Genomic DNA, 72,089 nt, shown 5'->3' on the forward strand with positions numbered 1-72,089 from the left:
ACAACATGCACATAGATATTTTAGTATTTGTGGTGAATTTTGGCTCTGCCAAGTTGAAATAAGACAAACACGAATGAGGGAGGTTGAGTAATGTTTAGTAAGCAAACAAAAAATAATTAACAAGGATAATTACAAATTGAAAACCACAGAGGAGGGAGTGTGGAGAGCAGGGAGGCAGACCAATCTTTTGTCCAAAGTTACACAGATACAAAAACCAGGGAACAGTTTATCTTTTATTGCTTTTTTATAACATGAGGCCCAAGTACTTATGAAGGATAGCTGACATATTCTTTTTCATACTTTTAAAAAGTTTTGTCTTCTTCTCTGTAGTCCAGTGATGGGTTTGTGGCCTTCCAGATGTTGAACTCCAACTTATGTCCCTCATTATCAGTCACTATACTATCTATTGCTGATGGGAATTGCATATCCTTCAATTGTGACCAATTTGTCAGTGACAACCTGAATTAGTTCTCTGTCTCCGCTTTTTCTGCTGCTTTTAAAATATCCCAGTTTCTCCCTCCTCCTTCCCCTTTCCCACTTTCCTACACATGTTCTGGTTTCCATCTGTAAAATGTTGGGGGATTATGTGCATCCAAACTGTGTTTGAACAGAACAGGGTTGTTATTTCTTCTTATTGATGATCTAATTGTATTTGCTTTTACTTGAATTTTATTATTGTTAGTCAAACTGAGTCCCTGTGTGTGTGTGTGTGTGTGTGTGTGTGTGTGTGTGTGTAAACATGACATATTAATTTAATAAATAAAATAATAAATAAAATATTCATGTTAGTGGCTTGGCATCTCTAAATAATTTAACGCCCATGGTTATGTTCTATGTTGCAAAAATCAGTGATATATGTACATAACATTCTACACATTCACATACCTAGCCACTCCTCCTTGATATATATATTTCCCATGCTGCTGCGTATGAGAACCAATACGATGAAATGATTGGAGAATCAAATTAAAGCGCGTTACAGACCACCGAATTGCAGCGGTCTTCTGGCGCCGCTTGCAGTGTCCGGGAGCCGCAGCTTCTAAACCGCGGGACTCCCGGACGCTGCGAGGAAGGAGTGTGGAAATCGCGCTCCTTCTTGGGCCCTGGAAGTGGCGCCACAAAGCGCAAGGCGCTCTTTCGCGGCGTCACTTCCACCACGACACGTCTGGATGCTAGGCATCCAAGACATCAAAATAACGGCAGCCGTGTGGAACGGCCACCGCCATTTGTTACGGACAGAGTCCGTAACAGGAGTAGGGGCGTCTAGAAGAGACGCCCCTTTTTTAAACTGGGACGTCCTAAGGATGTTCCAAATGGCGGTCTGTAACCCGCCTAAGATTCAGGAGAGCTAGGTTCAAATCCCTACTGGGTCTACTTGATTCAAACCTCTACTTGACCATCAAGTTCATTAGTGGACCTAGGAGGCATTTCATCTATCAAGCTGATTTACCTTGTGTCATTGTTGTGAGAAAAAATATGTGTTGAAGAAAGATTCATTTACAGTGTGTTAGGAAAACAGAGAATTAAAGCAAAGAAATAAGAGAATTAAACAAACAAATATCACTCACAGTCTTTTCAGCACCATACCTTACAGTGTGATGTTAACTGGATGGGAAAGGCATATTCAGGTTAGCAACCCATTAGTAGCATATGCACACATTAAGTTTGCATTACTCTTCCATGTGTCCTTTTTTGGCCACTGTGGAGCTCAATGTTCCCTTTCTCTCACCCGTGCCCAGAGCACCATCCACCATCCTACCATACAGCCTCCTGCTAAGCCATTCAATGCTTTGTAAGTAAAGGGCAGTTTCAGAGAAGTGTCTAGCTATGTCTATAGCCAGACACACTGAGGTTATAGCAACATTGATATCTCCAGAAGGCTCTGGCACTTTCAGAGAAGTATCTGGCTATGGAGATTATTGCATTGAGTTTAAGGTGCCTTATCCCTAATGGGATATGGGTGCTTTTAATTTTTTAAATGGAAAAATCCCATTTTTGAAAAGTGACAGAATAAGCCTGGCTGTCAGCCAGGCTGTATACAGGTTGCATTCACCTGGCTGCGGCTGAGTGCAATAACTCCATTTTTAAAATTAAAGGTGCCTGTATCCTGTCAGGGATAAGGCACCCTAAACTCAATATGATAATCTCCTATGTCTCTATAGCCACACACACAAAAAAAGATTATAGCAGCATTGATCCCCCAGAGAAGCCTGGGAGATCTCAGCACTGTGGTAATCATTTTGCATCTGGCTATGGGAATGAGAACCAGTGTGATGTAGTGGTTTGAACAAAGGACTAGGACACTGGCAGACCATGGAAACTCACCGGGTGACCTTGGGCAAGTCACACTTTCTCAACTTCAGAGGATGACAATGAAAACCCCCCTCTGAATGTATCTTGCCAAGAAAACCCCATGATAGGTTCACTTTTGGTTCGTCATAGGTTGGAAACAATTTGAAGGCACACAGCATGCATAGGGATGTAGCCAGATGCTTCTCTAGTCCTGCCTGTGCTCCACAAGGCATAGAATGGCCATGGGGGCACTTCAGCACTAGTATAATAACTCTGGCGATGTGGTATATGACATAGGCTGGCACAAATCCATGTGTATTACTACTGTTCTATGCTGCACTATACAGGGTTACAGCGACAATTAACCTCACACATGTTGCTGCAACATTCACATAACAGAGTGGGATCTTACCAAGCAACATCCCCCCCCCCCCCACATACACACACAGACACATTATGCCGAAGGGTGTGTATGAGGGAAAACACATTTCTTGTACCAGTTACACTGTGCATTACTGGTAAAGAGTTTCCCATGGAAGCATGCCACTGACATGATATGTTTCCACATAATCTGCACAAGCGTCTGTTACCAAAAAGGTACATAATAATGGAGACAAGTGGCAAATGCTGCTTCCTCACTATAGATTCCTCACATCTTACTGTAGGCAAGGGAATTCTGCACATGCCTAAAGGAACCCTTTACTATTTATTGACCTCATATGTCCAAGCAAAATTATTTTAGGGGTGGCACCACAATATGCCACTGTTTACATGAGATCTTAGCAAGACACAGTTGCACCAGGAAAAAGAAAAGAAGCACCCTAAAGTCAGGGATGATTTCCACCAAGCTGTCAGACTAGCAGTTGATAAACTTTTAAATAGTTGCAAAATAGCATCTCTATATGGGCCTTTCATGGTAAATGGATTTTTCCTGCCTGTTCTTTTTGGTAACCTGGCAACAAAGTAAAGGCCTTTGTTATTTCTGCACAGGTGACTACTTCTGTAAGGTCTGGAGAATAATAGCTTTTCCTGGATAGTATAGCAAAAGAAGTGTTTTGAAACTTCCTCTGTGCATTTTCTCCATGTTTCCATCCTATGTTTTGAAGGCAGCCACCTTCTCTGAATCACAAATGCCCCTAGGCCAAGGTACCTGTTGTTGACAGTACATTTTTTGCTTGAAGGAAGATGGGTGGGGAGAGAAAGACAGCCGGGTTTCCTGAGGTATATAATTCCTTTCTAAACAGGCAACCAACATTTGTTTTGCCATCATGATTCTTGTTTGCTTGTTTCTTTTCTCACTTATTTTTGCTGCCTTGGAGATTCAGATTGCTGGAGGGGAGGGAATAGTGCTATGAAGGAATCTCTTTGAAGCTGATGCAGCCAAGTCTGGTCTACACATGGAACAGAATAAGAAAAGTAACAAGAAAACAGAAAGTGCAGTACCACTCTTGAGTTAAAGGCAGGAAGGTCAAACATTTTAATGCCTTCCTTCATAACCCTTTTTAAAAATGTAGATGTATGTTTTATCTGTTTTTTACTTTTGTATTTTTTTTTAACCACTTATAATATTTTATACTGTTTTAATGTGGTGTTTTAAAGTTTGTTTTGAACTTTTTGTGAACATGTTAATGTTTTATGGAAGCCGCCTTGGGTCCCAGCCTGGGAGAAAAGTGGAATATGAATAAAGTAAATAAATAAAGCATCTGCTTGCATATACAAACTTGCAAAAACAAGGGGCAGATGGGGCTAGAAACTTTCTCTTAGATTTATTTTTTGTTGCTGTTGCTGTTTTACTTAAAGCAAGTTTTTTTTTTAATGGGAGGATTAAAAAAGGGAAATCAATGTCTGTATCCTGAAATGGTATACTCCCGTCTCTCATCTCAAAATGCTATTATCAGCATTCTTGAGATTTTATTGAGGAAGCTGATACTAAGGATGTAGTACACTTGTGCCAAAAGCCTACATCCCTGCACCTATGAGTAAGCCCTCTTGAACTCAGGAGACCACACTACTGAGAAGGATAGTGCTGAAAGAGATGTGGTTGTAGAGAGTCACACTTTGAGGAGTTCTTCCAACCAGCTTTCCTCAGAATAGTGCCAAATGGTCATGTTACTGGGGATAACAGGAGCTAAATTACATTGCTGCAGGTGGTTACTAGGTGGACTGGGGAAACTGTTAAATTCTAATGACTTTAAAGGGTGCTGGATGTCTCTGAATATCTGAGGTAGGGCAGAGTATCTGTGTGGCTTTTAGAAGTTAAGCTGTTTCTCCACCTATGGTCAAGCTGTATATTTTTAAGTAAACAGAAAGATTACAAAATGCCACAAGCCTCTATGGACTGTCCTCCAAAGGCAATTGCTTAGAGAACTGGACTTACGACTTTATTCTGGAGCACTTAAGTGAGTTACTAAAGTGGAACTAAAAGGATGCTTTCAAATTATGTAGAATTCAGAAGAACCTATTTGGTCCAAGCTCAGAATTTACCAAGAATATTACTTCTGCAAACATAGCAGCAAACGCTTTCCATAACTTTGTATGACCTCCTACTCTTACCTACAAACCTTCTCAGGACAGAACTTTTAACTTATGCTAAACTGCTGTATTCTATTAGGATACACATAATGTACTATTAAACAGCTATTTGCTATTATGGTGGATTTTGCTCTAAAATACCAAGTCATTGATTTTAAGTTGATGTTGCTGATACAGATGATACTCTGATGACCAGTGGATCTTCAAAAGAGGTAGAACACTGGATACAGAGAGGGGGATTTGCCCCAGATTGGATGTGCAAAACTCTGATCCGGGCGTGCAAAACTCGGTGCCAGTGGGAACTTCCCACTTTTAACCCAGTTTGGTTATTGGGGTAAAAGGTAGTCTGAATGGCCTCTTAGTCATTTGTCTTTAGTCAGAGATAGTCAAGATATTTTGGCCTACAAGTCTCATCAGCCCTAGCTAGTAGCTAGGGCAATTGTAGGAAACAGTGGGAAGTGTACTTTAAATATCTGGAGGGACAACATTTCCCTTACCCCTGCTTTAGGTTCTACTCAGGGTTTTATGTATAATACCCTTTGACATTAAATTAAGATTTCTAGAATCACTTGAGACACATTGTCTCTTAGGTGATACCAAGAGAGTCCCTAGCTTTTGACCATCCCGACCCAAAGACAGATATTTCAAGAAGACCAGTTTTGTGTAGCAAGGCCAACAGATGTTCCCTTGTGTGGCAGAAGAATCTGAAACCAGATCTATTAGCTTTCTGAAAACTTCAGGAAATTGAAATATTCTGAAACACTTGTTTAAACAAAGTTTAGAGCAGCTGCCGCACAAATGGTTTTACTATTTCATTTTATACATACAGCCACCCAGAACTCCAGAAGGCCCTTATAGCCTACTATGAAAATTGAAGAATGACAAAATGCAACCAAATGAGCAGAAGCCCCTGACAGAGAAGTGACCACTATGTAGACAGACAATTACTATGTTGTCACAAAGTAAAACAGACAATGTATAATTCCGGGGTATATTTGCCTGGTTAATCTTTAAAAAAAAAAACACGACAAAATAACTGTGTTTCACTGAGTTATTATAGAATCATAGAATCATAGAATCGTAGAGTTGGAAGAGACCACTAGGGCCATCCAGTCCAACCCCCTGCCATGCAGGAAATCCAAATCAAAGCATCCCTGACAGATGGCCATCCAGCCTCTGTTTAAAGACCTCCAAGGAAGGAGACTCTATCACCTTCCGAGGAAGTGCATTCTACTGTCGAACAGCCCTTACTGTCAGGAAGTTCCTCCTAATGTTCAGGTGGAATCTCTTTTCCTGTAGCTTGCATCCATTGTTCCGGGTCCTGTTCTCTGGAGCAGCAGAAAACAAGCTTGCTCCCTCCTCAATATGACATCCTTTCAAATATTTAAACAGAGCTATCATATCACCTCTTAACCTTCTTTTCTCCCGGCTAAACATCCCCAGCTCCCTAAGTCGTTCCTCATAGGGCATGGTTTCCAGACCCTTCACCATTTTTGTCACCCTCCTTTGGACACGCTCCAGTTTCTCAATGTCCTTTCTGAATTGTGGCGCCCAGAACTGGACACAATATTCTAGGTGGGGCCTGACCAAAGCAGAATACAGTGGCACTATTACTTCTCTTGATCTAGACACTATACTTCTATTGATGCAGCCTAAAATAGCATTGGCCTTTTTAGCTGCCGCATCACACTGTTCACTCATGTTCAACTTGTGGTCTACTTGGACTCCTAGATCCCTTTCACACATAGTTTCATTGAGCCAGGTGTCACCCATCCTATATCTGTGCATTTTATTTTTCCGCCCTAAGTGCAATACCTTACATTTCTCTGTGTTGAATGCCTATCATTGTTGTTGCTACTGTTGCTGTTGTATGCCTTCTGTTTCTGACTTTAAAAGACCCTAAGGTGAACTTATTGTGGGGTGTTCATGGCAAGTTTCTTGAGTGGCGGTTTGCCATTGTCATCCTTTGAGGGGGAGAAAGTGTGACTTGCCCAAGGTCAGCCAATGGGTTTCCTTGGCTGAGCCGGGATTTGAACCCTTGTCTCCAGAGTCCAGTGTGCAAACCACCACATCATGCTGGCTCTTATGAACTTGGCCAAGTCACTATTATTCATTTCCTTTCTCAAATGGTATCTGTTTGACTCTAGCCTGCAGGTTTTAACACAATAGAGAATGTCAAAACTTGAAGTATTAGGCACATGACTACTAGTAAGAATTATTTAAATACATGGTTTTTGTCATGGTTTTGGTATAAACTGCATGGCTATTGTTATCAGAATTAAGAATTCTATTGTGTTCTTTGTGGCATATTCAGTTGATAGATGATACTATAGTAATGGTGAACACATTGAAACCATCAATGTCAGGACAAAAGGTGATATTGCATCCCCTTAGCTCAAGTGTGATGGATTAAATCTGGAAAAACCTATAATGGGTCTGTAATAGGATTCCTAGGAAGACTCTGCCCTGTATTGTTTTCTGATTACAGTGCTGATTTTTTCATGCACCCTTGTACTGGAGATGTAACTCATATTTTATTGCATAGGAGGATCTAATTCCACACCCCCTACACCACTCACATGAAATTCCTGTGTAAGGACCTTAATATAGTGGAAAAAACTGGCACTTAGTAAAGTTTTTCTATTCATCCTGTTTAGAGAAGCATTCCCAGGCATTGCGTGACTATTATTTGCTATTTGACATTTTTAATTCGTTGCCTGCTTTATTGAACCCTTTCCTGTTTTGTTATGTATTATTTATATGTATTATGCTATTATTTCTTAGATTGTGTGCCATGGGCAGGTTTACTCTTATCTATTTTATTGTTTGTATGTACAGCGCTGTGCAAATCTACAGTGATGTATAAATAAAGCATAATAATAATAATAATAATAATAATAATAATAATTCAGAGGTGTGCTCCACACATCCACATCTTTGTATCCAGTGTTCTACCTCTTTTGAAGATTCACTGGTCATCAGAGTATCATCTGTATCAGCAACATCTACTTAAAATCAATGACATGGTATTTTCTGAAAGTGGGGTATTCCCCGTTTCTTTTAGAAAAACCTGGTGCAAGTGATTGTGAATTTGTCCCTGATCATGACTGGATCAAGTTCAGGGGGAGGGATAAAGGTGAGAGGGGGTGGGGGGAATACTTTGCGAGTGGCTTTTTGAAAAAAAAATTCTGACAGTTTATGCGAATGAAACCTGCTCTTCGTTTAAACTAGTGGGGGAATTTCCCCAGTAGGAGAGATTCTGTTCTGGGCTGGACTTCTGCCTGACTGCCTCCTTCACCCCCTGACAGAGAAGTTCCTTCCTTCCTTCTTTTTCCTCCCCTTAAAGAGCCCCAGTAATCCCAGGGAGGACGCTTTGGGGTTAACCCTGTGCATAGATCCCAGGGAGGACATTTTGGGGTTAACCCTGAGCATAGATCCCAGGGAGGACGTTTTGGGGTTAACCCTGGGCATAGAGCTGAAAGGAGGACCTCAATGGAGGATGTTTTGGAATTCCTCTTGGGCATAAAGCTGGAATGGAGGACCTCTGCCACTAGATTATTATTTTTTTAAAAAAAAGGGGGGGGACCACTCATGCCGTTGCTGCTGGATTTTTTTTTTTAAGAAACTAATGGCACTATTTTTGAAAGGCACTACAGGCAAAGGTGCCCCAGTGGCCAAGGCTCCCTGTGTCTCTTTTTTCTTATGTGCCAAATTGACAGAATATGCAAACATTGCTGCCAGATTTTTTTTTTTTTAAAAAAAGGAGGGGGGAAAGCACCCATGCCATTGGCGAATGGCTGCATGACATGTCACCAATGATTTAGAAAACATTTGACTCACAACAAGGAGTCTCCATTTTAAAGCACTACTTTTTGTAATGTGAATGTCAGTGGGGCAAATTGCACCGAGGGACTTCGATCAGGGTAAAGGTAGTGGAAACTTCTTTCTGGGGAGATTCAGTATCGGCTTAGCGAATCCAGACTGGATCTACCCAGGGCAAAAGAGCTAATGGGACTGGGGCCTAAGACATACCTGTTCCATACATCCAGTTGGTGTTGCTTCTACCTGACAGTATGCCATAAAGAATTAGTTTATGTCTAAATATTAGACATGGGAATAGTATCTTATTCTGAATATAAAATATAATCCATGTACATTTTGGGGTGGTGGCACATGCACACAGTGGAAGATGTGATATTCTGACTTAGAGCTTTTGCATACCGGCCTGAAAGGCTGGCTGGGGGGCGGAGTTGGGGTGTAGTATCTCCACGAAGCACGGCCTTGCTCCGCCCACAGGGTGCCATGACACTGCACAATGCAGTGCCGAAGGAGTGCCGTATAGCTGTGGTGCTTCAGCTATTGCACCCTTTCCAGGGTGCAAAAAGGAGCCGCTTTTTGTGGCTCTTTTTTGCGTCCTGGAAAGGCCAGATTGAGGCTTTGGTGTGGTTCTGAACTGGCAAAAATAGAGGCACCTGCAGGCCGCTCCTTAGAGGTGGTTTGCACAGCCCCTTAATGTCATTAATCAGAGGAGAGACATGGAACACCTGAGACAGAGGGGGTTAGCTAATTTGATCACATCCTAGAATACATGAATATAGGAAAAGTCTTGATGAATGAGACCAAGGATTGCCGAACCCAGATTCTAGTTTTTTACAGTGTGCACAGATGTCTAAGCAGCCCATAAAGCAGGGTACAAGGGCCATTATCCTCTCTCATGGCTTGTCCTTGTTATCTGATAACAATCAATTCCATAAGTAAACTGTATGCCATGAGAAGAAGCAAATTCCCAGCTATATTTATGCAGTCATCCTAAAAGCTGTAAACAGAAAGATGTTTTCCAGCTCCTCTGACAAATATAGTGTGTTAGATCGGCCAAAATGGTTTCCCAGCCCTCACTCTGACAGAAGGGTATGCCTCACATTCCAGAAATTTGGAACAGCTGACAGTCCATTGTCACTCCATCATCTCTAGGTTGAGATTTTTTTGTAACAGGTCTGAGTTATTCACAATATTGCCCAGTATGAATTACTTCATACACTATATACTAATATCATACTCATTTTCCAAGTGTGAGTCAGTCTAGCTGAACTAGCAATATCCATACATAATAGAAACATTCAGTTGGTTGATTAGCTCTGATTTTTATTCTTTGGGGAGGGCAAAATCTCTGATAGGGAAATAGCTCAATTATATTTGAGCAAACTCAGATGGCATAAAATGTGCATAGAATGGAAAATCAGGTATTGTGGAAAAAGACACAGCTACCTGAAATCATACCTGGGAGCACTCCCAAGTGTAACATGCTTATGTCTTATTTCAAGGACATATAAACCCTACACTGATATATTGAGAGGTGTGACAGGAGACTGGGACTGCATGTGCTATATATGTTCCCAGAAAAAGAGAAAAATGGGAATCTAGGAAGCAGGCAACAGTGATCAGTAGAATGAGAAGATCTGGAACTAGAACCAAAAGTATAGGAAGAGGCATAAGAGTAGCCAAAGCCAGAATAAGATAATTTGACCCCAGAGTTCCACTAGAATACTAATGTATTTCTTTGTTATTGTATTTAGAAGCCTCTTGTAACTTGAGGCCCTAAATTGTAGTTTATGTATGCATAAATCTAGCATTGGGAATAGCAACGGGGGGGGGGGGGGGATGAGACAAGGCAAGATCTACCATCATTATGCACAAAATTTTGCCCCTTAAAGTACAGTTCAGATCAATGCTATACAATCCCATGCAAGCAAGTGAAGGAAAAAGAAAATAGAGCTTGTGTTTCATTTGCCCCAACCCCCTTTCCATTTTCTACTCAGCTTTCATTCACTTTCTGTTGTTCTTGTAGATATTTTCATGCACTTGCTGTAATTCTGGGAAACAGTAATAAGAGAGTATTATATTCATTCCTGTTAAATGTTATAAAATTCCATGTTTGGACAGAAAAGCAAAAGACAACATGGCTTAGCTATTTTAGGAAGTTTACATGATCCACCTGTTTATTTGGCTTTTATCTGTCTCTGGATTTCCAAGCAACATTTCGCATCTCAAACTATCCAGACACGACAAGCAATTCCCCCCCCCCCTTTCACAAGTAATATACAGATTATCATCCTCTGTGGGGAACAGCATGAAAACAATTTCCCAGGAGTGAAATTTTTTCCCACCATGAACATATGAAAGATAACATTTTTATGAGTCTGTGTGAAATAATATTTTGGTTTTCTCTTTACAGAGATCCTCTGGGACACATTCTCAACAGGTGAAGGAGACAATCTCAGTCCAGAATATTACATTAATCTGTTTCATCTTCTGAGATTTAGTGATTGCTGTGCTCCCTTCCATATATAATAATTTGAACGTAATGTAGAGGAATATTAAAAGCAAAACATTGCAGCCATAATTTGAAATTCATCTCTCTCAATGATCATAAAAGTTAATTGGCGGTGCAAAAATGTTATTGAGACTTCTGAATGGGTTTCAGTTGTAGAAAATCTACCCACTGTCCCATTCTCCTCCTTCTCCTCCTTCTCCTCCTCTTCTTCTGCACACCCCATCATACTTTACATAAAAGAGGATGCTATAGGATACAGCATTGTGAAGTGTATAAGGGCTGAAAACAGGGTCCCCTGCCATGGTGATGAGCTTATTTAAATACTCCCATTGAATTTTATACTCATGATCTCACTCTTCACTGTTTTATCTTGTAATCCATTTTTATCAAATTTACTATTTATTAAATTTCATGTGTTTTAATGTATCTAGTTAATTTTACATGAGTTTTAGGATAGTGATTCTGTTTATCTGTGTATGCATCTTGGTATTTTGTAACTTATTGTTGATATAGTCAATCAACTAATCAATAAACACTGTTATTATTTTTATTATATAAGGACTGAAGTAATTTGATATGATGTACATCTTGATGCATTTAAATACATATGTATATGTGCAGTGCACCCTTGATAACTGTTGGGGTTTGGTTACCCTGTGGTTACCACCGTCTGTGGATGCTCAAGTCCCATTATACACAGTGGTGTAGTAAGATGGTTCACCTTATATAAACTGGCAAAAGGTTTGCTTTTTTGAATTTTTTTTTTAAATCAAGCTGTGGGTGGCTGAAGCTGTGGATACAGAGAGCCAACTGTATATTAAATGAACTATATTTCTGTAGATTTATATAGAAGGAAAGAGAGAGAAAGAGGTAGGGTCCAACATTAATCTACAACCAGAATGAATGGGGCTTGCAATTTACTGCTAATTGAAATCACACTGAGATCAATGGGCCTACTCTGGATAGGACCAGTGTTGGATTTAACCCAATGTGTGTTTTTCATATTTTTTTTAAAAAGAAGAAAATGTCACAGGAAGAAAGGAAGGGTTCCATCATAAAAGTGAACAGAGGAGGTTGTAGCTTTACCTTTTAAAGAAGATAACCAAAAAAGTAACTTTTCCATTCCCTGGATAGGGCTCAGTTTTTAATTATCTAGGATTGACAATTCCTTTCTTTCATTTTTCATGAAAAAGGTTAATTTTTGCAATTAAGGGGCAAAACAGACCACTCCAAAGTAGCAGCTTCTGGCTGCCCCTTTGAGCCCCAGATTGGTGCTGCAGCAACCACATGCTGTGCCCCCAATCCAGCATTGTGTCTTTGCTGCTGATGCAGAGGTTTTTTCCGTGTTTCAGCTGCATGCAGTATTTAAATGCTGTACCGCCAAAATGCTGCAATGCTGCCCACCATGTGGTTAGGTGCATGGCGTGATGCCAGCTTGGGAGAGGAGTTGAGGAGTGTGGTGTGCGGACACCATGCCCCCAAGCTGCCGGGAAGCTGCTGTATTTTGCCGGTGTGTTTAGTCCCAAACTGAGGTTTAGTGTAACAACTGCAGCAACATTTTTGCAAGTAGAAATTGTGATTGTGTTTAGGAAAGAGGTTCAAAGTGGTTTTGCGCTAAAGAAAGAAGGTGGGAAACCCATTTCTCATCATTGTTTAGCAATGTCTTATTGAAAGATAGGGAAGGGAGAGAAGTAATCTTAAATCACATTCAATGGTACTGAAAGGGGTAGGGCTGAGACAGACCCATGGTCACATTTGGAAGAATGAACAGGGTGTCCCACAAAATCAGCAGTGTTGGCTTTCCTTATTTTAAAAGAATACACACTGCCTTCGAAAGAAACACCTTGTCCTATGCCAACAAGCAGCAAGCACCCAGAAAGGTAGATTATTCTAGGACTAGAGCACAAAGGGAGCATTGCACACAAAGGGAGCCTGAGGTGACCTTCCTTGCATGACCTCCTCACCAAGAAAACTCTATGATGACACAACCCAAGTGAGACACAGGCAGGATCAGAACACAAGCAGAGAGATAGAAAAGGACAAAAGGGAATCACATCTGCTAGATGAAACAAGGGCAGCCATAGAGGAACTCAAAAGATGGAGTTACAAGTAATAAGACACACTCAAAACTGTAAATGCTCTCTGTAGCAGCACTACACATATAATAGGAACATAGAATGTGAAAAAACATGAGCCAAGGGAAGCTACTCATAGTAAAAGTGGAAATAGAATGCCTGAACATAGCAGTACTGGGGATGAGAAAGCAAAAATGGACACACACGAATAGGACATTCTGAGTCACAAGACTTCATAGTGTTCTATTCAGGGAATGAAAAGACACGAAGAAACGGGGTGGCCTTAATACTCAGGAGAGACATGGCAAAAGCAGTCCCAATGCAAAATCAGACTTTGGCCCGTTACACACGGGCTTAAAAGTACGCGCAGAGCGCGTACTAGGGTTAAGGCGGGGCGGTGCTTCCGCACTGCCCTAACCCTAGTGTGCGCTGTGCGCGCACAAAATGGCAGCGGCCGTTCCACACGGCCGCCGTCATCGATACGTCACGGCCGCGCCACCTCCAAACGAGGCGGCGCGGTTGTGACGTATTGGGGTCGCGGCAGGGTGCCTAGGGCGCCCTTTCCGCAACCCTGGAAGGAGCTCCATTTCGGAGCTCCTTCCTCATTTGGTCCGCTGGGCGCAGCCTTCAGACGGCTGCGCCCAGCGGACCAAAGGAGAAAGGGGCCAAATGGGCCCTTTCTCCTTCTCCCCGCCGCCACGGGGTGTCCTTGGGGCTTGAAGCCCCAAGGACACCCCTTTCCAGGCTGCGGGGAAGGGGCCTTTTGCCGCTTCCCACAGCCCGGAAAGCGGCAGATCGGGGCCTCAGCGGCTGCCGCTCTGGCCGCTGAGGTCCCGATCCGGCGGGGAAAGGTGCGCCTACAGGCCGCCCCTAAGGGGCGGTCTGTAACGCGCCTGAATCATCTCAATAAAGTTCTGCGCAAAACCCATGGACATCACCATAATTCAATTATACGCACTAACCACAGAGGCTGAAGAGGAAGAATTTGAGAGATTCTATGAAGGAGTCCAGGAAGAAATTAACAATACACCAACACAGGACATCAAGTTGATCATAGATGACTGATGCTTTGTCCACCACCTCAGATTTGGGGAGGGATCTGTCATCTACATCCAGAAAATCCAGCTCTTCTGTATCAGACTCCTCAGATTCCAGAGAATATTGTGACACCCTTCCCTCAGTAAAGTAATTGAGTGCAGAGTTTAATGCTCCACATTACTATTGAAGGTGAATGGATGAGTGTGAAAATGATTTCAGAAAAAAATGTAACATTGTTATATTTTAAACTGAAATGAAATTATTAGGTTTTCACAACACACTAGGCTTTCCCATTGATTGTGCATGGCTAGCAAGTCACATGCTATTTGTTTATGTGTCATTTCTGTTCAGTTAATGCTAGAAAGATAGTGTGTTTTCCATATCATGCCACAGTAACACCACTTACTGCTTTATCACACTAGGGCCAAACAGGATTTAAACAAGAGTTAAATGAGAGTTAAACAAGAAATGCCTGATGTTTATCACATGACATTTCCTGTTTAACTTTCATTTAACTCTTGTTTAAATCCTGTTTGCCCCCTAGTGTGATAAAGCAGTTAGACATCTCCTCCCAAGTGCTCTGAAACTATGGGCCTTGTACAGACAGGCCAAAATAAAGCTGCTTCGGGTCACCTTGGAGGTATGCTGTTTAAATGACACATGTGTCCTAAGAGGCCAGAAGCTGCGCCAAAGCTGCACTAAAGTCCTTAGGACTGGAGTGTGGCTTTGGCACAGCTTCTGGCTTCTATTTAAATAGCATACCTCCAAAGTGATCTGAAGCAGCTTTATTTTGGTCTGTCTGTACAGGCTCTATGATACACAAAAAGTGAAAATAACTCACTTGATGACTGCAGCAAAGTGTTCAGTTCTGTTTGAGAAGCAGAGTTTGGATATTTTAATTTTGGAGTTAAGATTTCCCCCAGTCAGTATGATCAAAACAAAAAAACAAACAGCTTCATTTATATACCACTTCATACCGAACTAACAGTGTCTAAGCGGTTTACAACTATAAGCTAATTGCCCCCAACAATCTGGGTACTCATTTTAGTGACCTCCTTGGAAGGATGCAAGCCTGAGTCAAGCTTGAGCCCTTTTACTGGTATTGAATTCGCAACCTTATGGTTTTGAGTGAGTGGTTGCAGTACAGGCATTTAACTACTGTACCACCAGGGATCAGAGGATAATTAATTGAGTAAAAGAATAGTATCAGATAAAAAGGCACAAGTGGAACCATAATAATAATAATAATAATAATAATAATAATAATAATAATAATAATAATAATCCCTATGGTTTTTATAACTTCTCTTTCTCATGTGTGGCTGGCACATAGAAGAAAAATTGAATGGTTTATAGAGTGAATGTTTAGAAATCTCAGCCAGATAATTTTAATGCCTCACCAAATGTCATATTCCAGGATTCCAAATGATGTTACCAGGGCAGTTAAAGTGGAATCTTAGTGCTACAATTCTGTACTGTGAAAGGACCTTTGGAAATTCTTGTTCATATTTTAGTTATGTTTATGTGTAAAGTGGAATCATGGTGTTATAACTGTATAGGATTCCTAATCTTGACCCCCACATTTCCACTGGATATCCTGAAGGCAATAAATTACTACATGTATGAGGCCTATACACACAGTTAGAAACTGTCATAACCAGTTATTAAGTGCAATAATATATTTACAATATGTATACAGAGTCAGCGTGTTGTAATGGTTTCAGCGTTAGATTGGACTTGCATGGAAAGACCACTAGGTGACCTTGGATAAGTCATATTCTCTTAGCTTCAGAGGACAGCAAAGGAAAAACTCCCCTGAATAAATATACTGCCAAGAAAACCCTATGATAGGTTTGCCTTAGAGCTGCAATAAGTCATAAACAACTTGAAGGCACACAACAACAATACTTATATGCTCACTCAGAGCTATTTCTCACTGTAAAAATACTTTCTAACTGGTGAAAGTTGGGGCAGAACCAGTGAACAAGAACCTGTTCCTCCTGTGTGAACTGACTGAGTGAAAGAGACCATGAGAACAAGTCTAACTAGGGCTGTGTAATTGCTTTGGCACAGCCCTTCCTGAATCTCACACTGAATCAAGCTAGATTCAACCAGGCTGAGATAACAAATCAGATTAACACGATTCAGTTTGAGACCAGAATGCTACTGTCTGAAGTGATTCTTTTTTATTTAAAAATGAGAGAATAATACCAACAGAAAAAAATATCAGCAGGCAAATCATCAGCCAGCAAGGTATAGTGGTTTAGGGATTAGACTAGGACTCTTGAGACCAGGGTTCAATTCCCTGTTTAGCCATGAAAAATCACTCAGGAGAGTTACACCCTCACGTGGGAGAGTTACACAGTCACAGCCCAAGAAAACAACATGATAAGTGGATAGATACTTTGTCACCATTAGGAAGAAATGATCTGAAGGCATAAAGCAACAAAATCTAACATACAGTGGGTCCTTGGTATCCACTGGGGTATGGTTCCAGGACCTCTGTTGATGCTCAAGTCCCATTAAATACAAGGGCATAATAACACAGTGTCCCTTATATAAAATGGCAAAATCAGTGTGTGTGTGTGTGTGTGTGTAAAATATTTTCAAGCCATGGATGGTAGAATCCATGGATACAGAATTCATGGATACAGAAGGTCAACTATGCAATAACTATTACATAGATACAAAGATACACATTTTTATAGCAACAGATGGATTAACATTTTTATTTTTTTTAATTCCCCCCCCCCATCATATATACATACACATTTTTAAAAGCAAAAGCAAATATCTTTTTTGTGTTATGTACTGATTCGGCCCATAAAGTACCATCCAATATACAGTAGATGTACCTTTCTGATTGTGTTGCTTAAGGTTCATATATAAGGTTGATAAAAGGCAACCACACTGTCTCAAAAGAGTCATCATTTGCTTGTTCCCTCACTTGTCTAATTTGATATGCTTCACTAAGAGAACTAATATCTGTTATACCTGTTATCTATCTTTGAATTATCTTTCCAGTCCCTCTATATATATATGTATATATGTGTGTGTGTGTGTGTGTGTGTGTGTGTGTGTGTACACACACATACACTTACATATGATATGTATTATAAGTTTCTATCCAAACCTTCCCTAGTTGGGGGGGGGGAGGGATCTTTTAAATTTAATTGTTTCCGTCTGGAACTCTAATACACTGACGAAAGATGAACAGTAATATCTGAACAGAATGTGCATCATTCTAGATCATAGAGACAATGATTTTGTGGATGGATATTGTAATTAATATCCACATAAAGAAGTCTGCATGTCATATGACTGGAGAACATGCAACCATATACATATTGCCAATCCCAAAGCCACATAAGAGAATAATGCTGTGTACAGCTGTAGACTATACATGGATTTTGTCTTAATGAGATCTGCATGTGTACGGACATCCAAAATGTGATTGATTTTACACTGGGGACTTTGCCAAAAGAAAGGTCAATCATTGCTAGCAGCTGGGATTTGCCAACAAAATGACATCATATGTTTCCAGCTAAAATACACAACCATACACAAAAGATTCCTCACAGTAACATTTGAGAAACAAACCTTATTGGGACATGTTGCACTTTGTCAGATCCTGCCTGCTACATGTTTTAGTTTGCTGCAACTCCTTGGAGTTCCAGAAGACATTCCATGTGCAGTCTGCAATGTCAGATCTAAAAAAAAAGGGCTATAGAAATTAAAAATGTAGGGTTATCCAGGGAATGAATGAGTTTTGTCTAAAATTAGAACTGAAAGCAGAATAGCAGGAAAGACTTAAAATAAGGATCTTCAACTGTACACTGCACATTGTAAAGGTGTATGTCTAGGTTATTATTTTCCAGAAACTGCACAATATTTATTATTATTATTATTATTATTATTATTATTATTATTACAGAAATCCCTAGCTACAGGAGGATGACCGCTGTCTATGCTGGCAGGGGGATTATGGGAGTTATGGTACAAAAAGTTAACTGTCCTGTGTTCTGTCCCTTTCAAGCTTAAACAAAAATAATTTACTTGCAAGGATTTTTAAAACTGGTCTGGAGTTTTCAATACAGTATGTGACTATCTAAAGAAGGGGTGGAAATTATGAAGCCTTCCTAGTGTTGTTGAACTGCAGCTCCCAGAAGCCTTCATAAACAAATGACCCACATATAACAAAAATTCATAATGGCTGGTGCAATCTGAAGGCAGACAGCCAGGAATTGTGGACAGTAACATTCTTAGGCAATTTGTCCCTTCAAGTGGCCTCATATAAATTTCACTTTCCATTGGAAGAGAAGATAATTGTTGACATTAATGTGGTTAGATCCATCTCTGTATGGACAGATAGAGGCTGGAGATGATATAAAAGCTATCTCCTGAGACATGAAAGTTAGGCTGTGATGCCACCTCCAGCAGATGGACCTAACTATCATGGACAACTGTTGTGCTGCTGATACTGTTCCTAGCTGATTACTACTATTGAAATGCTGGTACAGGATAGAAAGGGAGAAGCTCTGCTCTCGGGATTAAATTGTCTATAGTAAAGATATATTTCTTAACTATATAGATAAACACCTGTTATAGAAATAGATAATGGATGTAGCAATGTTTTGCAATGCCAAGTTGTTTTCATCAACAGATGGTGTAAGATGTGTCTCCATAAGGTCTTACATGAAATATAGCTAGTGATAAGCTGTGTGTCTAGACATTTAGACATCTATATTCCTCCACAAGGGGAGTGTGTACACACACACACACACACACACACACACACACACACACACACACACACTTACTTGTTTGTTGTTGTTGTTGTTGTGTGCCTTCAAGTCATTTCTGAGTTATGGTAAACCTATCACAGGGTTTTCTGGGGTGGAGAGTATGTGACACATCCAAGGTCGTCCAGGGATTTTCATGGTTGAACAGGAAACTGAATCTTGATCTTCAGAACTGTAGTCCAATGCTCAAATCACTTTACCACACTGGCTCTCTCAGTATAGAATCATAGAATCGTAGAGTTGAAAGAGACTGCAAGGGACATCCAGTCCAACCCCCTGCCATGCAGGAAATCACAATCAAAGCATCCCTGACAGATGGCCATCCAGTCTCTGTTTGAAGACCTCTAAGGAAGGAGACTCCACTACATGCCCATTTTTAATAAAGTAGCCTAAAAGAATGATAAGGTGAATTGTCATTGTCCTATATTTAAATTCCTGAGTTTCCAAGGTTTAAGGAGGCTTAAGTGGGGTGTTGATGGTAAATCTGCCTGTTTGGACTATGTCATTGGTGATGAGCTCAGGCAACCAAAGGAAGATGAGAGGGACCTCCAGATAGTTACAGGCTGCCTGGCAAACAGAAAAGAACCCCCAGGGCCTTGTTATAAACAGATGGGTAGGAAACCACTCTTGTTTCATTTTACCATAGGCTAGGATCTCTGGGAGTTGCAGTCCAACAACATCTGGAAAACTGCATACTTTTCTTCACTGGGGTGGTGTATACACACACACACACATTTACCTGTTGTTGCTGTTGTTGTTGTTGTGAAGGGGAGAAATTGTTTTCTGTTTAGTTAGGAGGAAGTCCCAGTTGCACTCTTGAGACTTGTTCTCTGAGAAAATATACTTAAGCTCTGCAGGGCCAGCTCCAAATTGTTTGGCAACTTTTAGGAGAAAAGAAGTGGGATATGCAAATTGAGAGTCCCCACAGAAACATTTAAACACAATCTAATGGTACTGGGCCCAGAGGCTGGAGGAATGGCCATTTATTCATTGCCCAAAAAAGAGTTAATCATAAAAAGGGAATAGGAATTCCATATGCTAATTTATATGAAATTAAATAATTTATATTTTATATGTGTATTTGGTTTTCTATCTATGGCCACAAGGGTGAGCAGCTGTGAAAGACTAGGGGTCACATATGCCCCCAGGAGATCTTGGAGGGCTGTGCATGCTACTGCAAAAATAAATAAATTATTTATTTTTCTTGTCCCCGCATGATGACTTCAGGACATAAGGGAGCATTTTCACCATGTTTTGGGTTTCAAAAAAAAAAGGGGGTGGGGGTTCTCTTGGACACATGCAAAATGTGGTAGAAATTTACCTACATCCCCTCATGGCATATTTGGGGGCAAACATTTTTGAATTAATTTTTTATTGAGTTTTTACAATAAAACACAAAGTCTGTAGAACAATGACAACAACAACAACTAACTACAAGGGCCAAGGGTATGTATCTGATGAATAGTTATTCTGCAGCAAAATAAACAAATAGTTCTCAGCAAGAGCCAGAGAGTCTGGTTTGACAAGGAGAGTGTCCGTCCAAAGATCCATCTGTGAAGCAGGAGGTTGGATCTGGTGGGAGTGATGATTAATATAGTCAATAAAGATCATCCAGTCTTCTTGAAATGTGTCAGTCTTTTGTGTCCAATGCAAAACCTTGTCATAGCAGACAGTTTCTCTATTAACCACATACCTGACATTTTAGACCCACCAGTTCTCAATGGAGAGTTCACCTGACCTCCAAGATTTGGCTACTTCTAATCTAGCAGCAGCAATAAGAAAAAAAATATCAGTTTCCTATGTTTCAGGTTAGAATTACTTTTAACAAATATAGAAAGCAAAAGCAAAACTGGACAGAAATTTACAGTTTGATCAGTCATATATATAGCCTCTAGATTTACAACCCCTCCAACAATCCGGACAGAGTGTTTTAACTATTTTAGACAGTGTTACAGGTATTCAAAGTATTCTTCCTCACAGATGCTGAATGGGATTTATATAGGGGTGAAGACCAGATATGAGCCCATGCAGTGTCTGAAATTGTGATTTTCAATTCTCTTTGTCAAAATGAGTGCATATATTGGCCTTCCCCATATATGTATTCCAGGAGAAGTTTGTAGATAACTGCCACTGTCCCTGCTGAGGCTAGGTGTGATGCAAAGGAAGCAATCTGGTGCACTTGAAGCCAGGTAATGATAGTATGTAGTAGGGAAGTTTTTATGGTGGTGGTGGGCTTCGGTAATTAACCAGAGAACAGGTCTAAGGTGCAGTAGAGTCCACATATTCTCAATTATTTTAATCTATTTTAATCTATTTCATTGATTGTATGTATGAATAAAGTGCAATGATGATAATAATAATAATTAACAACAACAACAACCTTATTAGTGGGAATTGATAATCTAAGTGAAAAAGAGGATGCAAAAAAGAGAGCGGGGGGTTAATGGGAGAAGGGTCCAAAGCTAGTATGTGTTTCTATTTATGCCAGATGAGTAGGGAGCTAGATAAAAACGAATTAGATAACCTACCAAGTTACTGTTTTGTAGTTTTGGTGTAGAGACAAGTAAATTCAGTGGACTTCATATTATAAACTTCTAGATTTACCCATCTGGTAACACGGGCCCCATACAGATTGCCAAAATAAAGCTGCTTTTGGTCACTTTGGAGGTATGCTGTTGAAATTATGCATGCATCCTAAGTGTCTGGAAGCTGCGTCAAAGCTGCACACCAGTCCTTAGGACTGGATCGTGGCTTTGGTGTGGCTTCCGGACTCTTAGGACGCATATATCATTTAAACAGCATACCTATAAAGTGACCCAAAGCAGCTTTATTTTGACCTGTCTGTATATGGCCACTGTTGTCCTTAATTGATTGAACTGAGAGGCAATCTTAATTTTTCCCACCTTTGAAATAATTAAACTCTAAGTAAGAAACACTTGGAAAAGACGTCAAAGTTTGTCTCATGTATAGTATGCAGTACCTTCAAACCCATGCCTTTTTAAGTATGAGGATGGAGGAAGGGGACTCATAAGGCTCCAGCTTAAGAAATATACATAGCAATGCCCCAAAGTACAAACAATTAACCATAACACAATGCAAACAACAATTAACAGGGTACATGGGGTGGGTCCCATGTCTAGATTGAGCCACTGAATCATGATCCCCTCTAGGGTTTGGGGGTGAGCATTATTGGCATAAATTGTGGGGGGCAGGATCTCAGTAATCAGAGATAGAAAGAGCAGAAGGTGAATTCGAGGATATAAGGATACCCATCTAAAAGCTGAGAGGAACTAATTAACAATAGGGGTGTTAAGATACTACCATATATGAAGGTAACATGGACACCCCAGGCATGCCAGCCAAAGTACCAGAGGAGTGAAAGCAGCACATGCACACGCACACAACCCACCCATCCCCAAGCCCCAGGCATCCCGGGCAAACTGGTTGAAGCACCGGAGGGGTGAGAGCAGCACACACACACACACACACACACACAACCCCACCCCACTCCAGGCACCCCAGTCACCAAAGAGGAGGCAGGAGGGGCATGCATGCAAGCCCCCCCCCCAGCTTCCCCTCAGCCCCTGAGGGGAAAAGCCTGGGAAGGAGGAGGAGGAACATGTGCACACACAGCAACAAACTCATGAATAATCAAAGCAGCAAGAGTCAAAGCTGTGAAAGTCAAGGCCCAATTGTACCAAATGGTGACACATTAATAGTACTGCTAGAGTGGGAAAGTTGCAAGAGCCATTGCATTCAGAGGAGTGAAGGAGTGGATGATGGCACTTCGGTATTAGTTTTAGAGCAAGGAGTGGTGTGGGAGAGGATTATCTAGGTATAAAGAGAATTAAAACAATAAAAGTGAAATTTAGAATGAAGTTATTTGCCTGCAAAAGGTCATCTTGCAAATGGAGAGCAACAGTTTTGAACAGGGAAACTATTTCCTCAAACATGGTGGCTATCAGCTATAAGGATTTAGGCAGGGAAACAAGTGAAGAGGGAGAAAGGCAAGATGCTGGTGGTTGTGGGGGGGGGGGGGGAGAAAGTTGTGAAGCATAGATGAGAAAGACACCAGAAGTTAGAGCAAGGCAAGGTAATTATGCTTAACCATTCACTTTTTTTTAATAAACTTTATTGTATTAACATGTCGATACATACAACAACTAACAATCTTTCCATTATTGTCAGCATAATGTTATTTCCTGTTTCATCTTTATAAACACATGTACACACTCACACCGACCCTAACAAAGAGACTAACATTGTAAAATTTAATCGTTACTTCCGTAGTATAACACTCATTTTGCTTGTTTGTTACTGCATTGTAATTGTCACCTTATATTATCGATATTTTTTATTTTTTGGTAACTTCAGTATCCATTACTCATTGGTAGTTTACATCTCCCTATTCTTATCCTTGTTAAATAGATTTTATACTTCCAAATCTACACTCCTACTATTTCCAATCTCTTCCCATTGTTTACCACAAAAAAACTTTACAGCCTCCCATTCTTTCTCTATCTTTCTCTCATCTTTCCTGTGAATAATTCCGGTCAATCGGTCCATTTCCATCATATCATACAATTTCACTAGCCACTCGTCAACCACAGGTACCTCATTTGATTTCCAATGTTGTGCCAAAAGTAATCTTGTCGCTGTTACCATATATAGGATTTTCCGTCAATGGATAGCTTCTATTTTTCTTGAGATCTTATTCGTCATGTTCAAAAGATATATTTCAGGAATTAGTTCTAACTTTATGCCTAGAATCTTAGTTATTGCCGTTCACCATTCACTTTATGATGTCAAAAAAGTCAGGGAAGAGGTCTTCTGTGCTGGAAGTTGGTCAGAGTGGCTTTCTGCTGTGCAGGACAACCAAGCTGCTTGTGTTTTCTATGTCTTGCTGGCATCCATGGTTCAGCCACATGTCTGGCTTTGGGTGTAGCTGAAGAGGAGACATTGTTCTTCACCTCTTTGCCAAGGTCTTGGGGCACCTTAATGTCTAAGGCTTCACATATGTGAAGAGAATCATAGAATCATAGAGTTGGAAGAGACCGCAAGGGCCATCCAGTCCAACCCCCTGCCATGCAGGAAATCCAGATCAAAGCATCGCCGACAGATGGCCATCCAGCCTCCGTTTGAAGACCTCCAAGGAGGGAGACTCCACTACACTCCGAGGAAGTGTGTTCCACTGTCGAACAGCCCTTACTGTCAGGAAATTCCTCCTAATGTTGAGGTGGAATCTCTTTTCCTGCAGCTTGCATCCATTGCTCTGGGTCCTAGTCTCTGGAGCAGCAGAAAACAAGCTTGCTCCCTCCTCAATATGACATCCCTTCAAGTATTTAAACAGGGCTATCATATCACCCCTTAACCTTCTCTTCTCCAGGCTAAACATCCCCAGCTCCCTGAGTCGTTCCTCATAGGGCAAGGTTTCCAGACCTTTCACCATTTTAGTCGCCCTCCTTTGGACACGCTCCAGTTTCTCAATGTCCTTTTTGAATTTTGGTGCCCAGAACTGGACACAATTTTCCAGGTGGGGCCTGACCAGAGCAGAATATAGTGGCACTATTACTTCCCTGGATCGAGATACGATACTTCTATTGATGCAACCTAAAATCACATTGGCCTTGTTAGCTGCCGCATTGCACTGTTGACTCATGTTCAGCTTGTGGTCTACTTGGACTCCTAGATCCCTTTCACATGTTGTCTCCTTAAGCCAGGTGTCCCCCATCCTATATCGGTGCATTTCATTTTTTCGCCCTAAGTGCAGTACCTTACATTTCTCCCTGTTGAAGTTCATTCTGTTAGCTCTGGCCCAGCTTTCTAGTCTATTCAGGTAATTTTGAATTTTGATCCTGTCCTCTGGAGTATTAGCTATTCCTCCTAATTTGGTGTCATCTGCAAATTTGCTAAGTATTCCCCCAATTTTTTCCTCCAAGTCATTAATAAAGATGTTGAACAGTACTGGGCCAAGGACAGAGCCCTGTGGGACCCCACTGGTTACTTCTCTCCAGGATGAAAAGGAGCCATTGTTGAGCACCCTTTGGGTTCGGCCGGTCAACCAGTTACAAATCCACTTAACAGTTGCCTTGTCCAGCCCACATTTTACAAGCTTGTTTGCGAGAATGTCATGGGGAACCCTGTCAAAGGCCTTACTGAAATCAAGATATACTATATCCACAGCATTACCTTCATCTACCAAGCTGGTAATTTTATCAAAGAAAGAGATTAGATTTGTCTGGCATGACTTGTTTCTCTGAAACCCATGTTGACTTTTTGTGATTATGGCATTGCCTTCTAGATGTTCACAGACTCTCTGTTTAATGATCTGCTCCAGAATCTTTCCTGGTATTGATGTCAGACTAACTGGACAATAATTGTTGGGATCCTCTTTCTTCCCCTTTTTGAAGATGGGGACAACGTTTGCCCTCCTCCAGTCTGCTGGGACTTCTCCTGTTCTCCAGGAATTTTCAAAGATTATTGCCAATGTCTCCGATATTACATTTGCCAGTTCTTTTAATACCCTTGGATGTAGCTCATCTGGTCCTGGAGATTTAAATTCATTTAGGTTAAGCAGGTATTCCTGTACTATCTCTTTACTTATTTTGTGCTGAATTTCCCCTATTCTGTCCTCTGCTCCATTATCCTCAGGTTGAGCACCCTTTGCCATTTCTGAGAAGACTAAGGCAAAGAAGGTGTTGAGTAATTCTGCCTTTTCTCTATCTCCTGTTAGCATTTTGCCATCTTCTCCACGCAGTGCCCCTACCATTTCCTTCTTCTTCCTTTTGCTGCGGACATATCCAAAAAAGCCCTTTTTATTGTTCTTAACCTCTCTAGCAAGCCTGAGTTCATTCTGTGCTTTGGCTTTTCTGACCTTATCTCTACACTTGCTAGCTATTTGTTTGAATTCCTCTTTGGTGATTTCCCCATTTTTCCATTTCTTATACATGTTCCGTTTAAAATTTAGCTGAACTGAAAGTTCCTTTGTCATCCATCCTGGGTTCTTGCGACACCTCCCATTTTTCTTTCTCACTGGAACTGTTTTAATTTGTGCCTTCAGTATCTGCCTTTTGAGAAACTCCCATCCATCTTGAACTCCCTTCTCTTTTAGTATTCCTGACCATGGGATCGGCCCCAGTATTTCTCTAAGTTTACTGAAATCCGCTCTCCTGAAGTCTAGAATGCGTTTCTGACTATGCCTGGCTTCTCCTTTCCACTGTATAACAAACTCCAGGAGAACATGGTCACTTCCACCTAAGGATCCCACCACTTGCACTTCATTAACCAAGTCAACCTTGTTGGTTAGGATCAGATCTAAAATAGCTGATCCCCTTGTTGCCTCTTCCACCTTTTGGACCATGAAATTGTCTCCAAGGCAAGTGAGGAATTTACTAGACCATGAGGATCTGGCTGAGTTTGACTTCCAACAAATATCAGGGTAGTTGAAACCCATCACTACTACATCTCTCCTATCTGAGTGTGAGGTCATCTGTTCTAGAAAGGCATCATCCAATTCCTCCATCTGACTTGGGGGTCTGTAGTAGACTCCCACCATAACATCCTTGTTGTTTCCCTGCCCTTTAATTTTTATCCAGATGCTCACCACCTGGCTTCCAGGATTGATGTCCTGGATCTCTTCACTGGTGTAAATATCTCTGACATATAGGGCTATTCCTCCTCCTTTCCTGTTTGTCCTGTTTCTCTTGAAAAGGTTATACCCCTCTATTTCCACATTCCAATCATGAGACTCATCCCACCAGGTTTCAGTGATGCCTATTATATCATATTTGCTTTGTTGTACTAGGAGTTGAAGTTCATCATGCTTATTTCCCATGCTCTGTGCATTAGTGTAGAGGCATCTAACACCATGTGTTCCCTTTACTTGCTGCCTGTGCATGTTCTTTTGCCTCCCACAGTTGGGTCCTTGCACTGTTTGTCTTCTTCCCTCTCTGTCAGTTTGACTATCTTCTCCAGCCTTTTTGCCTTCCAGAATACTGTCTCCCTCCCCCACATAACTCAGTTTAAAGCCCTCCTGATCAAATTCTTGAGGCTGTTGGCAAAAATGTTTTTGCCAACTGGCGTGAGATGCAGCCGATCCTTTGCCAGAAGTCCCTCCTCATGGAACCGCAGCCCATGGTCCAAGAATCCAAATCATTCTTGGCGGCACCATCTACAGAGCCAGTTGTTTACATTGGCTATTTTCTTCTCCCTTCCTGGACCATGCCCTTTGACTGGGAGAAGAGAGGAGATGACAACCTGTGCATCCACCTCTTTCAACTTCCTACCCAAAGCCTCATAATCCCTTATGATATTCTGAAGGCTATGACTTGCAGTATCATTAGTTCCCACATGAATAAAAAAAAAGTGGTAATGGTCAGTAGGCTTGACCAGTCTTGTCAGCCTCTCTGTCACATCACGATCTTTGCCCCAGGGAGACAGCACACCTCCCGAGACATCTTGTCAGGCCCACAAACCACTGGTTCAGTGCCTCTCAGCAAAGAGTCCCCAATGACCACTACATGCCTCCTCTGAGGCTTAGCAGCGGCCGTTCCCTTTGGTGGAGCTCTCTGGGTCCCCTGCTCTGTCCCCGAGGTCTGTCCCTGCTGTTGTTCCTCATCATCCTTGATAGTAGAGAGAAATTGAAATCGATTTTGTAGCTGTAAGCTTACAGAATGTTCCCTGGTTTCCCTACTTCTGTGTGTGACCTTCTTCCAACTATCTACTTCTGTTGTGTGTGAAGTGACCTCCTCTTCCCCAGCAACTTCCTTTGTGTGTTTCCTGTCCAGGACCATCTGGTCCGTTCTGGTCAGGACAACCTCTTCCTCCCTATGATGCTGAAGTGTAGCTACCTGGGCCTCCAGCTGCTGTACTTTCTCTTCTAAGAGGGCTACCAACTTGCACTTGGGGCAGGTAAAGTTCCCCATATCCCTAGGCAAGAAGACAAACATCCCACAGGTGTTGCAGGTGACTGCAGCAGGGCCTTCAGTGTCCATATTGAGAAGTCTTAAGGAAACTCTGAGCAAAACTGTGGGTTTCCCCTGCTAAACACAAGTGTAAAGACCCCCTGATGGCTTGGCCTTTGTCCCCAAACTCTGTCCTTGAGTTCAGTTCACTGGCCTTATAGTTATGTAGACTAGCTCCTTTCAGAGCAAGTCTCTGACTCACTTCCTCTGAGCAGAAGTACCCACAAACCCCTTAAGGAAAAGGGAAAAGAAAATGTGGAAAATTAAAGGGCCCCCTCTAACAATGTTCCCAGGCCAGCTTCTCCTATGTACTCCAAATCCTCCTTGACTATATAACAATTTTTTAAAAATAAAAATAAACAATTCGCTCGCCTCACCCAGCACTTAAAGAGAATTAGGCTTCTGTCCACTCGCCCCAAGATCCACAACAATATCCCAAGTTTAAAAGGTCAGATCTCACCAAAGCACATGGAGAGAGAAAACCAGCTTTCCTCTTGGAAAAGGTGAGCTAGAATGCCTCCCCCAGCACTTAAAGAGAATTAGGCTTCTGTCCACTCGCCCCAAGATCCACAACAATATCCCAAGTTTAAAAGGCCAGATCTCACCAAAGCACATGGAGAGAGAAAACCAGCTTTCCTCTTGGAAAAGGTGAGCTAGAATGCCTCCCCCAGCACTTAAAGAGAATTAGGCTTCTGTCCACTCGCCCCAAGATCCACAACAATATCCCAAGTTTAAAAGGTCAGATCTCACCAAAGCACATGGAGAGAGAAAACCAGCTTTCCTCTTGGAAAAGGTGAGCTAGAATGCCTCCCCCAGCACTTAAAGAGAATTAGGCTTCTGTCCACTCGCCCCAAGATCCACAACAATATCCCAAGTTTAAAAGGTCAGATCTCACCAAAGCACATGGAGAGAGAAAACCAGCTTTCCTCTTGGAAAAGGTGAGCTAGAATGCCTCCCCCAGCACTTAAAGAGAATTAGGCTTCTGTCCACTCGCCCCAAGATCCACAACAATATCCCAAGTTTAAAAGGTCAGATCTAGTTGAGGCAGTCATGACAGAGCCATTATAGAAGACTATTAGTTGAAAAGGGAAGTTCCATTTGTATATTATGCTTGTTTGTTGAAGCAGAGAGGTGAAGTGTTTAAAATCACAGCATTTCCTCAGCTTTCAGGGGAGATGTCCTGGTATACTTGCACAGTGGAATCCTGGTAGGCAAGGTTCAGGGTACTGGAACAGGGTACTCTTCAGCACTTGTGCCTTTTTTTTTTTTTTTTTTTTTTTTTTTTGATAATGTAATTTGAAAAATGTATAATTATGTCCCGGGGGGGGGGGGGGGGGCACTTTGTCTCTGCTTAAGAGACGGTGTCCGATGTGCTCTTTCTATGGCCTTGTGCAGATAGGCCTTAAAGACTAGGTTGGCGGTGGAGTCGAGGTAGAGTCAGGGCGTAACATCCATATAACGCACACCCCAGCTCCAGCTCCAGGGCAGTATGATGCCATGAGCTGCACCACATGGCATGTGGCATCATGGCGCTCCTCTAGTGCTGTGTCCTGGGGGCGCTGTAAAGCCGCAGTGCCACGGCTATGGTACCCTTTCCAGGGCACAGAAAGGAACCACTTTTTGCTGCTCCTTTTTGTACCCTGGAAAGGTGAGATTGGGGCCACAACATGCAGTTGCCACAGCCCCAATCTGGCTGTATAAGGGGTGGCTGGAGGCCACCCCTTTGGGGCTGTCTGCATAGCCCCTATATCAGCTGAACGAAGACCAAGACCTGGGCAGATGTTATTCAACCAGGTAAGGAGGAATGAAATCATATCCTGACAATCCTCCCATGCAGGAATCCCATGAATTCTGATATTTAAGCATCTATTCCTATCCTCCAAATCCTGCATTTTGTTTGTGAGATATTCATTTGTTCTAATTTCTGTATGTGGGCTTCATGAGAATGACCCTGTTCAAAAGATGCATTAGCTGTATCTTCTATATTTCCAATGTGGGATGTCAGGGCAGTGAGCTTTGAGTTCACTGGCTCAAGGGCGAGTGCCCAGTCTTTTTACAAGTACTGCACTAAATTCATATGAAACTTTTCCAGGAGGTCTGAAAATGATGGGTCTGGTATTGGGGGACTCTTACCCCTCCCTCCCCTCTCCCATGCCATCTCTGTGTCCACAGTTTGAGTTTTTGGCTCTTTAAGAGATGAGCAGAAACCCAGAATTGCTTAGTCTACTAATTTTTTAGTTCCTTACATCGGATAGGTATTTTTGATCTTGAAAGTTGGGCAAAATTCACTCCAATTAATTGGTAAAAGCTGAGATCTTGCCTCTTGTTGCAAAACATTTTTTTAAAAAAAAAATTGACAAAATTCTTTTAAGGAGACTGGTGGGGAGGGCTCCAAACATGGTGGAAATGATTATCATACACCCAAGAGTACATATGTGGGTATTGAACAACAAAAAAAAAAGGGAAAAAATTATATATTTGACTTCTGGGGGTCCCAAAAAAGCCCTTGGGGCCACTTTGCCCATTGCTCATAAAAATATGCTGAGCAGCTAACAAATGATCATTACTGCCAGGTTTGATTTAAGGCAGGTCTGCACAACTTGGAAGGAGATAGGGACCGAAATTAAGATCGGTAAAGTTGCTCGGGCCACCAATAGGTTTAGGTGGAATGTAGAACATTTAGGTGAAATGTAGGATATTCAAGAAAAATGGTGGACATGACCCAATAAAAGCTGAAAGCATATAAATGTAAATCCATACTTCTTAGCCATGCTCAAAATGGAGGACATTGTGGAATCCCTCCTCCTGGACAGGAAGGCTGAGATGGGGGACATGTCCAGGAAAAGGAGGGAAAATCTGGTTACCATACCAAGGGGCAAAGCATTCCCTCCCTCCTTTCTTTCTTTCCCTGCTTCCTTCTTTCCTCCCTCCCTTCTTTATTTCCTTGCATATTCCCTCCCTCCCTCCCTCCTTTCTTTCAGCCTCTTTCTCCTCAGAGCCCAACCAGCTGGTTGATGCCTGCATGGAGAGGTGTTGTCATGGAGCGGAGGCCTCCCTCCTAGGTGGGGCTCAGCTAGCTGGCTGAGGTCCTGTGTTTCAGGCAGCGGTGGCAGCCTTCACTCCTCCTTGGCCCCAGCCCCCCCCTCCCCCAAAAGTGAGGCACTGGGCCTCCTTCTGCTCCTCAGCCCCAGCCTACCCCCACAAAAGTGAGGCTCTGGGCCTATTTTCCCAGGCCACCCCACAAGAAGTGCAGCAGCTGCAGCCTCCTCCTTCTGCCCCCCCCCCCCACTTACCCAAACAAGAGGCCCGCCCAGCGGTCTCTGCCACTTGCCCTGCAAAAAGCTCCTCCCTCTGGGCCTGCCTGGCCAATGGGGTGAGAGGAGCTATAAGCCTGCCCCCAGCAAAAGCTCCCCTGGGAAGGAGAGGCAAAGTCTGGGAGAGGAGTCCATTCCTCCCCAGTCTTCCAAAGCCCTGTGCAATTGGTGCAGGACTCTGGGAGCTGGGACATCCTCCTCCTCCTCCTGACTATTTGGCCCCAGGTCTCCAGAAGTCCTTTGGGGGGGTCGCATGCAGCCCCCAGGCCATATCTTTTGCACCCCTGATTTAAGGTCTCCCCCCGCATCTAATGGTGAAAAGAGAAAAATAGTCCTGTTAATGTTAAAAGGAGTATTGTGTAATGTATACTGTGTTCCCAATACTATAGAGGGTATCCATCACTTTCTTCTGCCTTGATTCTACAGCTCCTGTCACTCCAGCTAGGCTGACATGGAGCGATAGGAGTTGTATGTGACACCATGTGGGGAAAAACATCTATGCATTATCACTGCTGAGGAAAGTCAGCCTAGACTACTTCAAAACAACAACAGTAAGCATAAAGAGAAACCCTGATATCCTCCTTTGTTGATTGCCTTCATTGGTTTTTTAACTGCAAAGCACTGAACAAAACTCTTCATTATGATCCACAGCATTATCCTGAAACAAGTGCAGTCAGCTCTCCTTATAGGTGGGCTTGCCTTCCGCAGCTTTGAGCTTACATGGAACGCAAGCCCTGGCAAAAATAATGGGGTGCGTACTCGCGGCGCGCACCCCATCTGTTGCCCTGAGCATGCACCTCATTATTTTCTATGGGGCTTGAGCATACACTCTTTTTCCCATATGCGGGGGAGGAGGGTCCAGAACGAATCCCCCGCGTATGGGGGGGGGGGCAGACTGTAATGCAATCCTATGCATATCTGCTCACAAGTAAACCATTGAGTCCAGTGCTGGCTTATTTTCAAAAAAAGTGTTATGAAATAGCAGCTCTAACCACTCTAACAACTTTGTAACAAGACAGTTTCAATATAATGTCTAATTTCAATGAATTACAAGCAAAATCTTTCCACACAGAATGGTTAGAAAAACCTCTATAATATCAGTGAAGAGACAATGAATAGAAAGAAAGCAAACACATAGCAAAAAAGCAAAAACAAAACATACATACACAAGCAGAAGAAATTATTATAGTTTGAATTATTTTGAATCATAATGATTTCATAATCATTTTGTATTTTGAGTCATCAAGCAGCTCCAACATGGATCTGGTTTCTGTTCTGTTCTGTCCCAGTTCATCATGGCTGTGTTCCAAAGGAGACTAATCAGGGCTGCAGCTCAGTCATGTGAGTAGTAAATGGACTGAAGCCAGGGAGACTTTTTGCCAAATAGCTGTACTGATGAGAGGCATAACCACACTGAATGATTTGCTAGCGATGATACACTGAGGACAGGCTTTTATTTTCATCTAGTGTGTTTAGGTGGGAATAGTCAATTTATGTTATAATTCAGTGTCTGTCTGTCTGCTGTGCTATGCTATGCTGTGCAAATCCACATGCTTGATCGCAGAGACACCAAACCTAGGAGCTTAGCACAGAGCAAAATAAAGCGACTTACAGCTCCCGATTTGAAGCCAACTTTGGGCTGCCCCCTGGTTTTATCGCATGGCTTTTGCCCCAAAAACCTGCGAACTGGGTACAAGCCAGCTCCAATATTAGCCCCTGAACTCGCTTTGGCAGCCATTTTTCAAATCAGAAAGCTCCCGACTTTGAAAAATGGCCACTGAAGCATGTTCAGGGACCAATATTAGAGCCGGGCTGTACCCAGATGTTGGGTTCCATGTGATAAAACCAGGGGGCAGCCCAAATTTGGCTTCAAATCAGGAGTGGTAAGTTGCTTTATTTTGCTGTGCACTAAGCTCCTTAGTATGTTATCTAATGACACCCAAACAAAGAGTGTACTAAGCCTTTGACCTGATCCATCAATTGTTTTGATTTAGAATGCACATTTGTAAATTCATTTTTCTCAGACTTATTATTTTGACTTAACTTGATATCCTGAATGGTTTTTCTGTAAGTTTGGAACTTCCTGGAAAGCTTTGGCCTTTTGGAGGGAGAATTTCTATTTGGGGTCCATTTTTTCATAGAATATGATAGGAAACATTTTTATGGATTGCAAGTGCTACAGTCAAACTTTTGTTTCATCCAAATTGTAAGCAAAATTATGAACACCAGCCTGGCAAAGTGAGGTATATCTCCTAGTTGCATATAACTATAACCTGCTTGACTTATGAGGATCACAAATGAAACACAGCTCAGCATGAACTCCAAGAAGAATTGCAGACAGAAAAACAGTCAAGACAGTATATGTCACATCTTTAAAACCCACTCAGCATTGATAATGTGAATGTGTCTTGGGGGGTCACAAGAATGAAAGTCATACGTGTGGTTTTATGTTGACAATGTGCTGAGAGTGAACCCCATTACAGGTTTTAATGCAATTCAATAGAGCCCTGAGGAGTACTGAAGGGGAAAAAAAGCTGCAAGATGGGATACTTTCCACACCTAACTGATATTCATTGATTAGAAAGAAGGAAGGCACTCTTCCCCTTTAATTAATTTAATTAAAATGAAAACCTCTTCCTCCGGCACACCAAGGTGGACAAAGGAAGGACATCACCAACACTTCACTTTTCAAGGACAGACAACTTCTCCACCCAACAATTCATTTCTATATAATGAATTTCATTATTTTTTTTTAAAGAATCTGGCTGTGGTCCTAATGACACCAGGCAGATGAAAATTCAACCGTTGATTACAACACCCAGTGTTTTAGTCAATGATTAACCTTTGTCAGATTGAAAACCTGTTCCACCTCTGTATATGTAATAATAACAGAGATGCCAAACATAGAGTTTTTCAGACTGTCATGAAAATATATTGCAGTTCCAATAATAACTCATATTAGTGTTATTAAATCCCTGAAAGCATACGTTTATAATCCCCTAATGACTAATAACTTAGTTTTCAAACACCACATAAATTTGACCACCAAACATGTTTTGTGTAGTGCTGTAAAAATGCTGGCACTGTGTCAAGTTTTTTAGAATTACAGGAATCTGTCCCTGATGAAGATACTCTGCAAGGCTGTTTGGACTAGTTCCTACAAGGCAGGTTTGAGCAATCTGTAATCCTCTAGATGTTGCTGGGCTTCAGTTGTCAACAGCCTCAGCCAGCAGGGCCAATAATAAAGAATGATGAGAGCTGGAGTCTAGAATCATAGAATGATAGAGTTGGAAGAGACCACAAGGGCCATCCAGTCCAACCCCCAGCCATGCAGGAACTCTCAATCAAAGCATCCCTGACAGATGGCCATCCAGCCTCTGCTTAAAGACCTCTAAGGAGGGAGACTCCACCACACTCTGAGGGTCTGGGAACTAACTGGTCAAAGGTTCCACACTCTTGCAATAAGATGCAGATATAACATTAATTTTCAGATTTCTGATTTGGTTCACTAATTCATGTCCTTGATTCCCCCTCCTGCCACTACCAGTGTAGCTTACAACAGGAAATGGGTGGTAGGATTCCTACCCTTTTTTCTCTGTTTCTCTGTTAAAGGTAGCAATTTTACCCATGGAGAATCTGGTCAAGCTGTTCTCCAAGATCTGCTCAGTATCATGGACAGCTCTGTATTAAGTTGCTATTACTGTACTGTACTTCAGGTCAACTCCCAATGATGATTCTATCATTGAATTTAATTGGCAAGATTTATTCAGAAAAGGTTTGCTATTGCCTTACTCCAAGACTGAAAAGTTATACTTGGATGAGTATAACATCTCAACTTAAGGCTGAGCAAAGGTTTCAACCTGATCTCCCTTAGTCCTAATCTAGTACTCAAACCACTACACTATGCTGACTCAGTTTTGCCAGCCTCTAGCTTTGCTAATATGCCATGCTTCTTTTCACTTCTGCTTTCTGCCTCACAGGCACCTTATGCTGGAAAAGAAGGCCCAACAACTTAGGGCCTGTGTATCTGTTTTTCAACATATTAGGGAGCACAAGGTCTTCTTGGACAGAGTGGAGCAGGCTGTCCTGGATGAGAAACACACAGGGGATGTCTCTGAGGAGGGAACAGGAGAATGGCCAGGCCACTGTTTGGAGAAGATTTTGCCATCTCACCAGGGACAGAGAAAAAGCCAAACTACCCATCCCCTTCTTTGCTTCAGTCTTCTCTGAAATGGAGAACAGTGCTCAACCTGGGGGATATACAGTTGCAGCACAGAATAGGTGAAGAGGTAGTATAGGGATGCCTGGCTATTCTCAATGAATTCAAGCCTCCAGGGCCGGATGAAACAACATCCAAGGGTATTACAATTGCTGGCAGAAGTAATCTCAGAACCACTGGCAATAATCTTTGAGAACTCCTGAAGAAAAGGAGAAGTCCCAGCAAACTAGAGGAGGGCATATATAGTTCCCATCTTCAAAAAGGGAAAAAGAGGACCCAAACAATTACTGTCCAGTCAGCCTGACATCAACCCCAGGAAAGACAGTAGAGATAATTAGACAGTCTGTAAGCACTTAGAAGGAAATGTAGTGACCACTAAACAGAGCAACATGGGTTTCTCAAAAATAAGTCATGCCACACTAATTTTATCTCTTTTTTTTATAGAGTTACTAGCTTGGTAGATGAAGGGAATGCTGCGGGTATAGCATACCTCAATTTCAGTAAGGCCTTTCAAAGGTCATTCATAATATTATTATAAACAAACTAGTAAAATGTGAGCTAGACAATGCTATTGTAAGTTGTATTTGTAAATGGTTGACTGGCTGAAACTAAAGAGTGCTCAATGGCTACTCTTCATCCTGGAAAGCAGTGACTAGGGGGTTCTGTCCTGGGCCTGGAACTATTCAATACCCTCTATTTTTCATAAGTGATTTGGATGATGGAATAGAAGGCATCCTTACCAAATTTGCAGATGGCACCAAATTAGGATGGGTAGTTAATACCTGAGGACATGATCAGAAATCAAAATTACTAACAAATTAGAGTGTTGGGCCAAAAACTAACCAGATGAATTCCAGCAAGGAGGAATGTAAGATACTATACTTAGGCGGGTTACAAACCGCCGAAAAGCGGCACTCTGCCGCCGCCACCGGTTGCTGCATCCGGGAACCGCAGCAGCCAAACCACACGATTCCCGGGCGCAGCAAAGAAGAAGCGTCAAAATGGTGCTTCTTTTTGCGCCCCGGATGGAACGCCACGAAGCGCTACTCGTGCACTCGCGGCGTCACATCCGGGGCACGACATGTGGACGCTAAGCGTCCAGCACGTAAAGATGGCGGCACCCGTGTGTATAGGGCACCGCCATCTTTACGTCCTCGTCATGTGCTAGGGGTGAGGCCGGTATGGACGCTAGGTCCTTGGCCAACCCCTAGCACGTGACGGGGGCACCACAAAGGTCTGTTTGTAACGGGCCTTAGACAGTAAAAATGAAATGCACTGATGCAGGATGAGTAACACGTGGCTTGACAACAGTACATGTGAAAGCTATCTAAAAGTGTTAGTAGACCACAAGCTGAACATGAGACAATAGTGTGATGTGGCAGCTAAAAAAAGCCAAAGAGATTCAAGGTTGCTTCAACAGGAATATAGTGTCTACCTCAGGGGGGTAATAGTTACCACTCTATTCTGCTTTGATCAGACCCACATATTCTGGGCACCACAATTCAAGAAGGATATTGAAAAGCTAGAACATGTCCAAAGGAGGCAACCAATATAGTAAAAATTACAGAAGCCATTTCCTGTGAGGAGTGGTTTAGAGAGCTGTGTATATTTAGCCTGAAGAAGGTAAGTTTAAGCGGTGACATGATAGCCAACTTTAAATATTTTAAGGGATGCCATATTGAAGATGGGAGCCAGCACGATGTAGTGGTTTGAGTGCTGGGCTAAGACTCTGGAGATCAGGGTTCAATTCCCAGCTTGGCCATGAACCCCACTGGGCAAGTCACATTCTCTCAGCCTCAAAGGATGGCAATGGCAAACATCCTCTGAAGAAATCTTGCCATGAAAACTCCATGATAGCTTCACCTTATGATCTCCATAAGTCAGAAATGAAGGCACACAACACACACACACACACACACACACACACACACACAGACAGACAGACAGGCTGGATGACCATCTGTCAGGGATGCTTTGATTGTGAGTTCCTCCATGACAGGGGGTTGGATTTGATTGGATGGCCCTTATGGTCTCTTCCACCTCAACATTCTATGACTCTAGAGATTTTTCAGCAGAGGCTGGATGATAATCTATCAACTGCTAGATACAGTTCCAAGTAACTGAGGAATTTTTGTGTATTTAAAATAAATGAGATACAGCCATTGTTGTTTCTTTATTCCAATATGTCTTGGTGCAAACTGAAAACTATTTTGTACATCACATGGTGTTATCAAATCTTTGTAATACCTCTTAATTCTTATCAGGTTCTTCTTAACCAGGGATTCACATTCAGAGATCCTTGAAATCCTAGAGTTCCATGAGAGTTCAGTAGGGGTTGAGAGATTATAATTAGAATTAAACATTTAAACAAAAACTATATATATAATAATTTTTATGCTGGTGTTTCCTGAGACCAGAAGATTTTTCAAAGGGTTCTTCCAGGGTAAAAAGGTTGAGAAATGCTGTTCTAAACTATGGACGATAGCCTGATGCAGACGGGCGAAAAGTGCTGGTCTGTGGGCGGGTTGAGGTCTGACTCACACTCCTCCCCGTGCTGCTCGGGTGCCATATTTGCACACTCCCGTTCAGACGGGGCATGCGTTGATGATGTCCCTTTGAAGCAGTATCCAAACAGTGCCATGCCAAAGGGGTGTGATCAAAGGCACAAAAGGGAGCCGGAAAAAATGGCTCCTTTTTGTGCTCTGCAGAGGCTGGATCAGTGCCGGGGCGTGCGCTTGCCATGGCACTGATCCAGGGCAGAAAGGGGCGGAGTCTCACCACCCCTTCCTGCCCATTTGTACCGGGCCTTTTCCACCATACCAGTAGAAACTTACTATGGCTGCAGCTATATGGACATTTAACTTTGGATTAATCTCCATTGAACATACTGAGATTTACTTTAGATCAGGGACACTTAGGATTGCTTTGTATAGATTCTGGATGTGTTTTCTGTTCAAGAAACCCAATATCCTACAATGCTTTCACTGTAATGAGTAGACTGGCTTTCTACTTCCTCACAGTCAATTGTTGTTATTCTGTGAATCATTATACACATATTGAGCTGACTCTTGTACATTAATGTCTCCTTTGTTCAGACAACAGTGAGGAGACAATCTCCACATGATCTAGGGTGGTCAACCTTTAAAAAAAAGACCAACACATTTTGGCCTATTTGAGGTTCTTCAGAGTTCTTCAGTTGAGGCTACTCTCCAAAACACAGGATCATTGAGTGTTTGTGTTTTGGAGTGTTCTTAACTCCAGTGACCTCTAACGAAGGTCCTTGAAGAAAGCCTTTTCTCATATAGGCCGAAACACATTGGGCTTTTTTTTTTTTAGAAGAATAAATAGTTGAACATCTCAAGAGCATGTGGAGCTTGTCTCTTCACCTTTTTCTGCTTTTAACATGTTTTTCAGTATTTTCTTTGCTCCTTCTTTGTTTAGAAATGCTAAAGGTAAAGAACTTGTCTGACTGCTAGGAAACACATTACATTACTTGTCTAACCAACTCCTAGGGTCTATGTAAAAATTATATCACACTCTGGGGAGTCTTTGGTTCTCTGCAAAAATTAAACAGAGAGACATTCCTAAAACCAGTGAATCATCTTTGTTATTGCACATCTGTTAGGAAAGAATAATTCATGTCTGATTGGAACTACTAAACTATTCTTATAGTACATAAAACCATCCACTGCTTATTCTCCAGATTCCATTTGATTGTTCTCATGTTAGGATTGTTATCCTCCCTTCCCCTCCCCATAATGTAAAGCTTTTAGAAATCTTATTTTAGAAGGAAAGGTGAACTCATCTTTAGTTGGTTACTGCACTGAAGTCATTTAAAAAAAAAAGGCTCTGTAAAGTGTTTTAAGATTACCCTTACATTTGAAAATAACATAGAAACAATTTTGTTTCTTTAACCTATTCATACAAAATTATAATGATTTGGTTTCTGTGTCTCCTGAAGTCTAATCTGTTTTCTCTCATTGGAAGTCATAGAGCAATTTGAGGGGGGGGGGGGGTTAAGCATGTACGGCCTTACTTGTGAAGACAAAATTTTTTTTCTTAAAGAACTTTTTTAAACTATAAAAAATCTTAAGAGTTCACATCCAAAAGAGATAATTCTCTACTATATTTTTAGATGAACAATTAAGAGTATTTGTAAAATTTTGGCATTCATCATTTCTATCACTTAGCAGTGGAAAGGGACACTAAAGAAGTCACAGTGTCAGAATAATCTGATTTTGGAAATGCTGCTCCTATTGTTGTTGTCTGCCTGCTAGTCATTTCTGATTTATGGCAAACCTAAGGCAAATCTGTCCAGGGTTTTCTTGGCAGAATTTGTTCGGGGGGGGGGGGTTGTCTTTGCTTTCCTCTGTAGCTGAGAGAGTGCGACTTGTCCAATGGCCAAGTGGGAATTCGAACCTAGTCCCACACTCAAACTACTATACCATGCTGGCTAACAGCTTATAGAATCACCAAAATACTGGTTTGCTGATTGGGCTATTTGGGGAGTTGTAGTCTAAAAAAGTTACTTTCTCATGCTGAGAAAATAATTTTTGTTGTTCATCTGCCCAGAGAATATGAAGCTGATAATATCTTGGTTACAAATTATTCAGAAATTTTTGATGAAGGGTGGATTCTGAAGTAAGACAATACAGGGCACAATCTTTACAACTGTAATCAACACTCTCAAAAAGAAAGGCTGATCTTCTTGTGCAGAACAGATTAACCTCTCCTGATCTGTGAAAGATTTGATTTTTAAAAAAGAGTGTGAGAAAAATGATAAACAATGTCATCAGAGTTAACATTAATTTCACATGGCCTCTACAGTGTACTATCATTCACTTTGTACTTGTAGGGCATTACTGCTAATCGACCTTTTTTAAAAAATGAAACACACCAATAAACAACAGCAGCAACACTGCTGCCACTTTTCACTTACTAAATGTAAAAAGGGGGGGGGGGGATCAAATAAAAATCAGGAGGTCAAGAGCCCAAATCCAGTATGGCAACAGCATTGCAGTACCTGTACAAAGAACTTCCTTCTCCTCCTCTCTGGAGCCCTTGGAATGGCTTAAAAAGCCTGTTCAGGTGGTGGGGGTTCCTAGTCCAAAGCAAATTTTGGGGTGTCCAGGAGGCTGCATCGAAAAAGAAAGATCTGCTGATTTGTGCTCTTCTGGCACCCAAAATCCAAACACTAGATCCTATCTAAGGATTCTACCTTAACATTTATCTCATTCTGAGAACACATTTTAAACAGAATAGTGAAATAATAGGTGTTTATCACCCAAGGGGAATTTAAGCAACATGTGTATTCAGCTGGGCAAATTTGCAGTGCTAGCTGAATCTCTAATATAGGAATATATATATATATATATATATATATATATATATATATATATATATCATAGGTCCACATTCCAAAAGGACTGTTCTGTGTAATGAGGTCATCTCTGAATGATTGCATTTGGTATCTAATGTTGTGCCACCATTCAATTTAGGTGGGGCTGCTCAAATGCTTTATATGGTCAATGTGAACATTACCTTAATGTAATGCAATACATTTGCCATTCATGGAGAGCCTACACAATAATTTTGATTGTCATTTTCAGCATTCATTAAATGTTAATAACAAGTATAAATCTGTGCCTTCTAATGAAGGTACTTCTATCATGAATACTAAAGCCAGTTTCTACTTAAATTAGCCACAAAATAAACATGCTTATCAAGATGCATATGACAAACACTGCTTTGGAAATGAGAAGAGCTGTTTTAGGTGGAATGTATGCAGCAGAAGGTTTCGAAACTCACTGTGAATCCCCAAATGTGTGATTCTCTTTCACTTAAATCAGAAATAGTGTTGCAGCCTTTCCTGTGCCATAGGAACCTTGTGTGTGTGTGTGTGTGTGTACATGTGCGTGTGTGCCTGTATAATTTTTTCATGGCTTAAAACTAATTTAATTTCAGTGGTAGCTGGTGGATCCTATAGCAGAGGGACGGACAATCCACTCCAGCTTTTAGTCTTTGAAGGCCTTATTTATTTATTTATTTATTTATTTATTCATTCCATTTCATTTCATTTCTCCTAGAAAGGGACCTAAGGTGGCTCACAAATAAAACCATTTTAAAACTTTATAATAAAAATTGTATCATGCTGATCCTAGAGGGGATGATTAAGAGTCTTGATGTTGGTTTTTTTTTTATTGTCTTTATTAAGGTTTATATTAAACATAAAACAGTACAATCGAAGGTTTAGCAATAAACATATCAAATTAATCATAGAAATATTAAAAGAACACTTCTTCATATCCCTCTTCATTCTTCTTCTCTTGTCTCTCAAGAAGGAAGGCTCTTACGTTCAAGCTTATATAGCCCATGCTCAAAATAATAATAGAAGCGTCAAATGCTCCTTTATTGTATTCTAATATCTAGTTTCTGAAAGCTATTTGATACTAAGTCTAATTACTCTGTTATCCTTTTACAATGTATTCAATTCACTGATAGACTCAGAATATCTAATATGTTACCACAACATATAATAAAAATGTCCGGGGGAAAAAAACCTTTCCCTGAACCCTCTCAGTGAATATAGTAATAGCAGAGTTGAAGGGGTCTTTATAATTTCTTCTGCTTCATTGAAGCTCTACCAAAACTGTGAAATATTAGAAAAAGACGTAAAAAGTCAAAATTCACATAAATTAATATCGCACTCGAACTTGAGCAATATTCCTTCTCTTCTCTCACCCCTCTATTATAACTTCCGTTTTTTCTAGTTATGGCCACAAAATTTAGATTACAATCAAAGAGATATCTAAGTCCCAAGCTCTCCCCCATTGAGTCAGAGCTTTTTTCCACATTTCCTTCCTCTTGTTATTATCTCGATTCTGAACATGACATGAAATAATATCAAGTTCTCTAAATTCATTGAGCTTCAACATCCAGTTTTCCCAAGTTGGTAATTCTTTGGTTTTCCAAAGTCTTGCTATCTCTATTCTGGCTGCCGTGATCATGTAGAGAATTATCCTCCAATTCTGCTGCTCGTCTTTGGGATCAAGAACCTTAGTTATGTTCAATAAGAATAATTTTGGGTTCATTGGGATTTTTATTCCTAAAGTTTGTTGCATGGTCGCATGTATCTTAGCCCAGAATTTTTGAATTTCTGAGCATTTCCACCACATGTGGAAATGTGTTCCCTTCTCTATTCCACACTTCCAGCAATTTCCATCAGAGCTCTTGAACATTTTTTTTAACCTCCATGGGGTAATATACCACCTGTTCATGATCTTTAAAAAATTTTCCTTCAAGTTCTGGCCCACTGTGAACTTATCTGTCTTATTCCAAGCTCCCTCCCACTCATCCATATTGATTATCATGTTTAGGTCTTTCGACCATTTTATCATGTAGTCCTTAACTGTAAGTTTTTCTAAAGTTCTATTCAAAAGTAATTTGTATAGCTTGGCTATTATTTTTTTTTGGTCAGAATTCCAAAGTATCTTATCTAATTCATTGAATCCGGGTTCTATTCCCTTCACTTTTATGTCTTCTTTATATTTTTGGTTAATCTGAATGTAATTGAACCAGGATATATCATATCCCTCTTCTAAAAGCCTCTCTCTCGTTTTAATATTAACTTTCCCTGGTCCTAGATTAATCAAAGCATTTTTATAAGTTAGCCAATTGCCCTGTGAAAGCCATCTGCCAAAAAAGGCCTCTTGAGGGGAGGTCCACAGCGGTAGTTTAAAGTAAAACAATTTTTGGATCCATCCCCAGGTAATTAGTAATGACTTTCTCAAAGGATGATTGTCGAAGTCCTTATTATGCCTACATTTGCCATAGCACAAATAGGCATGCCACCTGAACCTTAATTGAGTATTCTCCAAGTTTAAAATGAAGGGGTCATCCAGTTTTATCCAGCACTGCATCCACAGCATACTGCAAGCCCAGTAATATAATTGAAAGTCCGGAAGGGAATATCCCCCTCTATTTTTGGCATCTTTCAATATGGACCATTTTATCCTGGGTTTCTTTCCTTTCCAGACAAAATTTTTGAGCTCCCTTTCCCAATTCCTGAAAGTATTTTCTTTTATTACAATTGGTAAATTCTGTAACAAAAACATCATTTTTGGGAGCACTGCCATTTTGATTGTGGATATCCTCCCCAATAACGAAAGGTTTAATTGGTTCCATCTTCTCATACTTTCCTGAATATCCTTCCATGCATTGACATAATTGTTTTCAAAAAGTCTTAGATTGTCCTTAGCTAACCAAACTCCCAAATATTTAATCTTTTTTTCCTCTTTGAAACCAGTCTTTCCCTCTAACATCTCAACTTCTTCCCTAGTAAGGTTCTTGGTTAACATTGAGGTCTTGTTCTTATTGACTCTTAATCCAGAGGCTGCTTCAAATTGATTTAGTTCCCGGAGGAGGGGATCTATCCCTTGAATCGGATCTTCCAATACTAAAATAACGTCATCCGCAAACACCCTCAATTTCATTTCTAACTCCCCTTTTCTTAACCCTCTGATATTCTTGTTTTGGTTAATAGCTGTAATCAGAGTTTCCATCGCTGTCAAAAAAAGTAGCGGGGAGATAGGGCAACCTTGTCTTACCCCTCTGTGGAGCTTAAACTCTGGGGATTTCTCCCCATTTACCAACACCTGCACGCTTTGGTTATTATAAATTTGTCTTATCTGGTCAATAAATGTTTCTCCGCAACCTAATTGATTAAGGGTCTCAAACAGAAAATCCCAACTTAAAGAATCAAAAGCCTTTTCCATATCTAGAGCGATGACCGCACATTTTTTCTCGTTATGTACATGGTAATATTCCAGGCAGTTTATCAATGGTCTGATGTTATCTCTTAATTGTCTGCCTGGTAAAAAACCATTCTGTTCTTTTCCCAATGTCCTGTTTAAAATCATTTTTAATCTTTCTGCCAAAATATGTGTAAAGATCTTGTAGTCAACATTTAAAAGACTGATTGGGCGGTAGTTAGATACTAGTAACGGATCTTTCCCTTCTTTGTGTATTAGAGAGATGTTGGCAGCTTCCCAAGAGGAAGGGATTCCTTCTGTAGCTATAGAATTAAGTAGCTTATTTAGAGGGTTTAACAATTCCCATTTGAATTTCTTGTAAAATTTTGGAGTGAAGCCATCCCTACCTGGGGATTTAGCGTCCTTCTGACTCTCAATTGCCTTTATTATTTCTTGTTTCGAGATTTCCGCGTTCAGGCTTTCCCTTAAGTCTTCAGGTATCCTATGTTTGATTTTCCCTTTAACGTACTCTTGAAGAGCCGTTTTCTGTCCTTTGTTAAGTCCTTGAGCCTTGTACAAGTTTTGATAGAACTCCCGAAAAGATTTTATTATCTCTTCCCTAGAAGAGATCAACCCTTTATCTGTTTTTAGTTTAGAGATAATTTTATACTCCCTTTCTCTTTTTAATTTCTTTGCAAGCCATTTCCCCACTTTGTTCCCATTTTCAAAAAAAATTTTGTTTAGTCACCTTTAAGTTTCTTGCTATTTCTAAATTAATTTTACTTTGTGTTTGTTGTTGCAGAATTTTTATTTCGTTCCTTGTGTTCGTGTTTGTTGGGTCCGCTTTCAACAAGATTTCTTTTTCTTTAAGTTTCTCCAACAAATCTTTCTCCCTCTTATTATTAATTCTTTTTATTTCCGCTGCTCTTTTAAGAAATATACCCCGAAAAACCGCTTTACCTGCGTCCCAGACCACTTTTTTTTTAATCTCATGGGTCTCATTAATCTTAAAGTAAGTAGATATCTCTTCCCTCATTTTCTCCACAAAGTTTTCATCCTCTAGTAGATCGTCCCTTAATTTCCATTGAAACTCCCGACTTCCCCCTACTTTCATCGACATTTCAATCAAACAGTGGTCGGACAACATTCTAGGGTCTACATCCACTGACTTCACCTTTGTAGCTAATATTCCAGATAACAAGAATAAGTCAATGCGGGACCATGATTTATGAGGCTCGGAATAGAAAGTGAACCCTGGTTTATCTTCGTTTTTATAGAACCATAGGTCTTCAAGGTTATGTTCTTGAATCAAGTCTCTGCAGCTCTTGGGAAGCTTCCCTTGGCTGTCCTTAACCTTTTTCCCCGCCTTCCTATCCCTCTTTGGAATTATAACCCCATTAAAGTCCCCGGCCATTATTATATTATTTTGATCATACAGCATTAGCTCCTCATTTAATTTCTGATAGAAGATATCTTTTTTTTCCAATGGTCCATAAACATTTACCACAAAATCTCTTGTATCTATTTCTATTATTTGAAATCTTCCCTCGGGATCATTATTTAATTCTTTCATATGGAAACTCCTATTAACATAAACCACTAGTCCTCTCTTTCTCTTATTGTTCGACAAAACAAGACAATTCCCTAATTTAGGGTTTCTCAAATATTTTTCCTCCCCTTTTCTAATTTTCGTTTCTTGTAAGAGAACTATATCGTAATTTCTCTTTTCCAAAAGATGAAATATTTGTTTTCTCTTTTTTTCCTTGTTTATGCCCCCCACGTTCCAAGATGCCATTTTAAGCGTCATTTTGGACCTGAATTTCCTGTCAACTAATATAGTCTAGCTCTGTATCTTAAACCCTAAGGGAGACGATAGTTGTCACAACAGAAACTATAAAATAAAAAAGAAAGAAAAAAAAAACTTGAGCTCAGAAAAATTTACCATTCCATAGCCCCCCCGACATCAAGAGTCTTGATGTTGTTGTTGTTGTATGCCTTCTGACTGATGGCAACCCTAAGGGGTAACCTATCACAGGGTTTTCTTGGCAAGATTTGTTCACAGGGGGTCCATCGTTGCCTTCCATTGAGGCTGAGAGAGTGGGACTTGCTTAAAGTTATCCCATGGCTGATAGGGAATTTAAATCCTGGTCTCCCAGAATCCTCATCTAGCACTCAAACCACTATGCCATACTGGATCTCCTAACAAATTGGATAGCTCAGTTCAGACCAATAGAAGGCATGCTTATCAAATTTTCAGGTGACACCAAATTGGGGATGGTAGTTAATACTCTGAGGACAGGACAAGATTCAAAATCACCTTGATGGATTGACAAACTGGGCCAAAATGATTTTCTACAGAGATAAATATAAGGTACTATATAAGGTACTACATAAGGTGCTATAAGGAGCCCTGGTGGTGCAGTGGCTAAATGCCTGTACTGCAGCTACTCACTCACAAACCATAAGGTTGTGAGTTCACTACCAGCCCAGGGGCTCAAGTTCGACTCAGACTTACATCCTTCTGAGGTCGCTAAAGTGAGTACCTAGCTTGTTGGGGCCAAATAGCTTACACTTTGTAAACTACTTTGGAAGTGTTTAAATGCACTGATAAGCAGTATAGAAATGTACTTGCTATTGCTATTGCTGCATCTAGGCAGAAAAAAAGGAAATGCTCAGATATAGGATGCATGACACTTGACATGAAAGCAGTATGTGTGAAAAGGATGCAAGCGTTCTAGTAGATTATAAATTAAACATGAGTCAACTGTTGGATACAGCAGCCAAAAAAGCATCCACGGGTGTATAGTTTCCAGATCAAGGTAAGTACTAGTCCCACTCAGTTCTGCTTTGGTCAGACCTTACCTGGAATATTGTGTCCAGCTCTGGGTGCCACAGTTCAAGAAGTATGTTGACAAGGTGAAACATGTCCAGAGAAGATCAGCCAGGATGATCAAAGGTCAGAAAACCAAGCTTTATGAGAAATGTCAGAGGGACTGGTGTCTATTCAGTTTGGAGAAGAAAAACCTGAGAGGAAATGTGATAACTATCTTTAAATATCTGAAGGGATATTATGTAAAAGACAGAGTAAGCTTGTTTTATGCTACTCCAGTGGGTTCCAATTACAAGAAAAGAGATTTCACCTGAACATTATAAAGAACTATTTTACTGTAAGAGCTGTTCAACAGTGGAATAGTCTACCACAGAGGGTAGTGGACTCTGCACTTTTGGAGGTCTTTAAGAAGTGGTTAGATTGGTATTTTAGGAGAGCTGTATTCCTGCATGGTAGAAGGTTGGACTGGATGGACTTTGTGGTCCCTTCCACAGATTCTGTGATTCTAAAATGACTGGTGCTAGGATGGAAGGGGAGTAGGGTCAAGGCCTTGGTCACATCACACTTTGGCAAGACTGTTTCCCTAATCCTAACTGTGGATTTGTTGAAGTTAGTCAACAGACAGGAGTAGGCATTATTCTCATGCCAAAGGCTCTCCTGTTATATTATCTCTAAGGGTTTTCTATTAAGCTGCATGACCTCGGCCTAAAATTAAACCCCTTTAATCTTAAAGAATAAAAGGGGGAAGTGGCATGAGAACTGAGGAAAAGATAGTTCAGCACTTTGTACAATGTTGGGTTCTATCAAATTGATGAAATAAATATAGAAAAAAATAGATTGGAATAATTCTCTCTGTACATTAGAATTACAAACCTGGGCACAGTGCCCTGTCCGTTCAGTATCAAGCACAAAAAAGTCATCCTCTACCCTTGCTGTCATGGGAATACAATCTTTCCCCACCAGAGCTATAGGGACACCACACTTTTAATCGAGTGTCATAAAATTCAGGCATTTAGTGTTTGCAAGTGGAAAAGAAAAGGAGATTACCACAAAATTATGAGTTTTCCAGAGATGAAGCTGAAATGCCCAGAACAGCAAGATCAGTGTTGGAATGAATTATTGCAGTCATCTGTACTAAGAAGTGATATAATACAGGGTGGCAAAGATACACAGCTGTCTGACAGCAGATGGCCTTTTGGGGTTCTTTCATTTTTTATGTGAATACATGCTGAACTATATAACAAGTAAATAACTGTGTTGAACACTTTGCCACATGCCTACTTTTCAGACTGTGTCAGGATATGGGGAGTTCAGTTAAAGGGGATGTTCATTACCATAATTTCCTTAGCAGGAAATCAATGGGAACAGGGAAGAAGGAAAATGATTAGATAGTTTAAATGTGCATATGCTAAATTGGAAAAGGCTGACAAATAACAAACCAGCAGACACATCTTTCCAAAACATGTGTGTGCGTGTTGAAATCTTTTCATCCAAAATGATGATTCACTTTTCCACCTTTCTCTTTTCACAGTTTTCATGCTTTTTAAAGAAAAAGAAAAGTAAGCATCCACAAACATTCAGGCAGATATTATCTGCACATTAGTGTACACCCTTTCTGAGTTACAAATTGTTCTTGATGACCAACCTCAGTCACACAGTTTTTCCAGCCAAAGTTCAGCTTTAAAGCGCCATCTGCCCAACAGATGATTTCCTGCCTGTTTCCTGCCCTACAGCAGGATTTCTACTGGATTCCATTCCTGTGAACAATTCATTTCCTCCCTAAAGGACAGGTGGCTTTTTGAATCTCCAGAACTACACAAGCAGATGTAAAAAGACTTTGCTAGCTCAGATTTTCATGTTAATTTCTCCAATCGCACTTGGAAGTCTGGCATTTCCATTTACCTTGTGCATCCTTGTAAATCAAAGGCGGGAGGGGGGGGGCTGGCAGAGAAAGAATACCATACATATGTGAAACTGTAAATGGTCACAGTTCAGATTCTTGTTGTATTGTTTCTGAGAATATAAGACAAAGTAGCTACCTTCTAATGAAATGTTTTGTGGATACAAAATTGAAAAGTTCTGAACTGATTAGGATTGCATTAAGGATATTCTACAGAGGCATGTTTTGTTGGGAGCAAGATGTGACTACTTTAGCAGAGAAGTCTTTTACCTGAAAGCATCCTCTCTTTGAAGGGCTGTTCAACTGATGTCCAGAAGGAAGAGGGAGAAGAAGTCTTGAAGTTGTCCATCAACCTGATCATGTCTGAGAAGACACAACAATCCTTCTCGTGTAGTATACTCTCTGTTTGAACTATAGCAGTTATATCAAATTTATACCTGTAAATTAGCATGTGAATATTTTATGTAAATTGATGGGGGCATCGGCTGCTTTTTGGTGATAATTTTCTACTTTTTGGTGAAATGGCCACTAATTAAGAGAGTGCTTGTCATGACCCATTTAAGATCCATTTTGTGTGTGCGTGTGTGTGTTCTGTAGAGCTCTTGCAGTGACCTTCTTGGAGCCTCTAACTATGATCCAATTTGAAAACCTGAGCACTGAAAGAAAGACATATAATACAAAATTACATGGAGTAGGGACTGTCTCAGTGTGAACCACTGTAAAATTCTTTTATTGAGCAGCCATGGTTTTGACATAGCATTTATATTTTCTGTGTGAACAGGAAAACCCTCTTAAGATGTAACTTCTTTCTAAATCAATCCATGAACCAATTTTCCCAAAATGTGTGTGTGTTTAAAAGTAAACTAGTTCACCTACCTCTAAAATTAGCTCATTAAGAAAACAGATCAAAGGGAAAACACTTCCCCTGAGCTGCTTTGCTCATGTTTTGCTTGTCTTGACCTACAGTTTCTCCTTCACAGCAATCAAATCTCTTGATCCATTTCATTGACAATGGCACAGCAGGTAGGGTTGCAGAGGTGGGGGACTAGTGGATTCTGTCAAAGCTTCCCTTAAAAAAAGTTACAGTAAACTGGTTTAATTTTACTTTCATATAAAGTTTCAGACAGGATTTTCTCATTAAAAGAACACGGAGGCAGTGTTGCCAGGGGCTCTTAAGAGAAATGGAATGTTTTCAAAAGCATGAATATTTTTATTCTAGGAGTTTGCACTGGCCTCAGTTGCAAAGGCCATGGAAAAGTGGGGGAGCTAGTGACTCATCTGTGATGGTTTGTCTGAGTCACCCATAAAGTTCCTGCAACTACTCAGGAATACATTTCAGAAATTATTTTTTTCCCCTCCCCACCAAAGGATTTCCATCAGAAATGAGTAATTCAAGAAGTATGAAGGCAATTGAATGCCATTTAGGTTGCATCCACAATGCAGAAACAATCCATTTTGACACAACTTAAACTGCCATGGCTCAATGCTATGGAATTCTGGGAATTGTGGTTTGTTGTGGTACCACAACTCTCTGACAGAGAAGGCTAGACTACAGTTTCCAACATTCCATAGCATTGAGCCATGGCAGTTAAAGTGGTGTCAAACTGGATTGTTTGTGCAGTCTGGCTGCAACCAAATGAGCATGGCTTTACTGTGTCTCCAGTAGAAAATCCAAAATAGTGTCTCCACTCCCCATCTTGCAATATGGTGCTAAAATAGATACTGTATAATATACTAAGTAATTGATGGTTTGCTGCCATTTAGTGCATATGTGACACAGCCATGTTAAATCATAACTGCCATGTCTGTCTGTCTGTCTGTTGATCAATCCATCCATCCATCAAAATATTTATACCCCATCCTATATCCAAGGACCTCAGGGCAGCATACAATAAAATCAGTTCACAGCAGTTTGAAACAATAAAGTAATTTCAATAAGTACAATTATATTAAATCATTTAGTATTTAAGACTGTTCAAATTCAGCTAAAACAATTTCAAATTATGTTAATAAAATAATGTTAATAAAATAACTAAGAAACTGGATAAAATTATTAGGCCATGTTTTGACATTATGTTAGAATGACACCAGCACTGACCCCAGTCAGGCCTCTCAAGGCCTTCCATACACAGGTGCCATAGCAGAAGAGGCCTCTCCCATGTCCTCCTACAGTGTATTGCCCCCACAGTGAGTCACAGAAGAGGAACACTGGATGGTGTCAGATATGGAATCCCTTTTGAGTTGCAGATCCTGTTGGATGTGACGTCTCCATTCCCTTATAGAATTTTTGTTACATTTTACCCAGAGTTGTAAATTTCAGTGTAATTCATAATCCAATACAATTTCAGCTTTGTTGTTGTGTGCCCTCAAGTCATTTCTGACTTATGACAACCTTAATGTGAACCTATCACTTTGTTTTCTTGTCTAGAGGTGGTTTGCCTTTTTCTCCCTCTGAAGCTGAGAGAGGGAGAGAGTGACTTGCCCAAGGTAACCCAGTGTGTTTTTTTGGTTGAGTAGGGACTTGAACCCTGTCTCCAGGATCATAGTTACATGCCCAAACCATTACACCACACTGTCTCTCTATTTTATCTACAGATACAAAAATAAGCAATATATGAAAAGGATGAACATAGCTCATTCTTCCCAAGAGAAATACAAAATTGTTAATATTGTATCATTGCCTGGGGAACCACAAGCCGTCATTAAATCATGAGTGGAATCTTCATAGCCATGAAGCACTTAATATATAGGGGGAAATGTCTTGATGCATCCAGTTAATCTGGCACTTTGGGGAGTCTTTTTAAACTGTCATGAAAGAAATGAAGAGGAATTTAACCACATATTCCTAGGGGAAGCCTGTAGCATTCATCCATCCCTTTGTATCTCTTGTTAATATAATGTGCAAAAGAAGAATTTGTTCATTAAAAATAGGCTGACTCAATTTCTATACAAATAAGCATTTTATACAACCATGTTAAATTGAGTGTAGATGATTTGAGGCTATTATACCTATTCCAGTTGTCATGTTAAACTTTCTGCAACCTCCCCAGGTGTCGACCAGGTGGAAAAGAGAAGTATATAGAAGTCCACACAGTGTCACAATAGGGTTGAATAATAAGCATATACACGTTGAATAAGAAGTTTTCATAAGAACACTAAGAATAGGGAGGGCAGCTATGAAAGAACTAGAAAAGATCCTAAAGTGTAAAAATATTAAACTGAGCACAAAACACAGAATTGTGCATGCCATTGTATTGCCTATCACCATATATGGATGTGAAAGCTGGACAGTGAAGAAAGTGGAGAGGGAGAAAATCAATTCATTCAACATGTGGTGCTGGAGAAGAGGGTTACGAATTCTGTGAACAGCTAAAAAGACAAACAAATGGGTCCCAGGACATATCAAGCCAGAAATCTACCTGGAAGCCCAGATGAATAAACTGATGCTGTCATACTTCGGACACATCATGAGAAGGCACAATTCATTGGAAACAATAATGCTAAGAAGGGTGGAGGTAAATAGAAAGAGATAAAGGTCACATGACAGATAGATGGACTTTATTATGGAGGTCACAGGTATAAATTTACAGGAAGTAAGCAGGGCGGTGGAGGACAGGGAGTCTTGAAGATATTTCCTCCACAGGGTAGCCATGGGTTGAGATTGACTCAAGGGTGGTTAACAACAACGAACAGCTTGAATAGCCTTTATCTGGAATTCTGAAATACTCCAAACTCGTTCACATGGGTGGCTGAGACAGTGATATCTGTTCTTTCTGATGGTTCAGTGTACACAAACCTTGTTTCATGCACCTAATGATTACAAATATTATGTATAACATATCATGTATTAAAAATATTATGTATAAAGACTCCATGATAAAGTGGACACAAGAATTGAGATATAATTTAGATTTGGAAAAATGGGAAAAAGCCAGATTAAAAACAAACAAAACAAAATTCTGTAGCACAAGCATTAAAAGAAAATTATTTTAAGGTAGTAAACAGATGGTACCTAACACTATGTTCAGAAGATAGAATATATAAATTAAACGATAATCGGTGCTGGAGATGCCAAAAAGAAACGGGTACATATTTGCATATGTAGTGGCACTGTACATATATAAAGCCTTTCTGGGAAATGATCCATTTGGAAATTCAGTTAATGTTAAAAGTTGTTTTCGATTTTCAACCAGAAATATATCTGTTAAATATTACCTCACTATTAGAACCAGAGGAAGAAAGGAAGTTTTGGAAAATATTATTGTATTTAATATCGACTGCCAGAATGATAATAGCAAAGAATTGGAAATTACCTTTTACTCCACCCATAGAGACATGGCAAAATCAAATACTTGCAATGAAAGAACTAGATAGATTAACTGCATTAATAAATAAACAAGACATGGTTAAATGGGGAAAGGATTGAGAAGCAGTAAAGCTTTACTTAACAGCTGCTTAATAATGGGAAGCACAAGAAACAAAAACATTTATTTTATGGGTACAGATTTTCTGTCGAAAGTTTTACAATTAAGTCTAATATACATTGGATTTGTAATCTGAGGATATATGTCATTGTTATATGTTGGAAGAATGTGAGGTTTGTAAACAAGATACTTTAATAAGCATATTTTTAATTTAAATAAATAAATAAATAAATAAATAAATAAAGTACTTAAATACAAAAAAAAACCATTATGTATAAAATTAACTTTAGGCTATGTTTATAAGGTGTATATGAAACATAAATGAATTTCACATTTAGACTCAGTTAATGGTGGTCACCCCTGTGCGGATTAGGAAGGTCATCCTAATGTTGAGGTGGAATCTCATTTCCTATACTTTGAATCACTTGCTCCAGGTCCTTTTTTCTGGAGCTGCAGAAAACAAACTTACTCCATCCTCAGTATGACATCCTTTCAAATATTTAAACAGGGCTATCATATCACTTCTTAACCATCTCTTCTCCAGGCTAAGCATACCAAGCCTCCTAGGTTGCTCCTCATGTAGCATAGGGAGCTGTAGTACAAAAAGTAAGTTTTTCAGTCTCCAAGTATGACTACTTCTAGATGGGACCTGATGGCACAAAAATGTAAAATGAACATAGAGCATAACCCATCCCCTTCTTGGTATATAATTTTTTGAGCTGCACAAATGGGAGACAATCCCAGCTGAACTGTTTTCCTATCAACTTTTGCCGAAAGGAACACAATGTGACTTGCAGTGCCCATAGTTGTTGTCAAGGTTGTAATGATATTACAGGATCCAGAAGCTCATTTTCTCTCCAGGCTATAAAAGTGTGAATTACACAGAAATATATAACTCAACCAAAATAATAGTAATATGAGTGAAGTCCAAGCTGTGGTAAGCAACAATATGGGCAATATTCATTTTGAGTATTTATTTATTCATTAGTTGCATTTCTATCCTGCCTTTCCTCCTGTATACTCTGGAAGGTGACAGAGCTATATCCTCACAACTACTCAACAGCCCATTGCAAAGAACTTGTAGAAAACTGTATGAGAAAAAGTGCTCTGACTTGGATGTTGCAGTTGATATAGGACCATTGGATGTACTGTTGGCCCCTGTTTGTCCTCTATTACTGGATATATTTCAGTCTGTGCAGCTTGAGAATGTGGACAGGATTCTTGGAGAAGTGAAATCAAGCAAAGCAGAGTTCCAGCCTATCTAAGAGAGGCAGTGGCAAGCCTTAACTGAGAGAGCCTTCCCTGAACTCCACTGAACCGGATAATAGTCACCCAGTCTGTTTATCCATCTCTGCAATATGCTTTTTCAAGTCTAACGACTTTTCTATGACCTTTCTAATGACCTTTATAATGAAAGGTATGCAGTGTTCCAGTTTTGGCCATGTCATAGGTTGCTTATGGTTCTGTTTTCAATTTCTTTTCTAATACTGCACAACATAGAATTTGTCCTTTTTTATATATAAAACTGAGTCAACATTTTCAACAAGCTATCCACCAGAACACAATGGGCCTGTACAGACAGGCCAAAATAAAGCTGTTTTGGGTCACTTTGGAGGTATGCTGTTTCAATGACACACACACATCTTAAGAGGCCAGAAGCTGTGCCAAAGCTGCACGCCAGTCCTTAGGACTGGAGCATGGCTTTGGTGCAGCTTCTGGCCTCTTAGGACACATGCATCACTTAAACAGCATACCTCCAAAGTGACCTGAAGCAGCTTTATTTTGGCTTGTGTGTATGGGCTGAGTATAACTTTCTTGTTAAGTCACTGCCATCTCAGGCTTCATCTACATTGTAGAAATAATGCAGCTTTACATGAGTTTAACTGCCATGACTCCATCCTAGAGAGATCTGGGATTTTTCATTTTGTGAGGTACCAGCATGCATTGGAGAAATCTAAAGACCTTGTAAAGCTACAAATGCCAAGATCCCACAGGATAAAGCCACAGCAGTTAAAGTGCTTTCAAAGTGCATTATTTCTACAGTGTAGATGCACAGATCCCATCAGAACATATGCGGACTTTTTGCTGCAGTATGCCTCACTACACCTTGACATTGATTCTCCTTTACCATTTTAATATTCGTTCCCTCAGTGTTGACACTGAAGCCCCTTGTGATCCATTTTTGTTCAAAGCACCCTAATTAACTGGGTGCCTTTTGCAAATTACTGATCCCTAACTCCACGTCATTTATGGGCAAGTTAAAAAGACACTAGTCCAATACAGATCCCTGACAAACCTCACTCCTGGCAACATCCCACTGTGAAAACTGACCATTTATTCCTACTTATTCTTTAACCAGTTTCCACTCCATAAGCAGGCTTCTCTTAACATATGAAAGCTAAATTACTCAGGACTTTGTCAAAAAGCCTGTTGGGAGCCCACTCATGTATCACTCCTGTTTGTGTGCTTATTGACACTTTCAAAGAACTCTAAAAGGTTAATGTGATAAGACTTAGTATAGTGCAATAGGACTTAGTTTTACAGAAAGCATTTCTTTTCCAGTAGGGTCTGACCTTGCCAATGTTATCTTTAATAACAATTTTAACTTCCACTCCATTGAGTTCAGCTACAGGCAGCTCAAGTGGTGACTTATTTGTAAGCCATCAAACTCTGTCAGTGAATAAGGGAGTGGATTTTGCGGACCAGAAGTGTGTTTTATTTTCCACCAGTTAACCAGGACGAGACACTAAGCTAATCAGTCTGCGATTTTTCCAGATTCCCCCCAGTTCCTTTTCTAAAAAGTGGAGTTGCACTGTTCACTCTTCAGTCCTCTTCACAGAGCTGATTTGGGAAACATATTGTATATGTCTGTTGGAAAAACCAGAAATATCACATTAAAGTTGGTGTTTGGATTTGTTTGTAATTTTGTCAGTGAGGTCTAAAATGTTCCCTCTTGTCCCCATAATTTGCCTTTGCGTCTTATTCTTCTATCCTGGAAGTGTCAGCTTAGGCATTGGAACCTGCGCTATGTTTTCCATGAGTCAAGACAGAAGAAAATAATTTGTTTAGGTCCTCAGATTTCTTTATTTTCACTTATTATCCCTTCATTTTGTTGTCACACAAGTACCATCCATCTCCCTGTTTTTCTGCTCTTAATGAATTTGAAGAAGGGATGAACAACTGTGGCCCTCCATATGTTAATGGACTGCATCTTCCAGGGTCCCTCACCATCAACCCCAGCTGATAAGATCTGCAGTCCTGCAACTAGAAAGTATGCTTTATTGATTGTCTTGATGTTATTAGCAATATGTCCTTCAAAGCCTTTTTTTTTAAAAAGCCCATTTACTTGAATTAGTAAAGCCTGTATGTGTGTGTGTATTACAGTCTCCTTATCAATGATATTCCCATCTGTGAATTTTAGAATAGAATAGAATAGAACAGAATGATAGAGTTGGAAGAGACCTCAAGAGCCATCCAGTTCAACCGCATGCCATGCAGGAACACACAATCAAAGCATCCCTGACAGATGGCTATCCAGCCTCTATTTAAAAACCTTCAAAGAAGGAGACTTTACCACAATCTGAAAGAGTGTGTTCCACTGTTGAATAATTCTTACTGTCGGGAATTTCTTCCTAATGTTGAGCTGGAATCTCTTTTCCTGCAGTTTGCATCCACTGTTTCATGTCCTAGTCTCTAGAGCAGCAGACAACAAGCTTGCTCCCTCCTCAATATGACATCCCTTCAAGTATTTAAACAGGGCTAGCATATCGCCTCTTAACCTTCTCTACTCCAGGCTAAACATACCCAGCTTCCTAAGTCACTCCTCATAGGGCATGGTTTCCAGACCCTTCACCATTTTGGTTGCCCTCCTCTCGCCATGCTCCAGCTTGTCAGCATGCTTTTTGAATGATGGTGCCCAGAATTGGACACAGTATTCCAGGTAAGGCCTGACCAAAGCAAAATAGAGTGATACTATTACTTCCCTTGATCTAGGCACTATGTTTCTATTGATGCAGCCATCTGCAAATTGGCATGTCCCATATTATTCAATGGTGGTGATGTGAATGCCCACATGCTGACGTTTGTACATTCACATTACCAACATTGAATAATATGAGAATGGAGAATTTAGAGAGATCTTTTCACATCCCCACTTCACCCTGCTTATTTGCTGTGCCAGTGACTTCTTGAGATTTGCACTATCTTTCCTGACTTGTGCTATACATTGATGCCACAGTTTCTAAACAATGCATATATTTATAAATAATGGCTCTTTCCTCTCAAATACACAAGTGATGAGAATTTGATCCACCATTGCTAAGTATGTGGAAAGATAAAACAAGCAGTATATGCCTTTCCTAAAGTTAAGAAAGGTAATAGAAAAGGATTAATGAAAATATTAGTTAATTGTTAAATAATAATAATAATAATAATAATGATAATAATAATAATAATTTATATTCCGCTTAATCTCAGGGAATCCAAGTGGATTACAACAGTAAAAATCATACAGTTAAAAAGAGATGCATTAAAATTCCAAGATCCCCAATCCTCCCCCCAAACATAAAAACATGATCAAACTCTAAAAAAGGATTAAACCAAAGAAAGTTAAAAGCATTAATATACATACTCTAAAATGAGATCAAAAATTCCAAGCAGAGTCCGGGGTAGAGTAAAAATGAGGATGGAGGATAAAGGAGAAAGGGAGAGGGGGGGGGAGGTAGGCCAGTGGGGGTGTTCTAGTCTGGAAAGGCCTGCTGGAAGAGATCTGTCTTAATGGCCTTCTTAAAGGTTTCCAAGAGTCTAGGAGCAGCTGATGAAAAAGATCTCTGGGTTACTGCTGAAAGTCTAGTCCTCTTAGGTTGCAGCAGATTCTTCCCAGATGAACAAAGAGTGTGGGGTGAATTAAATGAGAGAAGGCGCTCCCGCAAGAAGTCAGGACCCAAGCCATGTAGGGCTTTAAAGGTTAAAACTAACACTTTGTATCTTGCCCGGAAACTGATAGGCAGCCAGTGAAGACATTTTAAAACTGGTGTAATATGAGCAGTTCTGGATGTACCAGTAACCAACCTAGCTGCCATATTCTGTACCAGTTGAAGTTTCCGAACTTGACATAAGGGTAGCCCCATGTAGAGTGCATTACAAAAGTCGAGCCGAGAGATTACCAGCGCATGTATCACTGTTTCAAGTTCTCCCTGCTCCAGGAAGGGGTGCAGCTGGCGTATCAGCCGAAGCTGATAACAAGTGCTCCTGACTATCGCATCCACCTGAGCCGTCAGATGAAGAGACAAGTCCAGGACCACCTTCAGACTGTAGACAGAGTCCTTCAGGGGAAGTGTGACCCCGTCCAGAACTGGCTGACATAACTCCATTCCTGGATTGGGGTTTCCTATAGCAAGTACCTCTGTCTTACCTAGATTCAGCTTGAGTTTGCTTTCCCTCATCCAGTCCATTACAGCCTTAAGACAGGCATTCAAAGGAAAGATGCCACCCTTAGTCACTGCATCAGTCTGAGAATAGAGAAATATATTTGGGTGTCATCAGTGTACTTATAACCCCCTGCCCCATGTCCCTGGATGATCTTGCCCAGCAGCTTCATATAAATGTTAAACAGCATTGGGGACAGAATCGCACCTTGAAGGATGCCCGACTTAAGCTCTCTCTTGGCCGAATAACTGTCCACAAGTGACACCATCTGGAATCTGCTTGAGAGTTAGGACCGGAACCACTGTAAAGCAGAGCCTCCAATTCCCAACTCTCTCAGGCATTCCAGAAGGATACCGTGGTCAATGGTATTGAAGGCTGCCGAGAGGTCCAAGAGCACTAACTGGGTCACACTTCCCCTGTTGGTGCCCAGATGAAGATCATCGACTAAGGCAACCATGGCAGTCTCAACTCCATAGCCCACCCTAAATCCGGTTTGAAATGGATTTAGAAAATCCATTTCTTCCAAGACTACTTGGAGTTGAATGGTGACTGCTCTCTCAATTACCTTACCTAAAAATGGTAACAATGAAACAGGCCTATAAGGCAGCACCCTGCCTTATAGGCCTGTTTCATTGTTACCATTTTTAGGTAAGGTAATTGAGAGAGCAGTCACCATTCAACTCCAAGTAGTCTTGGAAGAAATGGATTTTCTAAATCCATTTCAAACCGGATTTAGGGTGGGCTATGGAGTTGAGACTGCCTTCCCTAAAGGATGCATTAATTATGTTTTTCAATAGCAACTTGATGGTATCTGCCCCCTGGACAGCCAGTCAGGACGGGCAAGGATTGAGAGAGCCTAGAAATAGGAAATAGTGAATGTACTGTGGAAAACCCAATTTCCCCTACAGAAAATCCTTCTCTTTCTCTCTCTTTCTCACTGAACTATAACATCACCCCCTTACCCACATGGAAGTAATAACTTCCACATGGATCACAGCAAAATTCCCTGAGTTAAGAGCTTCAGAACTCATCACCTAGGATAGATTAGCTGCCTCCAGGATCACAATGAGTTAGGATCAACTCAAAGGATCAACTCACAACAACAACAAATGTGGTGTCTGGTAGACATCACAAAGCAACCATATTGATGCAAAAAAGACTGTTCCTTACCAAGCCATCTTGTTGGTTTAATCTTGGAATTAACTCAACTATCATATTCTATTCCATGAACTAAAGCAAGTTGTTCAGATCTTGTGATCTAAACACTGTATTTCCCCAACCAAGAGGAACTAACAAAAAAGCAAGAAGTGGTTTTCTAATAATCCAGAGCACTAAGTTTTACATAGAAGACCAGATGGTAAGTGTACAATCTGTTGGCTCTCCTTTAATTCAGGAATTAAACGCTTGCTGAAATTCCAATTCATGTCAACTAATTTGGTAAAAAAAAAATTTAATTAAGTTTACCCCCAATAATTTAATATAATTGATAACTTAATTGAGTTTAAATAGTTCCTATCACTGGTGTTTATCACTTTCGTAATCAAGCCAATTAGAATGCATATTTGAATCAGCTATCAAAATCTGAATTTAAAATATCTCTTAAGAAGCAAACCTTAGAAAAGAGGAGATGTTACACCCAACAGAATGGTGGTACCTTTTGCCTTAGTGTTAAGAATCACCACCAACTCTATCTTTTGGTAACATGAGAGGGCAAGCTTCCTGCCCCTCATTCCACATCATTGGCCAACTCTGATAAATATGAGAAATCAACAAGAAAATAACATGATAAGTGCCCCTAAATGTCAGCAAATGTCACAAGGAAGTGCGTGATCCATTTTCTATGGCATCTCCATGGCAGATATAATATCTGCTCTCTTTCTTAGTGAACCATACAAAGGTGTCATTCTAAATTGTCAGTTCCTTTCATTTTTCTTTTTTTACTTTCTTCCATCTGGGCCTGCTAAAATGGAATGTTTCTTGCCTTTCAGAAGTCCCTGGATTACCTTCAGCATTGCAAAGTGTAGGAGAGAGAATCATCCTTCAGCTGCAGAGTGGGAGTGTGAGAAACTGCAAGAGGAGGCGATCAAGTGGTGGGAAATACTTCTTAGCTACATTTGCTGTCATCTTGATTTTTCCTTCTTGGGTGCGTAACAAGGAAAATGGATCCCATGGGATACCTCTCACACTTGTTACCCTAAATTTCCTCATTCTGACTGAGTGTAAGTAATGGAACAGCTTTTTAATGGCCCACTATCCCAACCTTTCAGCAGAGCTGGTTTGTAACTGACAAATATGACAGGCACAGCTAGTGAACCCTTAGGCCAGCAATATTCTCCTCTCTAATTCATCACAGACATCAAAAAATAATGAGATCTTTTGAAACACTGCCAGAAGTGAGCTCATGTAACACTGAAATGATGAATTAACTCAACCACTTAAAAGGCAGTATGGAAGAGCCTCAGAAATGTCAATAATTTCATGGTTTATAACGGCTTCTATTTGTGGTTTGAGCACCTTCCCTGGATAATCCCCATTCCAAAATCCAAGCTATTTCCTTATTTGACATTCCATCCTATATCTAGAGATATAATACAATTGTCCCTGTGTTTCCCTGCCATGGAACATACACTCAGATCACAACATACTTTGAAAGCTAGTGATGAGTTGTATAATTGATTCAATGTAAAGAAAGTTACTGTAATACTGCAGTAACACCATGTGAGCAGTTCAGAAGCAAAAACATGCTTAACATGACAAGATGCCTCAAGGCTTTCCCATTCCCCTGAAGCATATTTAAGATATTGTGTAATACAGACACCTAAGACCACACATACCAGAGATGGATGAACCTGTCAGTCCTGCTTTTGTCCACATTTGATTTGCTTTTAATCTATGCAAATTTATGAAGAATTTTTTGAATTTTGAGAATGTCAGCTTGAAATGGATGGAATTTTCAACAATCTTTACTGGACAAATTCAAAAGGTGCAATAATTTATAGTATGTAGAGGATCATGTTTAGCTACGCACTACAATGTTCATAAAAGGGAAATGACTGGCAGGAAAAAAGAGGCAAAACCCCTAATTCGGCTCTTAGGCTGCATCCGCACTGCAGAAATAATCCAGTTTGACACCACTTTAACCTGGGTCAATGCTATGGAATTCCGGGGAATGTACTTGGTTATGGCACCAGAATGTCAAAAAGGATTATTTCTGCAGTGCAGATTCAGCCTTAGAAACATGGTGGAATATACATGGATTTCAAAGTTCGACTCTTGAGAACTAAGCACCCAAACTCTGGTCTTTGCAGTAAATTTATATATAAATAAAAAAAAGAAAGTTCTTAAATATATAAAAAAACACCCATCCTTACATCATGTGAGTATTGGAACAAGAGTCAATATTCTGGGGATACCAGCCTTAGGGCCCATTCCCACTCACATTTTAAACCAGTTTGCGAATTGCCTTTACACCGGGTCGCAGATTTGATTCAGGCCAATGCATAGTTCCCACTATGGAAGCAAATTGTTCCCTTATTCCATGTCGTTCCCACTAGTACGCCCCAGCTTTACGCCTGGGCTGCACTGGACCCCAGAGAACTTTGGCCGGGAGAGCCAGGGTGGGAGATCAGGTTTGTCGGGCTCCACGAGGCCTCCTTTCACTCCAGAGGCAGAGAAGAAGACCCCCCTCTCCCAGGTGTGCATGCCCTGCCTAGATGGAGCCTGGGAGAAGAGTGACTACAGGCCCTTTTCCTTTTCCTAGAAGACACATCCTCGATTCCAGCCTCCTCTCCAGGAGGCTCCTTATTTGGTCAGGTCCTGCCTTTTGTGGAATGTCCTCCCTTTTGTGGGATCTGATCTTCCTTGCCATTTAGGACATCCTGAGCCTGAGAGGCTGCATACAGCTGGGGAGGGAGGGTTGCCAATAAAGGCGGCAATCCCAGTAGAAGCTGCATTGAGGCAAAAGAGCTCCAAGAGACTGTCCATTTCCCAGGGGGATGCCAGGTGTCCTCACTGAAAAAGAGGACCAGGCCCCACAAAAGGGAGGACATCACAGAAAAAAGACAGTACCTGGCCAAATCAGAGTTCCCAAGCCCAGTGCAGTCTCCTGAGTCTTGTTGTTCTGCAAGGAAAGGAGTGCCTGGTGCCTCCACTACACCTACTGTCCTCCTGGCTCTAGGGACTGGAGAGACCCACAGAAGAGTGGGTGAAGCTGAGCAGCTGAGTGGCCCCAACTTCTCTGAGGCAACCACTGGGGCTTGGAGAGGTCCCGTACCCAGCTTGCTTCCTCTGGGCCTATGTCCAAAGCCGGGTCCGGGAGCCTCAAAAGTGGGGCCTGCTCTGCCTGGTGAAGGCTTGCAAGGCCAAGAGAACCCAGCTCACCACCCTCAACTTTGAGAAGCTAGACTTTGGTGAGACCTCCCATCCAGTGTGATGCGAATCTATCATTCACACTTGTTGAGCACTTTTCTTTTCTTTTTTTCTGATTCAATTTTTTCTTCAAAAGAATCACTAAAAAAACTTGTGTCTGAAAAGAGTGATTTGTCTCGCTTCAAAGCAACTCCGACCGATCGTAGTCGGGTCTGAAACCATTTACAGTGTGAACAAGGCACATATAAAGCATTCAGCAAATTGCTTTAAATCACTTTAAATCATAGGGAGAATGAGCCCCCAGAGATCAACCAAACTGATTGAAAATTCCCAGATATTGTTACTGTTCTTTTTTATTTTTTACTGAGGTAAAATAAACCAGTGTAGGGAGATGGTATAAAAAGTCTTTGATTGTACTGGCAGCTAATAGGAAGCATTCTAGGATAAACAAAATGTGGATGGATCTCCAAAATAAAATCAGAAATGGCAAGAACAAAATCAAGAACTATCTCAACTATTAAAGCAGTTTATATGCACCTTTTTGTTTTCTAATTTTGTATTTTCAAAACTGTCTCCAGCTCTGGAGATTTTGCTCTGCTGGATAAAAGTTCACAAATCAAAAAAGTAGTAAGATGACATGGAATTGAACATGACTTTCAGTGCCTTGGTCCCACTGTTAGGGTGAGTCCTCACAGCTTACTAGCCCATACATGTTTTAAAGGGAACTAAATCAGTGATCTAATTCTATTCTATTAGCTGCCATTACTGCCAGCACAAGACCTGGGGTATGGTATAACTTATACCAGCCTGGCTTCCTTGGCATAATCCACCTCTTTTCTTTAACTCCCTGATAATAAATAAGGTGATTTTTATCCTTTACTTCCCAAGGAATATTTTATTTTGAACTAGGAATGACAACATAACATCATCCTTGTATACAGATACAGGGATGTATCCAAATAATTTTTCAAACAGTCTAGAATTTAAAAAAATACAAGATTTGGGAACTTTTTGTCCTGGAACTAAGCTTGGAGACTCATGCCAATCTTTAATTTGGTTAAAATATCTTGGTTTCCACAATGCGGCTATGAAGCTTAGAAGACTCCAATTCCCAGGAATCAAAACCCAACTGCAGGTCCTCCTGGGGAAAAAGATAATGCTGAAAGCTGAGACAACTGGGCTTCCCAAAACTCCAATTTAACGCTTGTCAAATGCTAGAGATCATCAAGGCATGCCACATTAAAAGCCATGTGATACAAGAAATAAAACAGCTGGGGTCTTTCAAATAGCATGGGCCCAATCCTGCTCAGTTCTTCCAAGCAGTCTGTAAGTCATTTACAATTGCAAATGAAATTTGTTCACATAAGACCAAGGAAATGACTTATTTTTATTTTATTTTATTTTATTTTTTATTTATTTATTTTGCATTTCAGGTTTAAAAGGGGGAAGGAAGACATACTGTAGAATGTCTGGTAAGGTTTCTTTTGGATGTTTAGACCTTTCTAGAACCTAGAAATCTCTCTCTCTCTCTCTCACACACACACACACACACACACACGGGACTGCATCAATAACATGAGCAAGGGATTATCTTGTTCATGCTGGGCTATTTCCAAATAACAGTGTGGCTTTCGAAGTCCATTTGCTCCATCCTTTGTCCCAGACAACCTAACTGCACATGATTTCCCCCACCAGCTGTTTTGCTGATATTGAACAATGACATTGCCTCCCCCCCTCACCCCTGCCAGTGTGAGAGAAATAGCCTGGGACCACCAAAGCAATAAGTACAAACATGAAATAAGATAAAATTACGTTTTAATGGGTAAGATTTCGCTCCATTTTTGTTGTTGTTTAAAAGGAGGGGGGAAGATCTGAATGATTTACCATCCTCAGGTAGAAATTGCTTTAGCCTTCCAGGTCTTATTGTTGTTTGGTAAAGTGCTCCACTTATATCCCCAACTGGGAACAGAGATATTTTCCTCCATCTAACATCAAGAAGATCACATTAGCTCACAAACTAGTAATATCCTCGACAGCTGAGCAGCATAGAAAGGGCTATTTTTTTCTGGTTCATACAATGCCACTGATTGCCTTCTTGTGAGTATTACATGCTAGATGGTTTTGAATGCAACATCTAATGCCCTGCATGATTCATTGTTTTCTTTGTAATATATCTTGCAAGAAACAATGAAGGTATTAAATGCAATTAACTGTATATTGGCCATTTTAGAGTATGCTGCATAATGAAATGTCTTGCTATAGTATAGAAAGAAATAGGCATCTTAATTCTAAAGGTTATCTGGGCAATAAGCAACAGGGACTTGGCCTACATATGTCCTAATTTCAACCACACAGATTTTCTTTAAAGTGCTCCATTTGAAACCCCATTTTTCATAACCTACTTTTGTTGTTTATATAAGTCATTGTGAGGAAAATGAAGAAATTGCTTTACTTCTTTTAAATTCAACCACTTTAAAAAATTCAAATGATTAAAAGAACTTTCCAGCAAAGTTTTATTGTGTATATTCCTTCAAGTCACCTGTCAACTATGGCAACCCCTTGAATTTCATAAGGCTACCAAACACAAATGATATCCCCCAGCCCCATCCCTTAGAAATTATTTCTGTCCCTGTCATCCCACACAAAAATCAGAGTTCTAGAGCAGTTTGCTAAGTGGTAATATTTAATCAGTCTTTCAACTTTCCCTTTAATTTATTGATAATTTATTGATTAACTTTAAAAATAAAAAGGACATTTTTCACTGTGTAAGTAAAGTCTTCTTCTTTTTGAAGTGAGAAGAAATTTCAGGTAATTCTGCTGCTGGAAGTAAGGAAGTTTTCAAACACCTTACTTGAAAATACCATTTAATTCTACTGTAAGGGAAACAAAGCAGCACCTACAAGGTTGGGGATGTAGAAAGGATATATACTGAGTACTACAAGGATGGTGGCAGAGTACATCAGTTACATTGCATTGCTACTTGCTTTGATTTTTTTTTCTTACAAAAAAGTATGCTTTTCAATTTTTTCAAGGGATAGCTGTGTTAGAAATTTGCAGCAGAGGTTACCTACGCTTAGCTATTCTTTACCACTAAAAACTGTTGAGCAATTAGAAATGCACATGTTTCTTTTGTCTTCTCCACATCATTATAGTATAGCACATATACAGCTCTACAACAGTGTGTGCTAGGGCAGCAATTGATAACATTCTGATCATTAAAAAAAAAACCTTTAAAGTTTTTTTTTAAAAAATAGTAATGATAGATTTCCACAAACCTGTCAGACTGGGGGGGGGGAGGGGGGGATAAAGCTCTGCTCATGAGATTATTACCTCATCTTTTCACAAATCACAGCTGGTGAACTTTTTCTTTTCTTACAAAATTGTCATGTTATGTATAAACCAATTGTTTTCTTGGAAACACATTTGCTTCCTTCATGTCACCTCCTAGCATTTATTGTGAGTGATATTTTCCATTTCAATCTATACAGTTGTCCATCCTACAAACAAATGGCATACTGTGGAGTTAGTGATAATATATGTTTATTGAGTCTCTGGTTAACTTAAAATGAAAATATTGTTTGCCTGAGCTATCTAGAATCCTGGGAAGAGGTCCATTGCTATGGGTCCATCTACACGTCACCTGAAGGGAGTCAGGTATTTGACAGCAAAACTTTTGTTTCTTGATGGCTCTAGATTTGTATCTTACAGTATATATTAGAATGAGTATCCAAAAACTCTTTATGCATTATATATTGGTTAGAAGTGATATAGTTTTATATGAAACTAATTTATGATTCCACCTAATTCAGTATTGTCTATATCAGATAGCAGGGTCAATTTCTTCCCCTTTATTCCTATGGCAGACTACACAACAGATTTTTTGCTGAAAATTGTGTGCAAAACACTTCTGAAAATGACAACCAGGTTTATTCTCTCCCTTGTATGTCACTCCTTCAAAAATGAAAGGGAAGTTTGATGGATACAGAAGATTAACATCACCACTGTTCCAGAATCATTTTTCAGCACTTCTGGTGTGTGTGAATGAAAAAAGGGAGGAAAGGAGAGGCTCGGGGGGGGGGGGTGTCTTTGGGGATTTCTGGAAAATTTGGTGATCATAGAATGGGTTGGAGGTAACATGGCAACTACTTTCCCCACCCTGAGTTGACATGAACTGACAGCAGCTTCCCAGGGTTTAGGCTAGAGATGCCAAGGATTGATATTGGCACCTTTTACAAACAAAGCAGCTACTCTGCCACTGAGCTATGTCCTCTCCTTTATTTATTTTCAAGAACTATGTAAGATACATCTGTATAGGTGAGTCGCAATTTACATCACACTCATTTATAACTTTTCAAATGTACAACATTTCTTCTAAATAAATGAATGAAAGCCTCACTTGCAATGCAAAGCTCTTTCAGTGTCCCTATGCCACCATGTGAGATGGGAGAGGCAAGAGAGGGAGGAAGGTCAGGTGAGTTAGAGTTTTGGAATGAAAGTTCAACTCATAAAGGTTTAATTTACTTGCCTAGTTTGAGGGATAGTGAGGAAGAGAAAGCAACCTCAGTCTTGACATTGTGAAAAAGTTTCCTTTGCTGGCTTAAGTGGGGGTGTGAGGCAGAGAAAGAAATTTGAATCTTGGAGTTTTGATGTGGCCAGAAAGGAAGGATTTCCTTTACTACTTAGGTAAGGGAGCCATGATGAAATGATGTGTGTGGTGGGGTAACTGCTAAGCACACAACAGTAAAAATGAAAAACTTGGTAGCATCTTAGATATTGCTTGATCATCAAGGCCTGAGTGGGAAAAGAGAAAGCAGTGGATATTTTATGCATGTGTGTGTGCGCGCACACATGTGTATTTGCTTTTTTAGTGTAGCTGGGTACAGAACAGGGGATGTGCTGCCTCTCCTCCTCCTGTTGTGATCTCTGCATCAGCTGCAGAAGATCTTGCAGATGTGTTGCCCCCACTCTCCTGATGTGGTTTCTCCGCCTGGGAAGCCTGCTGGAGAAGGCACACCAGAAGAACACTGTTCTTACCAGTTGGTCTGTCTGCGTGCTCCTTTGAAGATGAATTGTTGTATAATGGCAAGCCAGACAACCTCCTTTGGGATCTGCAGTTGTTCCCTTTTCTCATCCTTTTGGAGAGCATCTGCAACTTTCTCTAACCTGAAAAAGTGAGCTTTGATGTTTTAAACATTTAATCTGTTTAAAAATCATGGTGGGTTGAGTAAAATTGCTAAGGTTGTAGCTACATCAACATATCAGAACACATCCCACTAGTGTCCAGTAATTTCTTATGGAACAGACTTCCTCAATTTACATCAGTCTCAATTTATATTAAAAATCCAGAAATGCAACATAAATTGAGTCCCATCTGTATTATTATATCTTGTATTGCAGATGGGGGCATGACTGAAACTGAAATAGAACTGGAAGCCTTGCCTAAAATTACCTAGCAAATTCATGGCAGAATTGGGGGTATTCTGATTTGTAGTTTTGCCTATTTTCCCATTCTGCTCACTCATGAATTGCTTTCTGCTGCTTTCTCACAGACTGCTAAGGAACATCTGTTTCCCACCTAGCTGACAGAATATCGGCATGCTTTTGTCTTCTGCACAGTCTAATGCAGTTGTTCAATACACCAAAGTATTACCATATTGTTCATTTTTATTGCAGGTTTATTGTTTAAAAGATACAGACATATGGCATTTGAGTCTCTAATTGAAAAAAATATTTTCAGAGATGGACAATCAATATTCAGTGTTATACCTTTGATCTTATAATCTTTGTCAAAAGGTCAGAATGAGAGATCCTCTCAAAAGAAAAAGGAAAAAGTTTCATAGCTTGCCCTTCCCTGGGCTGCCCTTCCCAAAGGTTGAGGCTACATTTTCACCTTTAAGTGGCTACACATCAATACCTGCTCAGCTGCATTAAACAGATTGCTCAAAGTCAATAGAACCTAGACATACTGACCTAAGAAACTAACCTGCAAAACTGATTATAGCAGCTTATTCTATACTCTGTTTTAAGTTATTTCATCTGAAAGAGAAACATTTCTCCTAAAGCTATCTAATTTTCAAAGTTTCAGTTACCCTTTTGGATCTAACAAACATGGGAATCCACAGTCTGTCTGTCTGTCTGTCTGTCAATAACACTCTTTCCAGTAAACAGAATCTTTCAATGGAATGAGCAATAGATACCTTGTCACATATTGGAAATTTAATGAAAATTGCTTGCTAACAATATTTCTAAATAAGCTGGATTTGGCCCAAAGTTTCTGTATTGCTTAAACTCTTGTCTTTTTTCTTCCTCTGTCTGAATCATGGATTCCAATTTGCTGGCTTTTCCACAAGGCTTCAGTTACACCATGTCTGCCCAGTTTGAAAGTAACATTCTAACTCTACAAACAGCTGTGTGACACTTATACTGACGAGTTTTAGGATGTAAGCATATGTGAACCTCATGCCTGTATTATGAGAAACTAAGGCCCAAGACAGATGGTCCAAAAGTGGTGTGGCAGCGATGATACTAGGGTTCCGAACTGCGCAGCAACCACACGGTCCAGAACCCTAGTGTGTAACGATGGCCTAATGGTGGCGTCCCATCCACATAGGTGCTGCCATCTTGATGTAAGGGATGCGCAGCATCTGCACATCACTGCGCATCGCTTATGTCATGAGTGTGCCAGTGGGCCACTCACAACGTTACCCGGGTGCTGCAAAAAGAACCGGGAAAAAACAGGTTCTTTTTACTCTGGAGGGACATTGTGCAGTTTGGCAGCTGCAGCGTCCCTCCATTTTCAGACAGTCTGTCTCGGGCCTTTGACAACATTGCTGGTGTGATATGTTAAAATTGACAACCATCCATTTTCAGCCTTGAAATTATGAGAAATGTATTTTGGGAGGACAAGTTAGTGTTTCTCAGAGATTAGAAAGGGCCACCTTGTTCATCCTCTCCTTCACTTTTTCCTTCTCCTTCTGGTAATTTAATATAAAATTGGCAATAACACTACTGGAAAGTTTTTTAATCCTTCTATGATCATAATTAACCAGGCTCTTCCAAAAGGGGAAAGTGAAAGTATAGTAGTGGCATCAAAATTATTCAGTCTTTCATCAAATCTAATGTGTCTTCAAATAAGACAGCGAGAATGAGAAATAGTATTTGGTAAAACAACTGAAAATGAGCACCTGACCTGAAGTACATTTATTTGAAAAGAGGCTTGTAACGAGCTTAGAAACAACTAACTACAGTTAACAACTTACTTGTAATTAACACTTTTTTTCAATCACAAAGGCAGATTGTTTTATTAGGTTTTAAACATGTTTTAATATGTTTTTCAAACTAATTTTTTTAACAGGATTGTCTATTTAACAGTTTTTAAAGTTCTGCATTATATATTGTTTTAGTTGTATCTTGTTTTACTGTAAGCTGCCTTGTGTGCCATACTAGGGGAAAAAAAGGATATAAACAAAATAAAATCACCATCCACTAATTGAGTTTATCCTAGTTAGGGCTAATTAATCAGATTTAGGACAATATCTCCACTTTCTTGTTGTGTAACTGTAACTTTTTAGTTACTTTCACAGCCATAACTCTATGGTCTCACTAAATGCTGGACAAGAAATATTACATGATTCAAGTACTAACCTGTGATTGGCCTCATCCTACTTCCCTGTGCTTGGGTACTGAGCCAATGACGAAGCAGATGAGAGGGGAGAATATTTTGTAATTATCAGACATTTTAAAAATGCACACAACAAACTTGAAGTTATTTTAGTTATTTTTGAAAACAGGAAAACAGAGTTTTTTTGTGGGTTTTTTTTGCAAAACATTAACTATAATGGTAACTAACAAATGTTTGGTACCTTTGGAAATAAATGCAAATAATTCCTTCTTAATGGTAACTTTCCAAACTCTGGACTTGCCACATGACATTCTTGATTTTAAGATCACTCCCTCTAATTTGTGAGTTTTGTTGTAGCCAAAAACAGCACTATCCATGGACAAAAATAAGGTATCAGCAGGCTAACTAAAATAAACTTTATTAAGATGGGAACCCCCCAAATAACCCAAGGGAACTAAGATTGCTCAGTGGACACAGCATTTGAGTGACACAGCACTGTGGCTGCGAGAAGTGGACCTAGAAGGAGAAATGATTATCTAGGAAAAAGGCAGGGCTATCTCACTAGATTCTAAAATTGTATCCAGATCCCACTTGTTCTTCCTGGCCACCATAATGTTCTAAAAGAAGGCACAGAGCAGCAGGAGTCAAAAGAGTTTATCACATGCATTTTCCAGCCTGATCCGTGCACTGGATGGGATTGGGCCGAAACAGGGAGAAACGGGTTTCACTGCACACAAAATTGCTGCTGTGCTGCTGTCTGACCACGATCCATCCCCAAGCAGTGCTGTGGAGGCTGATTGTGCTAAGACAGAAAGCTTCCGCAGTACTAAAATCGGCCACCATAGCATTGTTTGGGGATGGATTGTGGTCAGACGGCAGCACAGCAGCAATTTTGTGTGTAGTAAAACCTGTTTCTCCCCATTCCAGCCTGATCCCATCCAGTGCATGGATCGGGCTGGAAAATGAATGCAATAAACTCCTTTGTCAGTGATTCTCAACCTATTCTTTACCATGGACCTACTTTATATATATATTTTGCTGCTGATCTCCATGGCCTAACTCAAGATTTAAAACCCTAATAATAACACTGATCGTAAAGTCGAGGGCTTTCATGGCCGGCATCCATAGTGTTTTGTGGGTTTTTCAGGCTATGTGGCCATGTTCCAGAAGAAGGAAGAAACTCTTCTGGAACATAGCCACATA

The sequence above is a fragment of the Sceloporus occidentalis genome, unplaced genomic scaffold (genome assembly GCF_023333645.1).
Source record: "Sceloporus occidentalis isolate IW3139 unplaced genomic scaffold, rSceOcc1.0.p SCAF_1, whole genome shotgun sequence".
NCBI classification, from domain to species: Eukaryota; Metazoa; Chordata; class Lepidosauria; order Squamata; family Phrynosomatidae; genus Sceloporus; species Sceloporus occidentalis.